The 69685-nt window shown below is 55.7% G+C and overlaps 1 protein-coding gene across 1 annotated transcript; it reads left to right on the top strand.

Moving 5' to 3' along the window:
- Positions 1–38514: 38514 nt before the first annotated feature.
- On the top strand, positions 38515–66403 carry FRMPD3 (FERM and PDZ domain containing 3; the record flags this gene model as incomplete). Its single annotated transcript, XM_082323415.1, has 10 exons — positions 38515–38622; positions 39167–39298; positions 39851–39970; positions 40101–40237; positions 41072–41195; positions 41952–42041; positions 43552–43731; positions 54966–55110; positions 61908–62723; positions 63540–66403. Exons 1-10 carry the CDS (start codon positions 38518–38520, stop codon positions 66401–66403), a joined length of 4713 nt encoding a protein of 1570 aa, XP_082179541.1. The 5' UTR covers positions 38515–38517.
- Positions 66404–69685: the final 3282 nt, after the last annotated feature.

The following is a 69685-nucleotide window of genomic DNA, read 5'->3' as shown; positions in this document are numbered from 1 at the left end:
GTAATTGGTACCACCAGCATCACTGGTTTGACCAGCAGCCGTGCACGTTGGCTCCATGATACCTCTGCCACATGATGGTGTCATCTTCCTTTGCCCCAGCCTCTGCTGCTGGGGTAGCTGTGCCTGCCAGCATGCAATTTCTTTGGAGAACAAGAGCACCCTTGAAGTTTGCTTCCTGCTTACTATGAGGTCTGTGGTGTACGTTTGTTGTCTTAGTCTCACCTCCATTCTGCTGTTCTTTCTGACCATCAAAAGCCCCAGCAGAGTCTCGTCTGAGGTTCCTCCAGAATTGCGCCCTGCGGTGAAACCCCTCATCTTGTCATCATGGACAGTGATAGTCCCTGGTGGGAGGGCAATAAAGCAGTTAATTAATGAGAGGCTAATCCAGCACCGAGCAGAAGCGTGGAAGAGCGGCAGGTGCTGCAACACGAACCCAGTGGTCTTTGTCTCATCCTGCAGCAAGGAGCTGGGGACATGCGGTGCGGAGCGCTGTGCTGGTACTGCTAGTGAGCCCACAGCACCCATGGGAAGCATGGGCTAAGAAATGGATAATGAGTGTAGTGGCCACATTGTGAGATTAGGAGATGCCAGAGGAGGGTCTCTGAATTAACTGTACCTGGCAATGAACCTTAAAATGTTCGAAGAGGATAGAGAATACCCCCCGACCAACTATTCAGGCACCCAAGGAAGAGAAACAACTTTGTGTTTCATGCCCAGGCAGTGCGAGGGACCAGGAGCACGTTGCACATGTTACGGTTTCCCACCGCTTCCCAACTCTCACCTAGCACCAACTGCAGAACAGCCTTCTGGAAAATAAGCTGTGCAAAAATAAGGAAACTTGGCCAATGAAGCAGCTGAAAGAGTAAAATTTTCACAGATGATACTGCTGCTCTGAGGCACTCAGCTCCTGCTTTTAAGCAGGTTCTATACCAGCATCCAAACTGAAAGAAAGAAAAAGTGAGGGGTGTGTATAAGTAGGGGGGTGCAAACAAACAAATCCTAATACTCTGCAATGAACAGCTTATGTTTTGTGAGGGACGTCTTCATGTACAGGCAGGCAGAGAGAGGGCATTTTTTTAATGGAATAAATTCTGATATTAAAATCTAGTAAACCATTTGAGCTTTTTTATATGTTCTTCTCAATCTTAATTCCAGAAACATTCAAAAAAAATGCCAGCAGGGTTTAAATAGCCATGTAAAGGAGACAATTAGATGTCAACAGCCAGCCTTCAGAAGGTGCACGTTGTGTTCAAACAAGGAAAATAGGAGAGGACTTAAATTCGGGTGAGGTAAATGTAAACCTCTAGGACGAGATAAGTTTTAAGGTGGGACACGCTAAAAGCGTAAAAACATGTAATGAAGACTATGCCAACGGCATTAGAAGGAAGGCAGGCAGTGCTGTGCTGGCTTGTTGTTTTCTGTGGCTGCAAAAAGCTCTGAGATAAGGGCATCGCATGGAACCGAAATTAAATTCTTTACATCTGATGGAGGATGTTGGAAAACTCACAAACTGTGCCCTTTCCTATGGCAGATAAATCTGAAGAACTCTCTCAAACTGAAATGTCAAAAGAGGTTTTTGGAAAATACTGATGAAATGGAGAGCAGGGGATTGCCAGGATCAGGCAGGATTTCCCTCAGGGCTCTGGAGGAAGAGCAGCATGGAGCTGCTGAGCTACCAATGGGACCGGGTACCCTGCTGCTGGGACCAGTACTGGTATCATAGAAACGGGAGGCAGCAAGTGTGACTGCAATTTTTGTAAAAGCTTAGAGCCAGGAAACTACAGACAAGTCCAACTTCTGTACAGAGCAAATTAGTTGCTTGAAGCTGTGATAAAGAATAGAACAGGGAGATTTGGAAAATGATATAATGGAAGTCACTCAGATTTTCAAAGGAGGAATTCATGGCTTGCAAATCTATTAACATTCTTTCTTGAGGATGTTAGCCAGCTGATAGTGTACTTGAATTCCCCAAATCCATGGTAACCTTCCTCCCAGCCCTCGTTTCCCAATATTTTAATAAGAAATGCACACAAACCTCTTTTTATGCGTTGATAACATAGTTTCCTTAAGAGCGTTTGTTGATTTTTTTCCATATTGGGAGGGAGGTTACCATGGAGTTACCTATGGATGGGCAAGCAGACAATCCCATGCATTTGGAAAAGAGGATGAATAGTAATGCATCAATGTTTGCACATCGTACATAGTGTCTAAAAGTAATAATAATAAAAAAAAACGCTAATGGAGCACTGCAGAAGGGTCTCATGACGTTGAGTGAGCAGATGAAAAAATGGCAAGTGGCCTTCAAGGAGAAGTGCCACGGGCAGAGGGGCTTGCAGGGGGAGCAGGGCAGGCACAGTGGTGTCCCTGAAAGGGGCTGGTGCTCGGGGAAGGAGCCCCCGCCGCCGCGGACGGGTGCCTGGGCAGGCTGGCTCAGCACCCAGCAGCGGTGGGAAAGGCACCCGGGCTGCTGGGAAGGGGAAAGGGAGCAGAGGTTTGAGGTGACCGCCTGCCGCTCTGCCCGCAGGCCTGCTGGGCTGTCTCCGGCGGTGCGGGGCTGGAGGCGGGGGGGGGGGGGGGGGGGAAGACCGGAGAGATGCTTCGGCTGGGGATGGAGCCGGCGGCGGGCAGGAGCGCACCCCGCGGGGAGCGTGAGGAGGTGGGCGAGGGGCTCCTCCGGTGCCCGCTGCTTCGGCACCCACCGAAGGCGACCGTCCGGGCGCGTCCGGGAGGGAGAGGGGGCGATGCCCGCCGGCTCCCCAGGCGAGGCGGGCGCCCCCCCCCGCCGGGGGTGCTGCGGGGTCCGCCCGCCTCCGCCCGCCCCGCGCCCCGCCCCGCGCCGCCGCCGCCGCCCGCCCTCGCCCCGCAGAGCCGCGCACAGCGCCCGCCGCCGCCGGCCGGCCGGGGGGAGCGGGGAGCACCGGGCCGGGCCGGCATGGCGGGGGCGGGCGCTGCGGGGCGGAGGCAGCAGAGGCGGCGGGCCCCGGCTGAGCGCTGAGGGCGGCGGCGGGCCATGGGGGCGGCGGCGGCGGGGGGCTGCGGGTGCCCTGCCCTGCCCGCCCGCCGCGCCGCGCCGCCCGCCGCGCCGCCCGCCTGAGGCTCCGGGGGGGTTACGGAGGGAGCGGCGGCGGCGGAACCCAGGTGAGCCCTTGTCCCGGGGGGCGAGGGGTGCCTGCTGCGATGCTGCGGGGCGCGGCGGCGGGGAGACCCGTCGGTCTTGCGCTCCGTCTGGGGCGCTGCCAGTTGGCGGGAGTTAGCTGGCTTCCCCCGGGGACGCGCTGGCTGGAGCGAGGGGATTGCGAGGAGGCAGGAGGCCTGCCGTCTCCTCCCGGGCACTTGCGAACACCCTAATGCCAGGCGGCTCCGTGTTTCCCACGGCGCGTCGGGAGGGATGCTCTGGGTGCCCAAGAGCCGCCGGTAGCGTGGAGGTGCTGGAGCGGGGCTCTGCCTCGTCCTCCTGCGGGAGCCCGGGCTGCAGGGGCAGCTGGAGACGTGTGCGTGGCCTTCTGTGGGCACCGGGGCGGTGGGGGGGTATCCCCTTCTCAGTTGTCCCGCTGCCCCATATCCCTGTCGCAGCCTCGGTGGCCCCAGACGGTGTATCTGCGGGAGGTATGCGCCATGATGCACGGAAGGAGGAATCTGGTTTGAGGGGCTCGCGTGGTCTGGATTGGATCAGCGCTGCTGAGCAGTGCTCTCACCTGAGGTGGCTCTCCCCATCCCGGGGTGCCTGGGCAGGGCAAGGCTGTGCAGAGAAAGTGGGGCGCAGGGCAGGGAGCTCCACCGCTGCCCCCCAGGTCACCTTGGCACTCTCGCGGGTGACAACGTTCTCCGTGTTAGTCCGGTGTCGTGGCGGTCACCATCACGGATCATGGCTGATTGAGATGAAAGAACAGAGAAGAACGCACTTGGCTCCTGGCTTGGGGCTTGTTTGGGCTTTTTTCCTCATTTCCCTGTTCTACAGCAATTTGGATGGGATGAGTTCTCCTCCTTGTCAGCAGCAGGACTGGTAGAGAGACATGGCTTGCTTTTGGGGAACAGCAATTTGAAAACATTCACGTCTTTCTCTTCTCTCATGACAACCAGTGAGTTGTGTGCCACCTTCCACCTTCCTGTGCCTCAGTTTCCCCATGTCTACAAGGGAAGGGTGGAGGAGAGAAAAGCTGGTTTGCACCAGGGCGGGTTGGGATGTGTGTTCTTGTGTGTGAGAGCCTCACCGAGCACCAGACTGCCTCGAGGGCAAGAGCGGATCTGGGTCAGGCCCAGGGGAGGCCGAGCCTGTGGCCCGTCTCTGGGTGGAGGCAGGTGCTAAGGGCAGGGGAGGGCTGGCACTGCCTCCGTTCTGGGCAGAGACCCGGGCAGGGTGCTTCCCTCTGCTTAGCAGCCCTCCATGATCACCCATGCCCCTGCGTGAGCTGCTGGCATCCATGTAGTCCTGCAGCAAGGAGTTCACGCCACACCTGAGCAGCAAACAAAAAACATCTTTTTTTCCTTCCCCCCCCTTTTTTTTTTTAAGAAGGGACTGCTCCAACATCCCCTCTGGTCATCGCCTGCCCAGATAGTGCCCTCTCCCTGTGCCTTTGAGCACCGGCGTGCGGCTGAGCCTGCAGCCTCCCGCTCTCTGGCTGCTCGCTGAGGACCTGCTGCCGTGCTCATCCCCCTCCCCCCCCACTGAACTTTCCCTTTCATTTGCTCACACGCTTTCTGCCTCCTTCCAGCGCAGCTATCGCCATGCAGCCCCCAGCACAGCACGGGTGAGCCGGCGCTCGTGTCTGTAAACAGCTGCCGGCTGGAGCTGGGACGCGATGGTGCAGGGCTGTGGTGGGGTGGGGAGTGGGCTCCAGGGACTGCGATGGGATGAGGAGTGGGCTCCAGGGGCTGCGTGCACCAAGGAGTGCCTGGTGCTGGGTGAGGGCATCGGCTGAGAGCAGCTGAGCTCCTCAGGCTGTGCGATGCTGCTGCAGGAGCCCACAGGGGAAAGCAGCCCCCCGGGGCACTCTGGCGTGGGTCCATATCCACTAGCGTGGCTGCTCTCCTGGTTTGGCAGTTCAATGTGCCGCCTGCTTGCTTGATTGGCATGCCAACAGCCACCGTCGTGCTGCAGCACCACTTCAAAGCCCCAACTACAGCATCATTGCGGGCAATTGCTGCGGGACCCACCCGTGAAGGGGGCACGGTGGGTAGCACCAAGCATGGTAGCAAGGTGGGTAGCTCCAGCATGGGTAGCACCAAGCTGCTGGTGCCCCATGGTCAGAGCATGTCTGCCTCTTCCCAGGGCTTTGGCACCGCTGGCACCAAGTACTGTCCCTGCAGCAGTCCCGGCTGTTGCAGCTTGTCCCAGTGTGAAGTCCCCGATCCCATCCCAGGGGCCAATGCCGCTGGCTGCCAGCAGCTGACTTGGCTTCCTGGGAGGCTTTCCCAGCACAGGGGAACTGGGATCGCTTGTTAAGGGAGGGTCTGTGGAGCAGATGCAAAGCCATATCCTCTTTGTACAGTGGTGGGTGGGGGGAGCACACTGGGGATGCAACTGAAATGAGCTCAGGCTTGGTCCCTCTCTCTGTAAGCCAAGGCGCAGGGTGCTGGAGGCAAGGCCAGGGAAGGGAAGAGGTGACACCTGATGAGTTCGGGTGGACAGAGACCCCTTGGCCTCAAGCTTCCTGAGGCAGGAGGGCAGCCGGATGCTTGCAGTGAACAATGGTGTGCTTGTAGCGAGCTCTGAAGCTCATTTCTGTCTTGAAGTAAGCTAGTTTGAGCTTTGAACTGAAGCCTAAAAGCATAAAGCCCAGTCTAGCACAGAAGTCCCCAAGCGGGAAGCAGTCAGGAGATAAGGCGCTGTTTGCACCAGCCGCCTTCATGTTTTGCTTCACCACCTGAGCTGGTGGGAGCTGACCTGTGCACTGGAGGCAAGCAGGAAACAGGGCTCTGGGACTTGCCTGCGGGTCTGCAGAGCTGGGATTTTGCCTCCAATCGCAGCTCTGTGATACCAGGAAGATGCTTTTATGGTTTGCTTGGCAGCTGCTCCCTGGCACTGAAGGACAAAGCCTCAAGTCCTCAGCTCTGCCTTAGCACCAGTCCTTCTCCTCTCCTGCTGAAACCGGCAGCAAGCCTCTCTCCTGATTCACACCCATGAGTTCAGTGTCATTTGCCAGGGCAGCTCCAGCCCACAGGCACCACGTTTCTGTAGTGAAAAAAGTGTTTATATAATAATCAAGTCAGCCTCCAGCCTGGCTGGAACAAGGCTCAGATTGTCTGGGGGTCTTCCACCGAAGGAGCCCCCCACCATCGCTGGGGCCCAGGGCAGCAGGACTGCTCCCATCTCTCCTGCCATGGGGCAGAAAGCAGCTCGAATGTCCCGGGGCTGAGATACTTTTCAATGCTGCCTTCCCCTCCCAGGGCTCAGCTGTGACATCTCTGGGTGATGTCTCAGAGCCTGCGATGGGAGGAGGGAGATGAGCTGATGTAATGGGGCCTTTTGCTCCCTGGCAGAGCAGGGCTTGTTTGGACCTGCTCTTTCCCATCCAGCACCCATCCACAGCACTGGTGCTGTTGGGTTGCTCCGGCTCTGAAATTAGGGGACAGAGACACAGGTCCACATCAGCCAGGAAGAAACGCTTGGAAACGTGGCACCATCCATCCTCAAGTCCTGCAGCTCAGGGAGGTGGTGGCCTCGGGCACTGCGGGCTGGAAGATGCCTCTGGGTTGTTGAAGGGCACATCTTTTTTCCAGTTGATCCAGCCTACCTAAGACAGAGTCTTTCTTCTTCTGTGGCTCCTGCTGGGAGTCTGTTCAGATCCTTGCTGCTTGGAGGGCTGGAAATCTCTGATCTCACTGAATATTATCTCTGGGCAGTGCAGTGGCAATCTGTTGGCGTGGCAGTACTGTCCTTTGGGTTCAGCAGTGCTTTCCCTTCTGTCGTTCTCCCTTGAATGCTTGTAATGGATGACTTTCCTCCACAGGGAGGAGATGGATGGCTCCTTCACAGCCTTCCCCTGCAAGGCTGGGTGAGCTGGGCTCATCCCCTGCTCTGACCTGTTCTGTTGGGAGTTGTCCTTTCCTGAAAGTGGAGGGCCAGTGGTGGGTTGCAGCTTGAGACTTCTGCAGCCAGGACAGAGACATAGTGGCCACGAGCCGCCTTTGAGGGCTTGGCAGCCAACAGCCCCGTTGATCCACTCTAAGCAATGATCAAAACACCAAGGCTGGGTGTGGGATGGTAGAGAAGCCTCAAATCCAGCACAGCCACAGCTGGACTCAGGGAATGCAATGTCCGGTTTTAATCTGTGCATGGCACAGTGAGTGCTCACATGTGTTCACAGATAGGCCTTTTCTTCCCCAAGGGCGCACAGATCCTCAGCTGTGTAAAATAATCAGCATATCTCTGCCTAGCCGTACCTTGTGGTCCCTGCTGGGTTAAAGAGACCCGAGGCTCTGGTCTCGGGTCGTGGAGGGGTTTGGCGGTGGAGTTGCATCCCCCTTAGAAGACGGGTCCCTGCACAGCCCCATCCTGTTTTAACCTGGAGACAGACGGCCCAATCCATCCCCAGCTCAATCCATCCCCGCCTGCACAGCCTGAGCATGCGGGACTGATGCCCAGTGACGCTGGGAACACTTCTGAGCTCCCTCGCCATTCTCTCTCTCTCTCTTTTAAATTAATCAGGAGCTGGCCTCAGCAGCCAGTCAATAGTGAGATTTATCTCTTAAATAGCATTATTGATTGCCTAGGAAGCCTGGTTTTGTATTGATAGATACGTACACATGCAGACAAGCCCCGTGCCAGGTCCCAGTGCTGAAAGGCACAGTAACGTGCGGAGACGGCTTGTCACAGGTGGGACATGCATGTGTGTCCACGTGAGGGAGATGCAGCTCCCCATCAGAGAGCAAGGTGAGGCACCCCAGAGTCTTTGGGTACGAACCCTTTCGCATCTGTCCAGCATCATGCTGCCTCGACCACTCTTGGGCTTCTGCCCCTTTCTTCCTAATACGTGATGTTGCGATGCAAACACCTCTGCCAGCTTGCATTGCCTCTTGGTTTGCAGGTAGGATGTTGTATCCTACCTTAGGAGAAGACGTGCAGATGTCTGCCCACAAATTGCATTGTCTCCTCAAAGGTCACTGACCCTGCAGGGATTCTTCACGTGGGAGACTTGGGACAGATGTGCAAAACGAAGTCTGCTGTAGCATTGCCCGGAGGGGCCAGCTGGAGAGGAGGATGGACGAGACGGGCTGGTGCTGTCCTGCCAGGGAGGGTTTTTCTTTCTGTCGTTTGTGCGGGCTGTGAGCCGGCGCGTGCAGGAAGCGCGGTGGGACCAGGCTCAGCTCCGAGCAGGTGGAGCCGTGGGAGTGTGACAGGGGAGACGGCTCGCTGCCGTGTCTGCTCAGGGAAAGGCAAAGTGTGCTGCCGCGCTCCAGCCGTCTCCCTCCAGGTAACAAGGAGCGGGTGGAGGAGGGCTCCTGTGGGCTGTGGGGGCTTTGCCGGCTTTGTCTCCTCAGGGCTCAGAGCGGCACTTGTCCCTTGGATGTGGCAGAGTGCTTGCAGCAGCCAGAGTTGTGGCACTCTGCTCAAGGTCCCCGTTGCCTAGCTGCCTGCGCTGCGCGCACCTTTGTAGTGCAGGCAGCACAGTGTGGAGGCAGCCCCTAATGCGGGGGGGAGCAGGTGTTGGTAGCACTGTAGGAGAGAGGCCGGGGACTGGAGCTGAGCGTGAACCGAGCTGTTGTCCTTTTAGTTTTGGGCAGCACTGCTAGTCTCTCCCTGAAGCAGCACTGTGTGCTAGGAGCCTGGCTGCTCTGTCCTCCAGGGTCGTGGAGCACAGCCAAGGTGCAGTGATGCTCGTGAGAGGAATTGCAAAACCTCTCGCCAGGTTTGCTGTAGCAAAGTTCAGGCTGTGGCTGTTTTGCGTTGGTGCTGCAGAGCCCTGCTCCCCAGCCCTGCGCGGGGCTGGGAGCCCTGCGGCTGCCACAGCAGCAAGCCTTGCTCGTCTCGCCACATGTGCTAACTCACGCTCGCTCCGTGTGGCATGACAGAACATGGCCCCGTGTCCCATACCTCGCGTCCAGCCTTGCTTCGGACCGCGCTGCCTGATGCTCCACTCTCTCCTGGGATTAGCTAAGGCTGAGGAAAGTATCACCTGTGTTGGCACAGGCAGCCGAAACGGCACAGATGATCTGTAGGGTCAGATTGTCAAAGCCTGGCAAATAGGGGCTTGGAAGACCTGTGTGTGTCACTGTTTAGCTAATCAACAGGCATGGGAAGTTCTTGGGTGCTGCCATGCCTATGTGTACGTGCATATATATATGTGTGTGTGTATATCTATCTATATATGTAGCACTATAGCATCTTGCTACTGTTTGGACCCTGTAAGCATTTTTTTCTAGACAATGCCTGCCCGCAGCGAGCGCCCGGTCGCCTGATCTTAGCAAGCCAATCTATGCAGGGATCTCGGGAAAGAACAGTTGGGGTTTTATGAAGCTGGCATAATTTACAGCTAAAATAGCACACCAGAAATATGTCCAATCCAATCTCCTTTGTAATCTTGTTTTCATTTAAGCCTCCAGGGTGGTGATGGGGGGAGTAAGGAAAGCAAACTGTGAAGGGAGTTTATTACCCGTGCCAGGGAGATTTGTGTGATGTTCTGTACCAAACGACCTCAATTTGCAGAGGTTAAAGCTGGCTGTGGTGCTCCCCAGCTTGAAGGGGTGTCTCCTGCCTGTGCTGGGGGCCTTGGCTGCAAATCCTTTTGCAGATGGCTGTGTGGCGTGCTTGGGACCATCCACACCGTGGAGCCGTCCCAGTGCCTGCTCCCGCGACCAGGCAGAAAGAGCGATGGCGATGCATCAGTGACCATCGTGTTTGTGTCAGCCTGGCCTGCTCACTGGGAGAAGGAATGAAATTATCTCGCTGACACTGCCTTTGCGGGTTGCATTTCGCTTTAGTTTTCAAACCACATATTGTCCCAGATCTCCTGCCAATAGCAGGGAGTGAACTGATAATGCAGCTGCTATTAATAAAGCAGCATTGTTACATATTCATATCAATCAGACTTCTAATTCCATAATATTAAAAAAAAAAAAAAAAGGCAGTGCTTCACCGAGGCGATGGAGGAAGGTGTCAGGTGGGATGGTGCTGGAGATGCATTTTGCCAGCATTGGCAGAACCTGCTCCCCTCACGTTTCTTCTCTTGGGGACTCCTGCACAGAGCTGGCCCTGGGGTCCTCGCCCACCTCCCCCTTGGCCTTCCTTCTCCCTGGCAGCGCCGAGCTAAAAGGTGGGATCCCAAAGGCGGTTGCGGGATCCCCAGAGCACTGTCACCACGGGGAAACAGGAGCGGTGCGAGACAGGGGAGCGCTGAATTCGGGCGGTTGGGTTGGCAGAAACGGCTTGGTGCTCTTCTCCATTTTATGTAGACAATTTCACATATTATGTAAATTAAAAGCAAAGTATGGAAAATCTGAGTATAAATCTGGGATGTATATATGTTTGTACAGCCATTAGAGAGGAAAGTATACCACAGAATCCTGGCCAATGGATAAATATACTTACGCTGCCATTCGTGCAATGAAATATGCTTTTTGTCATTGCTACAGTATAAAAAAAAAGTACTGTCTCCAAAACTGTAGCAGCATTTTACGGTAAGCCATAAATTGGAAGAAATACCTAATTATTCATAGAGTATTACGGAGGTGTCGGTAAATGACTTCACCATTAAGGCCGCACCGAGACTTGCCTGTAAAGCAAAACCCTCTCTCTCACTTCTTAATGATTAAATTCAATGTCCAGATTTGGCCAAATAAATCTTGTGAGGCTGAGCACATGTTCCATGAATGCTGGTCTGGAAACTCGCCCTTACCCTCTGGACGGGAATGTTTTGAAACATAGCTGTGGGCTCTCCGAGTCCTCCGACAAGCCCCGCAGTCCCCAAGCCTTTCCTGGCTCTCTCGTCCCCAGTGCGCGTCGGAGCTGCTCCCATCTCATCTCTGCTTCCTCTGGCTCCCAGTGCATGCCAGCAAAGGGAGCATGGTTGTTCCGCTGGCTTCTCAGTGCTGGCAGCACTGGGAAGCGGGCTGGCATCGAGCCCTCCCGACAGCGGCTTTCGGTCGCTGCAGCAAACAGTTTCCAAGCAACTCCGAGGCTGCTGGTCTAAAAGGACTCTTGGTAGAGGCATGTAATATTAACTGGAGTTATTAAAAGGAGCAACGCTAAAAAGGATGCAGGAAGGGCAGCCGATGTGGTGTAGCCAATATCCTTCTGCCATCACTCATATCACAAGTGCTTTAACAAATCCAGGGGCATGTCTCAGCTGAAATGCCTATAAGAGCCTGGCAAGACTGCAGGCAGCTCTGGTTCCCAGCCTGCTGCTACGAGTGCTGCAGGCAGGCTGGGTACAGGGCACTGCTGTCCTGCCAGCTCTTCAGCTGGGCGCTGGGACAGATGCAGAGGATGCAAAAGATGTGGTCCCTGCCCCAAAGAACTTGTGTCTCAGGCCTCCGCCCAGCTTTGGGACGTTTTTTGAGCAGATCTGTTCCCCAGCATTGCCTGGCTGTCGCGTAGCCTACAGCGAGTGCTCTGCTCATCTGGGAGCAGGTGGGAGAAGGCCCCTGGGTGGATCAGGTGGGTCCGTTTCCCCGTGTGGGTATCCACCCTCGGTCCATGCCCTGCCATGCATTTCCTCTCTGGAGGCTTAACTGCTTCTTTCAGTTCATATTTCCTTGCTCTGCCTCTCTTTATTTCCACTGTTTCAATGCTCCCTTGCATCCTGTGCCCGCTTCCGTCACTGTCTGCAGCCAGCTTTGAGCATCCATCCCCCTCTCTTTATCTTTGCTGTTGCTTGCTTCCATTGACTTCAGGCTGCAATGGGGGGGCTTGGCCATGCAACTGGTCATGGACTGGTCAGTACTGAGAATTACCATGGAGCGCTGCCTTTGGGTGGAGAGAGCAGCGGGAAAGCACTGCCTGCAGGCAGTTGAAGCAATCTGTCCCTCCACGAGGAGCGGTTTGGAGGTTGCTCCCTCCATTCCTTTACAAGCACGAGCTGGAAATGCTCCTCCTGCTGCTGCCCACAGTCCCGGGAGGCTGACGCAGTGCTGGTGGGAGGTGGGCCAGGAGGTCGACAAGAGTGTGCTGCCATCAGCGTGTACAACCAGCCCGCCTTGGCTGTCACATCCCTCCTCCCAGCTGCTGGGGTTGGACCCAGGTCTCTCTGAGGAAGACTTGAGATGGTGTCTGGGTGGTATCTACCAGGGCTGGCTGCTCTCCAGCCCCGTGCAAGCCTCTCCCATCCCAGGGGCAGATAGAGATCCCTGTGCTCTAGCCAGGGACCGGGAGTGATCTAGTGGCTCTTTGTCCTATGACTGATGGGTGTCTCTAAGTGGGCTGGCAGCAAAAATCCCCAAACATCTCCAAAGGACCATGATGGTACCGGGAAGAGTTCAGATACAACCCATGGGGATCTAACTGCCTGAATGCCTGAGCTGTTTTTCCTGAGGGCAGTGAAAATACAGGCTGCAGCTTGTTGGCCTGGGGAGATGGGTGGTGTGTGGGCAGCTGAGAGGTTTGGCTGTCTGCAGAAAGCCCCTCTACCATTGCTGTATCTTCATAGGAGGAGGCACAGCAGGATCTCTGCCTTCATCCCCGTCAGCAAAAGCATGGGGAGGAATGCTGGGATGCTTCCCTGTGGCCAGCTGGCATCAGTGGGAAAGGCCAGCAGCATCAAGCAGGACTCCTTCCAGGTCTTCTGAGCTCCCAGGAGCCTGAGCCCGAGGGAGGAGAGACCCCACGGCGGGGGTCACCAGGATGTGAGCTCTGGTCCCCAAAGCTAAGCCCTTTTTTTGGCAGAGTGAGTGTGGCTGGGAGGTGACAGGCAGCTGGGAACAAATCCACCTTGTCTGTACTGGAGGCTGGAGCTCTGATCCTACCAGACAGACCTGCGCCCTCCTCCATAAGCCATCCCTGGTGTAAAGCCACACAGTGCCAGCATCCCAGAGCAGTGTCCTACTCTCACAGCACCAGCAATGCTGTGAGCGGATCTGCCACCCTCCCTGCCTTCAGCTGCCCACAGTTTGTGTTAAGGCTCTGTGTTAAGGTGAAGGCTCTGCAACTCCTCAAACCTGTCCCTTGGTTTGGATGCAGGGATGCCACAGCAGCGGGGCTGGGGTGCTGGGGGTGGCCTAGTGGGGTTGCTGGGGGGAAGGAAGGTGGTGGAGCAGCCTGCGGGATGCTGAAGTAGACAGGAGTGGGGTGCTGGATGGGAGGGAGGACCAGGCGCTGCCACCCGGTCACTTGGTCCCCAGCATCATGCAGCAGTCTTGTTCCACCTGAAGTGGGTAGAAACTGAGGTTAGTCCTGCTGGGTGGACTGGCACCTCCAGCAAGCCCCTTGCTCCCCCAGCAGAGCACAGGATGCTTGATTTTGGGAAAGAGTAAGAGAGTTAGAGCTAATTGAGAGAAGTCAGGAGCTGTATCTGTGGCAGGCAGGATTACTGCTGTCACAGAGGTTCTGCCAAGTGCCTGCGCTGTTTGTTGTGGTTATATGTAGCAGGAGGCATCTGGCTTTTCTCACCTTGTACAGGAATTTAACTTTTTGTCTCTCCTGAGGTAGTGTGAGCTTGGGATGGAGAGAAGATAAGGAGGAGGTGTTTTTTTGCTGATCAAAAGCAAGTCCAACATATATGTTGTGAGCAAACACTGGCATTGCAGGAGTGCCAAGAGGCCAAACATGGCTTTCTGCAGTGGAGGAGACCTGCCCGAGGGCAAGGCAGGGTTGGGAAGGGTCTGGGCAGCCGCGCAGGGGCTTGCGGAGCAGCTGGGGATGAGATCCATCTATCCCTGGGCGTGAGAAGAAACTCCTGGATTCTAGAAATATTGTTGGGGCACTCAAATACAGAGATGGATTTGAGGAGGCAGCTGCTGTCATGGTCCAGGAAGGCAAAGTCCTGGTCCTCAGGCAGGCATTTCACCCTGGAAATGGAAAAGGCTCAGCTGACTTTGCAGCTCTTCCCAGTGCTGGTTTGGGTTGGGCTCTGTCCTGCTGCCTGAGCCCCCGGGGCGGCCGCCTGCACCAAGGCAGCAGCTGGAGGAGCCATGTACCTCCTGGGCAAGCGATGCCACCGGTCTACATGTGGCACCGCCTATGTGTGCAATAGCTGCACCAGGCTGTTTGCAGACAGGCTGTGCTGGAAAGGTGCCCAAAGAGGGGCTGTGACAAGAGGAGGGAGGGCAGGGTCTTCCCGCAGGACCAGGAGCACGAAGGGCTTGCATTGCAGCGCGGGGTCCCACGTCCTCGGACAGCTGGACCATTGGGAGCAGCCGAGCGGGGGGCTTTGCTGAGCTTTGTGGACTTTGCAAAATCTGGGTCCCCACCCGCCCTGGAGCACTGGAGGAGATGCTTCGCTATCTGTGGCCAGACAGTACTGGCAGAGGGAGGGGGTCACCGGTGCTGTCCACAGAGATGATCACACTTGCTCCTGCTGCTGGCTGTGGCAGAGGATGCTGGGCTGCTGGACTGGTGCGGCAGTGCCTGCGCTGCTACCATAAATCTGCCTGGCATCAGTGCATGGAGACGATGCAAAGAGCATTCCCGCTGACTTATGGCTTCTCTGCTCCATGGGGATAGGAAATAGCATCGTGTGGCTGGCTCTGCTTGCATTTACTGCGTCATGAGTTGTCCTTCCTCCCCGTGCAACGTCAGTGGGACTTGGCGGGTGACTACTGCCAGGCAGGCAAGCGTGCGCAGGGCAGGGACTGGTGTGCCGGGAGCTCAGACCTGTGTGAGGGTCTGGTGGCTCCAGCGACGTTGTGAGAAGCGGTTGTTCCCACTCAGGGATGCTGCATGATTAGGCACGGCAGTATCATATCAGCCGTCCCTGTTAGATCCACCTTGCACTGGGGGAAATGTGGCCAGGCGTGAATCGGTGCTACCGCTGCTGTGCTGCCTGATTGCCCTTGTCTCACATGTGTCACCCTCCGTCCTTCCAAATCAGCACTTGATTGTTCCAAAGCTGCCTTGCTTGCAAGGCTGAAACGGCTGTCAGGGTCCTCTGCTACCACCAAGGATGGCACCACGCTTGTGGCCCGCTCTGCTCTCAGCAGCAGAGTAGCCGTGCTCACCCTTGTGGCTCTGGCACCAGCTATGCTCAAGGGCTTGGGCTTGCAAAACTGACCCACTGTGGTGGCAGATGAGGCTGGAAGAAACCCAGAGCAGAGGAGCACGACCAGGGCTGTGCAGCAGTGGGTGGCATGCTGAGCCCCGCTCCTCTCGAGCTGGTAACATCAGGCCTTGGGAACACCATTGCCTCCATGCCAGGGACCATGTGCCGAGGAAGGGCAGTCCCTGCCTGTTGAATCAAGACTCACAGATCCCCCTTTAGCCCTCCCCTAACCAACCTCCTGCCTGCCATGGTGGCTGCTGCCATCCCAGCCCATCCCAAGCAGCCAATGTAGTTTTTTTCCTCAACCCCATGTTCTTGTTGCCTCTCTCAATGCCTCCACTCCAGGCAAAGCTGACTCCGGCAAGCCCGACCCATCACACCACAGCAGCGAACGCCAGCTCACAGAGGAATGGGAAGCAGCGGGATGCCCGGCTTGGGGCATCCCAGCAGCACCACCTTAACCTCTTCTCTGTCTCCACACACTGGGTCTCAGTGGCCAAGTGCCTTCTCCTTCTGTGCCTTGGTTTCCTCATTCTTCCAAGGGGAGTGATAGTAACGGCTCTGAAGTGCTTTGGGAGGAAAGGGAAACGCCGAGCACCGTCTCTGTCCCTGGTGTGATGGTCCGTGGGCTGTGGTGGCCTCCTAAAGCCCCTCTGCCCAGGGAGGCTCCTCTCCACCTCTTGGCACTTTGAAGAGACGTGATACAGCTCTTGGCTAAACAAATTTTCGTTCTCCGTGGCTCTTTTCTTTCCTACTCAGCATTCAGGAAGCATCATTTTGGTAACCAAGGTATTTGCATAATCTGTATTTTGCTCACTTTCAGAAGAGGTGCTTATAATCCCATTGGTTTTTGGGGAGCTTGTGCTATTGCTGAGGCCAGGTGAGGAGGTGGTCCCCAAAGGGGGGTGGCTGGGCTGCTGCCTTGTGGCTCAGGGGATGCCTCCCCCAGGGCGAGGAGGCTCAGGGGAGCTTTTTGTCTACGGGCTTCTGCACCATCAGTGATCTCCTGCTGCAAATCCCTTCCTCGCCCCATGCCTCAGTTTCCTCTTGGCCCAAGTTTCTGAGCTGGGGGGGAGGATTTTCTCACGCCATGTGCCTCTGTGCAGTGAGACACGGGGTCTCCGTCTCTGCAGGAGCTGCCTTCTCAGGGCTGCTCCCTCTCTCCCTGATGCCGTGGCATGGAAAGGCAGCTGCTGGGAAACGCTTTGTGGCACTTTAGCAGCAACGAGAGCAGCGGAGCAGGGCAGGGGGCAGGAGGTGTGGGGCTGTCACCCAGCTGCGGGAGGTGCAGCTCCATGGGGACACCCTGGCTTTCTGCTCCATGCCACTGCGGCATGGCACCCAGGGGAGTGGGGAGTCTCAGGAGGCGAGCGGTGGCCGGTGCTTGGTGTGCCCGCGTGCCACCCTCGCTTGCCCGGCAGCGTGACTCACTCCCCGAGCGGCAGCTCCCACGCAGCAGCGTTTCCAAGAGACTGAGGAGATGTCTCCAAACGGCAACGGCTGAACGGCACCCGGATCCTTGTCCCCGGGGCCTGGGTAGGGTGTGCGCACTCCCCTGTCGCTGAGGAGAGCTGGGAAGCGGCCAGCTGGAGGGCAGGACCCCTGCACCTGGGGTGGCAAACTGGGCAGCCTGCACTGGAGTGGAAAGCAGCAAAGCCTGGTCTTGCCCAGCATTGACAAAGGTTGGAAAGGCCATGAGGAGGCGGCTGCTTGCCGGCTGGGATGTGGCAGTGAACAAGGGAAATGCCCAGCTCTGAGGGCTCAGCCATCCACAGCCCTGAAGAAGGAGAGGCAGGCAGCCAGCTCTCTGCAGGCTTGCAAGCTGGCTCTTGGGTTTGCTGCCCATTAAGCATGGGGAAGCAAAGCCTGTTCCGGTCTTGAATTATTTCTGTGTCTCGGCCTCGCGAAGCCCACGTGTGCTGTCCGCAGGTCCTGGGATGCCTCTGGGTCTGGGACAGGCAGCAATGCAGAAAGCAGCCTGGCCCATCGTGCAGAGGTTAAACTATCCCTGTGCTCTCTGACTGCAAGAGAAAAAACAGCACGTCCTCTTCCAGGCGCCCGGGCAGCATTGGTGCTGCCTGACCTGACTGCTAAGCAGGGACTGAGGTTTCTCGCAGCACCGATCTCAGTGCGTGCTGGGCTCCGCTGCCCCCCATCCTTCTCTGGGCAGGAGCGGGGCGCCGTGTCTGTCCCTGCTCCCCTGCAACGGCATCACTCCCCGCGTGGCTCTGCCATGCAAACCCAGTTCCTCATTAGTGCCTGCACTACCCTCCAGGCCTTGCTTCTGTGCTGCCATCAGACAGATAGTGGAGGCTGCTCCTGTGCCGGCACCGATCATCTCCCCGGCTGTATTAAGTCTCAGTTTATCTGTATAAAATCTCATGCCATTTATCTTCCTAAAGGCTGGCAGGTAATTCTGTAATTGCCGTCCCTCCTATGGTGCTGGCCTCTTCTCTCCCCCTGTTAGTTTGATATCCTCTTCAGGTTTAGTCCTCTGGGAGTTTACATTGTCTTTGCAGTCCCCAAGGAATGATGCTACTAAATCCGGATCCTGGTGCTGGTCTCTTTGGGAAGCCCTTAATTCCCTTTCCCATTAGCGGGATGCCCGGTTAACAGCCCCTTGTGGCTCCTCTCCTGGTCCTTCTCCCTGTGGAAGTGCTCCAGCTGCAGGGGCTGGCTGTGTGGGGCGCGGGGGCTTGGCTGTGGCGGGGTCCATGCCCTCTGCTCCTGGCAGCTCTCACCTGGCCCCAGCACCCCGCTCTGGCGGAGGGTCCCCCCCATCCCCAGACAGCCAAACCCCGGGCTAGGTCAGCCTGGGGTGCTGGGATGCTGCGGTAGTGTTTGCCCCACACCCTGCAGACCCCCTGCTTTGATTCCTTCCGGGGCAGGTGGGTGATACCTCCTGCAAGAAGTAGGGCTTCAAAGCACTTTGCACCCAACATCTTGGTTCAGAGACCCCGTGGACCCCATGGAGACTTCTCTCTGCAGCCCACCTGGGAGGCAGCTCGTTACCATCTCACGAGCAGGGTAGGTGGTGGGACACGGGGTGGGGGGAGGCTGTGCTGGGAGCACCTCCCAGGCTGTGGGCTCCTGCTGGCAGAGGATCCTTTCTTCAGGTTAGGCAGAGGGTGCTTTGAAGTGATTCGGTGCTCGGTTGGTTTTTGTGCTTTGCTTTTTTTTTTTCCTCCCTTTAATGGGAATTGTATTCTGTGCGTGGAGCAGCTGGTAATTCTCCTCCTGGCTGCTGCTGTGTCACCTCCAAGCAGCTCTCATGAGACTCCTCGTTTCACTGGCTGTACAGAGAATCGAGCAGAAGAGCCTTGGGTCTGCTTCTGCTATAACCCTACTGATTAGAGAGACACTTCTGAGAAGGCGTTAGATACCTGGTCCTGCCTGGGGTGGGAACACAGAGAGACCTTGAGAGCAGCATCCCCACCCCGTTAGCTGCAGTCATCAGCCTGGGGATCTGTACGATCGCAGCCAGCACAGCACAGTGTGTGCCTCACTGATGCTTAAAAGCAGTAAAATGCAGATTTTTATTTTTTTTTTAAAGGTGCTTTCCTCAGTCAAAATCCTCTTAGTCCCAGAGGGGACCCAGGCCTGAGCTGGGCAAGGGAAGGGAGTGATCCCCAGAGAGTTGGGGCTGTCCCAGAGCTGTGGGTTCCTCCAGGGAGGGAGAAGGACCTTGTAGCTGTGGGAGGGAAGCTGAATGCTCCGGTCTCAGCTCCCATCCCTTGGCTCTGTAAGAGGATGATGCCAGGGTTTGCTTTGTCTCAGCTCTTCAGAGGATGATTGCTTTATGGCAACGCCTTCCCTTGCTACCTGTTCACGCAGGATGAGATCCAAGTTAGACAGTCTCCACTAACGCTGATACTAATAACTTGCCTGTGTTTACCTGCCAGCGGCAATATTCTTGCAAATGAGGTGTCAGCAGGCATGCTGGCGTGTGCGAACCTTTGCGTGTGGGTTTTGTAGGACCAATAAAACAAGGCTGGGGCGTGTGGTCAGGAGGAATCATGCTGGCATCCAGCCAGAGAGCCAGTGGCACCTGGGGAAGGACCGTTTCCCAGGCCGCTTTGAGATGACAGCGTCTCATCACTTGCTCCTTCACCGGGCACTTGTTCAACAGAGGGTCCTTGTGGAAATGGCTTGAACTTCACATGTGCTAACCACAGCTCCTGCAGGCTCCTCTGCTGAGAAGGTGGCAGGTTGTTACCCAAGCTTCAGCTCAGGCTGCTTCCCCAGGAATCACTCTGCTTGGCATGAAGAGCACAGGCCAGGTGTGACACCAGTGGGTCTCCCAGTCCCTGTGTGATTTGGCTGCAGAGCCTGGCTCCTGCCTGTCCATGAAGGAGCTGGGCCAGATAAGTTTCCGATCTCCCAGTGCCGCACTGGTTGTAAGCAATGTCCCCAGCCACAGCTCCAAGGAGACCAGGAAGCATCTCTCAGTCAATAACGCTGCGTCTCTGCCTCAGTGGCCCTAGGCGTTATTTGGAAACTGCCCCGTAGGCGTTATTTGGAAAAACTCTTATTGCCTGTAGCCTCCAATATACCTCAACCACTATGTCTGTGGCAGCGGGACTGGTGGGGCTGTAAGGAGGTGACGAAGGACTTGGGAGCATTGCATCTCCGTCCTGCAAATTTGTGGTACCACCTGTCATTACCAAAAGCGCTGCTGTGTAATCCATCCCCAATGTGCGAACGGGCTGGTGGGGAGCCATGCCTCTGGGAAGTCTGCTCCTCCTTCCTCTGCCATGGGCACTGGCTCCAGGATTTGCAGATGCTCTGGGTCAGAGGGTTTTGTCTCTTCTCCTTTTTAATTGCAATGAGGATAATTGGTTTTGTGGTTGAGCACAAGCATGGGAAGCCTGTGAGCTCTCCTTCCTCCCCAGCACCCATGCAGCTCCCTGCCAGCAGTCAGGCATGACCGGAGGCTTCTCTCCCCCTGTGGCTCAGAGCTGGCTAGCTGAGTGCCAAGAGGATGCCAGAGCATCCCAGCATGTTCAGCGAGGAGAGGTCTGTGCTAGCCACCTTCCCCTGGAGCCAGGCAGGCTGCCTGCTCCCCTCCAACCTCATTGCGACCCCTTCCCATGCTTGCAGAGAGCCTGTTATCATGTGTAGTTAACAGGCAGGGGGAGAGGCTGGTTTGTATGAATTTAGCACCGAGATGGTGGGCCTGGAGCCCAGCTCCTCTTTCCTGAGGTCTTGCACGCATCTCCCTCCCAGCCTCTGCCCAGCGGGCGGCTTTCTGAGTCGGAAGAGTTTGGGGGGTTGTGACTGACCTTCTCCCAGGGTGCCCTTTGGGTTGGTGGCCTTCCACCCATCTGGTGGCCTTCCATCCTTCATGCTTCACTGCATAGGGCTATTATGAAAAACATTCCCCTCCCGTGAGGGCTTGGCCACTGCTGCAGTCATCACTGAATCCTGGGACCAAACCCCCAACCCGTCTCTTCCCACTCCTTGTCCCAGGAGCCCCCCAGCTTTCCCAGATGGATGTCCATCCTAGACCTAGGACAGAGCTTGTAGCTCCTGTCTCCCAGTGACAATGAGCTCCTGGCAGCCAGGAGGTATTAAGGACCAACTGGCTCATCGGCCAAGAGCGTTTGATTGTTGTTGTTATAATTCTGATTACCTTTTTTATAGGCTAGCAGAAGGATTTTAATCTGGACAGTGAAGTAGGAAATGGCAGAAGCTGTGCCCGGAGCTCACCAAGGTGGTGGCAGGGGCTGGTGGCTCCTTGTCCATGTCTCTGGGAGGTGATTTCAATGCTCTCGGCCAAACTAGGAGGGTCAGGGAGAGGCGTTCCTGGCCCGGCCTCTCAGGACTGCAGCTGCCCCTTGTGTTATCCACGGCCCAGCTGGTGCCCAAACAGCCAGTGATGCCTAACCCCGGCCTCACAGCTGCCCGGAGCCAGTCGCTGCCTCAATGCATCGATCTGAGCAGGCAGAGGAAGGGGTGATGAGCTCCCAAGGCCAAGCTCCAGCCCTCCCTCCCACTTCTTGTGACTCAGGACAAAGTCATCTGACGTGTTCCCGCCAGTGGCTACGAATTGTCATTCACCAAAAGTGCCAAGGTGACAGCTGTGGAGACCACAGGCAGTGGTTTTGCTTGCAGATGAGGAGCAGCATAGATCCTGGCTCTGCGATGCTCTCTGGACGCTAATGTGGCTGGTGTGAGCGGGCATGGCGGTTTAGGGAGCGGCCGCTGCCATGCTGGGCTGTGCCGCCTCTCCTCCGAGGCTCGGCCGCTGCCCAGCAGTGGGTTTGACCTGCCACAGAATGGCTTTGTTTCAGTCCCCCTTGGTGAAAGCAAGGTAGTGGTGCTGTAGGCAGATCTGTTTACTTCACGCTGCAGCGGCTCGGGAGCACAGACAGGGGCAGATAGCATATGGCAAGGGAGGGGATGGGGAGCAGGGCTGTGTCCCCGGGAACTCGGCCAGCCCCACTGGGGCGGGCGTAGGGAGGTGTCTTGCCCCATCCCGAGCTCTCTGTGCCACCACCAGCTTCCTCACTGGGGATGTGTTTCTGGAGGGCTGTTGCAGTGTGGGTGTGAGGTGGCCCGGGGCTGTCACACAGGACCTCCATCACTCCCCTGTCATACCCACAACCCCAGCCCCCTGCCCCCTGTGCCAGCCGCAGCTGCAGGTGCTTGAGTGGCAGTGGTTGTTTCAGCCCGATCCCATCAGTCCACCAAGGTCTGCAAAGCCTGTGGGCAGCAGACCGTGGGCATCCTGCTGCAGGAGAAGAGATGCAAGGGGCCAAGTGACAAAAGCAGCGGCCGGTGCCCCTTGACTAGGGGGCTGCCCAGAGGGGTAATGGAGGGGAGGCAGCGCTCCCACGCACTGGGTGCTCTGGGTGCTGCGGCATAGCAGGGGTGCCGCAGCCCCGTGGTGGTGCAGGTAGCAGGGCGCCGTGCGGTAATGTGTTGTAGTTAATGCTGTGTGACAGTTTGACAGGTCCTCCCGGGACAGCCAGAGCTGTCATGCCATCTTCAGAGCTGTCACTCTTTGGCTTCTGCACTACAGCATTTATCGTAAACAGGCGGCGTGGGTAACTTTCCCCCAGTATTTAAGGAGTGAGAAGGACTGTGGTTTTATTTGCATGTCCTCAGGAAGATGCTCAGCCCCACGTTAATCGGCACTGGGCTGTGTCCTCCAGAGAGATGGAGCTGGCTGGGGGGAGGGCAGAGACGAGAGGAGTCTTAACATCCCCCTGGTCCGAGGAGGTGATGCCGAGCACCTCCCTTAGAAAATTCAGGGCTCTGGCAGGAGCCAAGCATTGCTGTGCCCTGCTCTGGGGCTCGCCCCCGCCCAGCCCCAGCATGGGGTTTTGCACCCATTTGGGCGAGCCACGGCTGCTGCAGCATATGGTGCTCACAGTGCCCTGGCTGGGGAGCAGGTGGGGATGGCTTTGGCTCCTTGGGGCTGGGGTAGCCACTGACCCCTGCCAGGCTCAGGGAGCCCCTTTAGGAAGGAAAGGGCTAGAGATGCTCATGTGGGGCTCACCCAGAGAAGGTACTTGAGGCAGTTCCTGCCCAGCCCCACAGTTAACACTGGAGCTGGATGTGGAGTTTCACATGTAAAACACAGGAACAGAAGGACATATTGCTGCCTTCCCCAGCCCCCTGAACCTGACCCAGGATGTGAGCAGTGTCCTGTACAGACCACTGTCCCCCTGGCAGGAGCTCTGGGGCACGAGGTGCCATCATGGACCAGCCCAGGGGGATGCTTGTGGTCCCGTGCCTTCCATTTCTCTGCTCCGCCAGGTGCTCTTGATGCTCTCCAAGAGCAGTGAGGCTCCCGATGCTCAAATCCTTTCACTCTCAGAGAGAAACAAACCGGGAACACGCACGGCGAAGCAGAATTACCGGCATGTCTGGAGAGGCAGGGAGCTGGAACAAGACAGGCTCTGACAGCTGCTTTCAGGAGGTCTGCGAGAGAGCGAGCAATGTGTCAGCCACGCACAGCTCGTCCTGCAGAGCATCAACCCCCCATTTTGCCTGGCTGCCTTCTGGCATGCACAGCCTGTCTGCGTCTCAGGATCCACCTGGCTCTACCTGTCCTGGCCATGAAATGCATTTGGGGTGGGCACTGGGGCGGCAGCTGTGGGCTGCTCCCTCGTGGGACGGTGGCTGAGCGATGGGGCCGTGCCAGTCCCGGTGGTGGGGCTGGGAAGCAGCATGTGTTTCCAGGCTGAGTCACGCTGAGGATTGTGTCTTGTTCCCTGTTAAGAGTCCAGATACAATATTCGCTTGGCAGAAATCAGCTCATCATCCACCTCTCCCCACCTGTCTGTCTGTCTGTCCGTCCATCCCTCTCAGCTCCTTCACGTAGCAACAGAGTAGCATCTGTAGGGAAAAAAAAAATCTCTGCCAAGAATATTTGGGTTGCTTTGCAGGGCTGTAAGGTCAGGAAAGCAAAAGCTCGTGCTTGCTATGCAGAGCACGGAGCCGGCGTGCCGGGCAAGCAGGTACTTAGCTGCAGCTGCGAGGGCCAGCTTTGCACTGGGGTGGGGGTTTGCATCCATGGGAGGGGGGCAATGATGCTACCAGGGCCAGAAAGAGATGGTAGGCAAGCAGGGGAGATCGAGACACACTGAGCTCCTGGGTGGGCCTCGCTGTCCCTCATACCGCCCAGCCAGGCAGTTGGAGCTGTGGAGGGGGACAGGGCACCTATGCTGCTCTGTACCCCCTTGCCGAGTTGTCTTTGCTCAGCTGCTCTGTGCCTAGGTTATTTTAGCTTTGATTCAGCTCCGAAATTGCTTTGGCTGAAACTCTGTCTCTATTGTTTTCAGTCTGCAGGAGCATCGTTGAACGTGTCAAAAAGATAAATTGGAGAAAAGCAGAGGGGAAAAAAAAAAGAGGAGAGCAGTGTGGTTGGTGGGGAGAGCCGTGCCTGTTGTGGTCTCCCAGGGCAGCTGGCTGCTTCAAGCACATGCTCCCTTTCCAGAGGCAGCTCTTTGCCCTGCTGCCCAGCTCCCTCCCCACAGCCCTGTCCCCTTCCATGCAGGGCTGAAACACCCTTCCGGACATTCCCCTTCCCTTCTGCCAGAGGGGTGGCAGAGCTCATTTAGGCTTAGCATCTGCCCTGCACGAGCCTGGTCTGGGAGTGCCGGGAGCACAGCCTCCAAGACCTGCTCTTTGTACCTGCCCTGGATGGGGCTGAGACGCCAAGTCCAGCCTGGAGGACGGTGATCAGCTGGGAGCACCGTAGCAGGGCTCTGGAGACGAACAGAAAAGACGCAGGAGGGAGCGAGACAAACCCAAGCAGGACAGACAGCAAGAGGGGTCCTGGGCCCTGGGCAGGGGCTCTGAGCAGACCTGTGTGTCCCCCCCAGGGGTTTCACTCACTGGTGGGCTTGTGCGCATCTCGGGGTACAGCACAGCAAAACGGCTGTCCAGGGTCCATGGAGCTGGGGAAGGTCTGTGCAGCGCAGACCCAGTCTGCATGGGATCCAGCCCAGGCTCTCTAAGGACTTCAGGGGGCCCCTGTCCCGGTGGTTTGAAGAAGGTTCAGGCTTCTGCATCCCTTGAAGGATCAGGCCTGAGGGATGAGGTCTGGGGGTTATCTGTCTGTTTGGGGTTATCATTCGGTGCTGGAAGACATTGCGCCATCCAAGGGCTCCTGGAGCCAGCACCGGAGATGCGGCATTGAACAGCTCAGGGCAGGTTGCTGTCACAGCGCCTTTGCCACTGCTAATGCGATCGGCCTCCTCCAGGACACAGCTATCAGGGGAACTCCTGCCCCAAGGGCTCATTAACTGCCAGGCAGAGAATGAGCGTGCTCCCAGGGGGATCAGGAGGGTTAAATCCCGCCAAGGCACCAGGACCCCTGGTTTGGCTCCCGGGAAGGGTGCTCGCAGTGAGTTATGGGAGGTTGAAGAGGCGGTTGTTACTGCTGCTGGGGACGCCGGGGCAAATGAATAGCCTATTAAATAAAATGTCAGCCAGAAACGGATGAGAACTGGCATTGCTTTTTCAGCTTGCACTTTACAAAATGAATCTCCTTGTGCGCAGTTGATTTGCATATTCAAAATAGGCCCTGGCAGAGGGGCTCTCCTTCTGAACCTGCTGACACCAAGGGCTAAATTGTGTAAATTCAGTTATCCAAATGCTCCTCTAAATGACTGGAACAATCTAATAATATAATCCATCGCCAGAGGAGATGGGTTTTCAGAGCCTAAGCCCCTTTGTTTCTGGAAACGACGTCAACTCGTGCGTGAGAAATAAAGCCGAGGAATTGCCGGCAAGCGCCGAGCTGGGTCCCGTGCCAGAGCAGGTGAAACCATTCCTTGCCCCAGTTGCCTTTCACACCTGAAATGTGGAAGATGATTGATCTGTGTGAAAACTTCAGGAGGCAAATACTGAGCGAATCCCATTAAATAAGGCTGGTTTCAAATAGAAACTGATTTGCATGGGCTGATCAAGCTAATTACTACAGCAGGAACTCAGAAAATCATCAGATTCTTATGCAGCAGGAGTGCTGAGGTCTGCTACTAAGAAGCTTGGCGTGTAGATGCCTGCCAGCATTACCGTGCCTTCAGCAGCAGCCACACCGGCATCTCCATCAGGAGCCGTGCATGGGACATGGCTGGCGTGCCGGCTCCGTTTCGGGCGGTCACTGCTTGCTTGCCAGCAGCAGCCTGAGCTGTTGCTCCCCCTCATCTGACAGGGGAGGCAAACTCATGACATTGATAATTTATAAATAATTTGGTCTGGTTTAGAAACCTGTCAGGGTGTTTCTCTGCATTATCAGTGCTTTCCAAACGCCGTGGTGCATACGGAGTGTGATGGCCCCACGGGGCAGCGCCTGCCGGCGCGGGCAGAGCCAAGCCACTGGCGGTGGGGGGCACCCACACAGCACATGGGTAATGAGCATCTCACTCTTGATGGTAATTTGGTCCCATCTGGTACGCCAGGGACTGAAAGGCTGTGCTGGCATCTGCACTCCTTCTTCTGCCACAGCCAAGCGAATGCGACCTTGGGTATTGTCTGGGAGCCCCAGCAGAGCGTGGGGGCCATGTGCCAGTGTACAGGCAGCCTGGTGGGTCACCGGCAGGGATTTGTGCTGTGGGCAGGCGGTAGCTCCTGGGTGGCATTTGGCCTGGTGGAAGGGAGGTCCCTTGGGCATTTCCAGCACCCCTGCCTGTGTCCCAGAGAGGCCCATGTGTGCATGCATCCCCCAGGGACCCCAGGTGCCTGCATCCCATGGGGAAGTGTGTTTGCGTGCATCCCACCGGGACCCTGGGGTACGTGTGTCAGGTCATGCTGCCACAGGAGCAGCTCCGCGTCCCCGTGCTCGCACCATTTCCCCAGGCGAGTGCCTGCAGGTGACTTGTGGGCGAGGAGGCATGCGGCTGGCGAGGCATGCATGTCTCCTGTTGACAAACAGAGAGACACCGTCTCCCGAGGCTGCTGGTTTGGTGCAACGTTTGTACACACACGTGTAGAAAACAGAGTATGCATGGGCGGGTGTGCCTCTAAATATAGGCCTGGCTACCTGGGAAGCGTGCTGCACTCGCAAGCCCACTCACTGCAGCTTGCAGAGTCCCCTCCTCGCCCTGCACCCCCAGGAGCACGCTGACACAGGCAGCATAGCTCAGAGCAGGTTATAAAGAGATTATAAAGAAGTATAAATTAAGCCTCTCTGCTAGAAATGCCGGCAGCCCCAGGCTGAAAGCATCACGCTCAAAGGCTCTCCCTGCTCCTTTGCTTTTTTCTTTTTTTAATGGTTTTGCCTTTATCTGGCATCGGCTCGAGAGCTTTACTGAGCCTTGGAGCATGGAGGAGCCTCCCAGAAAAGGCAGGGGTGGAGGGGGACCCAGCGATGCTGTGTTTGTCACCGCCCGTAAGCGGGTTCCTGTGTAGCTCTGGTCGAGACTGGTGACAGTATCGGGGGCTTGGGGGGACAGTCCCCACTGCCACGCAGGCATGCTCGTGGGCCAGCTCTGTCGTGGCTTGGGGGACCTTCTCGCCAATGTTGTGCTGCCAGAAATGCTCCAGGGTTTGCCACCTCTATGTCAAGGCAAGTTCTCACCCTGGATGGGCTGGCAGGGCTGAGCCGTGGGTTGCTGGACCACACTGGGAGGTGCAGGGTGAGTTCACTGGGTCTGACTCATGCTCCCTCTGCACCCAGGGGCTGTCATGCAGCACTGGGCTGGGGATGTTGCTATCACTTCTGTGGTCCTGCCTCCTCTGTTGGCATCCCTTTCCCCAGGCCCCTTCCCGGCTCTGCTCTGCGCTGCGCTGGGTGGAGATAGCAGTCTCAAAAAACCTCTAGCAAGTCATCAGCTGAGCAAATTGCTCTCTGTAAATCCGGAGTGAAAGTCCTGGAATTCATGAGGGCCCAAAGGATAGTGCTCGACTGGATTTTCAAGCCTCTTTATGTGGCGCTGGGAGAGAGGGGCTGACAGCCTCCCTGAATCTTCCTCAGTGCTGCCTGGGAGGGGATGCAGACTCTGCCCTCTCATTAATGGGATGTAAAGGATCCGTAACTCTCCCCCCTTTATTTAACTCCTCCCTGGACTTTGTATGCAGCAATAAATTTCTCCTCCTGCAAATCCTTTGGAGCAAGGCGGGCAGCTACAGGGTCCCTCGCCTGGTGCCCAGGCAAGCGTGGAGGGAGCCGTGCTCCTGCTGCCTCACCACCTGAGAGGAGCTGCCACACCATGCAGCAGCCAGAGTCTGTCCCTGAGGAGTGTGAGGCTCTGGGGATACACTGGGTGCATTTGGGGTCTCTTGCAGGAAAGGCTCAGTTTGGGTTCAAGCTGCCAGTGCCAGCATGAGAGGGGCAGGAGCGCCTGGGGCTGGCACCCATCGCCTGGTGTAAAAGTCCCCTCCTTTGCATGGGCCTGAGAGTGTTTGTCTCCAGTACTGCCAGAAAGCAAAGTTAATACAACGTGAAGGTCTCCCGGGTTAAAATCAGGGAACGCAGGAGCCGAGTGGTTCAATCAGCAGCAGTAAGTGGGTGGCAGAGAGTGGCCAGGCCGTGGTGGGGAACTGGTGTCACTCCAAGCCCCCATCACACAGCTGAAGTGTCATGCAAATAAGGGAGAAAAGTGCTGCGAATTTTATTCCATTGCTCCTTATCTCTGATTAATCCTCTTGTGTGTTCATCTCATTTTAATGTTGACTGTCTGTTTACTGTATTCCTATAGTCCTCGCAGAGATAAAAATCCCTCCGAGTCTGTAACATCTTCCCCAGCCCTGCCCTGGCTGGGCGAGGGGGGCTCCTGCCCGCTGACACCGGTGGAGCACCGCAGAGGAGAGGACCAAGGTAACGTGCCCGTGCTCACTGCAGTGGATGGTAGTAGAGGAGGGGCTGGAAACCCGTTTCTCCCAGGCCCTAGACTAGTGCCCAGCTGCTTGGGCATCCCCAAAGGGAAAGAAAAATACCCTAAAAAAATTGTGCCATGGTGTGGCTTTGCAGCCCGTGCTCAGGGCACGTGCCCAGTGCACTAGAGAGGAGACAGGCTTTCCTCTTGCCATCCCTCTCTCATTGCAGGCAGATTTTTTAGAGGCCTGCAAGGGAAGCCCTGCCTGTCCCAAGTCCCTCTCCTCTGGCCCAGGCTCTCCAGCTCAGCTCGGTTTTGCCAGCAGCCCCCGGGGTAGCAGCTTCCCTGCCTGCTTCTGTGTGAGGCAGGAGTACGAGCCTTCCGGGCCTGACCCTGTTGCTAAAGAATTTTGCTTTGATCCTCTTCTCAGCAAGGTGCTTCTCCAGCTGAGGAGAACAAAAATCCCTTAAACAGCCAAAAATCATAGGGAAAACTGGAGGAGAAAATGGTGTGAGCCCCCAGGTAAAAACAACTCACATTTATAGGAGAATGGTGTCTGTAACAGCGTGGAAACCTGCACAAATGAGGCAACTCACTGTCACTGGGGGGCATTCAGACAGGTTGCACAGCACCCCAGCCTGTCCCCAGTTTGTGCAGGCACGCCCAGGCTGTGTGTGTGGACACCCTGGAGGTCGTCACCATCTCACGCTCAGCATCCTTTGCTCCCGCAGGTACCTGATGCCCTGGAGCCCTGCTGCCTCCTGAAGGCACGCGACAGCACACTCGGGCACTTGCAAGTGGGGTCCCATCTCTGCCACGCTCACACGCACCTCGAGGAGCCCATGCCGGTGGCCTGACACGTGCAGGTGGGTATGCGCCCCATCGGTGTCCCGGAGGGTGGGCTTGGGTCCTCTCTTGTGCTTCATATTGAGGGAGAGGGCTCATCCCAATCAGACTGTTCTTGGTGTAAATTCTCCCAAGTTTTGGCAAGCTATAGCATGGAAATTTTGGAGGCCTCTGGCTTTAGTAGCTGGATATTGCTTTTCAAACCCAGTTGAATTTACAGCCTCCACAGCATCCTGTGGCAGCGAGCTCCAGGGATTAATTGGCTCTTGGGTGGCAAAGTCCTGCCTTTTCCATGTGTTAAACCTCCTTCCACAGATGCCCTCCAGTTCTCATGCGGTGCCGGCTGCCTGCCCCACGTCAGGCTGGTTTTAGGGGCCCCATCATGGTCCCTCTTCCTCTTCTCCCTTCCAGGCTGGAGAGCCCAAGTCTTAGATGGGGAAGACAATGTTTGTGGCTGTTTGCCTGTGGAAGGTGCGATCCAGGCTGGGCTTCAGCTTCTCGGTGGTGCTTCTGGCCGCATCTCACAGGGCTTGTTTCAGGACAGTCTCTCCCTGCGCAGAAGCTGTTTCTTCTGTTGACCTGAGTGTGTCTGGAGGTTGGGATGCAGGGTCTTTGTTAGCCATGCTCACACTGTATTTTCTGTTAATAAGCAGCATTACTTTGGGAATGGCCTCTCTCGCCCTCCAAGATGCAGCTCTGAGCGCCAGGTCAGGCCGGTCCTACTCCCTGCCGGGGTGTCTGAGCTCCTCTCCATCCCTCTCTGCCACCCCTGGGGTATCACAGGTCCTGGGATTTCTACCTGGCCCCCATCGCTCCCTGCCCCTCTGCCCGTGTTTATCTCTAGCTGAGATGCCAGGACCGTTTAAAAAGCTGCAAGCTGAGCAGCAGAGAGCTGCGGCTGCTGCCCAGAGCCAGGCTGCGGCTGCTGCTTCATTATTTACAGCTGCCTTTGGCCGCTCGCTGGCTTCTCCAGCAGCTCAGCTCTGGCTGTGCTGGGGGACGCTGCTTGCGTCTGCTTGTTCCTGCGCTGAAAGCCTGGAGTATTTTTGCCCTCGAACAGTTGCCATCTGGCACCCGACCTCTGTACCAGCAGCGTACCTGGCGTACCTGCCAGCTCAGGACAGGCCCAGCGCCAGCGGTAAAGCTAACCTTTGCTAACCCTTTTGAAGAGCTCTACTGATTTTGAATTGCTTCCTAATATTGACAGTGAATCCAAGCTGGAGCACAGGGGGTAAAGTCCTGGGCCATATGGCAGAGCCGTACGCAGGCTGCAGTTCTCCAGGCTGGGTCCATGAAGGACTTCAGCCACGAAGGCCTGGGTCGTTCTGCTGCCTTTAATGTCAGTCTCAGCCAGGCTGGCAGCCCTCGGTCCAGCCCTCCTTGCTTCAGCCAGCCGCTAACTGCTGCCAAAGCAAGGGCAGCCGTTACCGGGCCATCAAACGCCGCCTCCATGTGCATTGCCTGTCTGAGCAGCTTCACGGTGGTCTGGAAGTACATTATCTGTTTGCCTTTGCTGGGGACATCTGACATGTTAATGTGGTCCAAATAGCATCTTCCAAAGTGACCAGATGCTTGCTGAGCACAGATGTGCAGGGCTGATGGAGCAGAGATGCATGTCGCGGTGGATCCCGTGCCGGCCAGCTCTGCCCGCTCTGCTCCTGTCCCTGCCTTTGGTCCCCACGCACCCTGGCAGCCCTGCGGGCTCCGTCTGAGACGGAGACCAGCGTGCGAGGCTGGAGCTGCCATATGCTCCCCATAAAAACACTTATTGGCCCGTTCCCCGGCGTTTCCTGCCGCTGCCACACGTGCTCAGGATCCCACATGCCTCGCAAGCCGTTCACCAACTGCAGCCCAGCAGATGGAGGAGCCAGGCACGGTTTTGCAGCAGGAGAGAGAGGAATCCACAGGCTCTGTTTGTTCTCGGGGTGTTCATGGCAGCGGAGGAAGCGGGAGGAGACCTGGCACCTACCCGTGCAGTGCTGTCTGTGCAAAGTGCCCCTCTGCAAAAGGCTCGAGACCTTTCCGTGCTCACTCCCTGTCCTGGGGCTCAGCCCTAAGCCCTGTTCAGCTGCAGAAAGTGTTTCTACCTGGTGTCGTGTTTAAAGGCGGTTGGAAATGGTGGGAGTGTCCTGGGTAGAGGGAGACCATTGCTCCTCCAGGCAGGTGGTACTGGTTTGTTCTGGTGGCTTTTCCCACTAGCAGAGATGGTCAGTCAGCACTAAAAGCAAAGGGAGAAAACCAGTCCTCAGAGGGAGCAGAGATTTATTGCAGTAGGAAATTAAAAATGTACATGTCAGCTTTTGGAGTAACTCTTGCTCTGCCTTTATCTGTTGAGGGGGAATGAGGGCTCTGGATTCAGCCCTGCTCTGTAGCGTGGAGGTCTGAAGGTGCTCAGGAAGCTGAAGGCACATCCCTTGGCGGCATATCGTGGTGGGGAGTGACCGGACGGAGCTGATGTCTCTCTTACCTTGGGTGGCAGAGCATGACCAGATCGGTGTCTGAGCTCTGAGCACAGAAGATAAGTGTCCAAGCCCCAGGAGAGGGGATATATTCATGCCGTTGAGACACTGTGAAGAACTGGGTGAGGAGCAGATGTCCTCTCACAGGGGCACGTCACTGGTGGGCTTCTGCTGCTGGTGGGCACAGGGTGGGGTTTCTCCTGGCAAGTCCTTTTACCTTGTGCTGGGCCATTTTCTAACGGCCTTGTGTCTTGGAGGCATTGTGCCACGGTGGTCCCCAGGGATGCAAGGGGATGTGGTGCAGCCTCTCGGGCTGGGGGCAGGCAGCAAGCAGGCAGGGACATAGGCAGGGAGGGGACACGGACATGAACAGCCATTGCTCCCTGCAGTGGGATGGGGTCAGCACTGGTCTGTGCCCACCGAGGGGGGTGGTGGGTATTTTCCAAGCAGCATGGCCTGGATCACAGGCTGCTGAGCCCAGCATGGGGCTGGGGCTGGGTGCTGCTGATGGGGCAGAGCTGCTGAGCTCCAGGGGTTGGTTTATAGCCCCCGTTCCCTCCACAAGAGCGAGGCCAAGAGATTTGTAGCACAGCACGCTTCTGTACCCAGGAATTAGAGGGAGAAACACAAAAAACAGGCTTCAGGGAAGCGATGGCTCCTGCGGTCCTGGGGTGCAGCCAAGCTGTAATTATCAGTGTTAGGGAGAGCGTCACCCACTGCTGCTGCTGGTTTTCTCCGACCTCTTGTTCTGGGGCAGGGCGAGCACGTGTTGTGCCCCAAGCCCAGCATGGGAGAGCTGCCGCGGGAAGGATGTTCAGAGCTGCAGCCCAGAGAAGGCATGTGGTACCTGCTGCTGAGCACATCACTGCTTGTCCAGGAGTGGATAAATCCTGCTTACGAGGACACTGGTCCTCTTTTATTTAATTTCCTGGTAATGCTTCTGCAGTGTCAAAGTCTTATCAGGAGACGAGCAGCTTAAGAGCCTGGTAAAGGAGTTTTATTGTCAGTATCCAGCTCTTTATTCTCCTCTTCCCTTTAACACTGGACGGCAGACTGGTTGTGGCTGAAATGAGGTGTGCTTTCTTTTCCTTCTGTCTGTTTAAGCTGCAAAGATTTCCCTGCTAACCTTTTCTGATGGTAATTCAGCTGTGTGAGAGGCTGCTGTTCCTGGGCAGTCATTGGAGGGTCGTGGCTCAGCCGCGGGCTCCGTGGGGAGGAGTGGGGGTGAGACCCATTCCCAAATTGTACACAAAAGTACAGATCTGGGGGCACAACAGCTTTAACTGGGCAGCTGTAGTCTGGGACTTGTCATCCACTTGGCTGTGAATTGGTGAGCAAACCCCTGCCTTGGTTTCCCCGGAGCAATCGCACTGAGCTCAGCCACATCTCTGAAGCATCCGAGTGCTTTGAGCCCCGCACTTCATCCTCACGCTCATGTGCTGCAGGGGGCTTGTTGGATGCAGAGGCTGGAGTTGCTGTGGGCAGTTTGGGGGGCACGAAAGGGAGGGGTCTCACCTGGGAAGCCAGCAGCTCGGCAGCTCTGCTGTCTCTTGGCAGCCAGCTCCGTCTCTGCAAACAGCAGGCGTTCTCCCTGGACATGCCAGGCGTGTGGAGACGCAGCGCTATGTTCAGTCCCCTTTTCAGCCGCAGACAATGGCTTTGGATAACATTGGCTTGAGAAAATTAGTTGAATCGTGTGATTTTTTTTGTTGTTGTTGTTGCTGTTGTTCTTTTAAATGCTCATGGGAGTAGCAGAGCAGCTAATGAGGCGGTGCGTAGCCAGTCGCAGGGGAGATGGTCTCGCCTGCGCTCCTCCTCAGCTGCGCTCTCCTGGCGATGGAGCAGCCCTGCACCCCGCGCCTGCAGGTGCTGCACCCCCGCTGGGACCACTGCCAGGTGCGGGACTCCCCCCACCCTGGGAGATGCCCGCACCCTTCTGCTCCTCAGCAGTTCCCTTCCCTGCGTCTCACTGTTTTGCTTCTCCAGCCATGTGCCGCTACGTGAGGGAGGAGAAAGCCACGGGTGCCCGGTTGGACACGAGGGATGGGTCATGGTGGACCCGGCAGTGGTGGCAGCCCATCACCACAGAGCACAGCTCATCCACAGCCAGCACTGTATCCCTGACAGTGGGTGGAGGTGCCCGGTGCTCAGAGCCCTCCTGGCTCCCACGGGAGACAAGGCAGCAGGGACAGGGCCAGACCCGGCTCCCTTAAAGGATGTCGGGACAGGTCACCTGGGGATCAGGGCCAGCACAGGGCTGTCTTTCCTGGCAGCGATGTGCTCAAGCCCGAAGCTGCGTGTGTGCTGACACAGAGCTGCAAGAAGCTCCCGTCTTCTTTCGGCCCCACACGCTGTCCCTCTTCACTCCGCAGTGGGTGCCAACATGCGGTGCTGGGAGCAGGCAGGGGGTGTTAGAAATGCAGACAGATTGCCTTAGATGGATGATGCATCAAATCCTAAACTGATAAGAGACAGAACAATTGATGTGTTGCCAAAAGGCCAGGAAGGATCTTTTTTAAGCAGGCTAAATAGTCTGGACAGGAACAAGCAATGAGCAGCACAGAAAAAACAGCGCGTTCATCACTTTGTTTTTCTGGTCACAGCCGTGCACATTGCCATCTGTCTGTGCTGCGTTCCACCACCATCCTGACGGTGCTGGGATTGCTCCCCAATAGCAGGCTCGCAGCCCTGCTGGGCGGCCCGGAGCCACAGCTGGCATTGCTCTGGGATGCCAAGGGCAGGTTTGGCATGACCTTGCCCTGGGCTGGGTCTTCCTGGCTTCTGGCTGTCAGCGCTTCAAGGAGTCCCGGGGCTGGCGGCGGAGACTCGGTGGCAGTGCCAGCAGCCATGGCTGAACCTGCCTTAATCCCAGTTTTTAGACTGGCTACACTTGATTCCACTTATCTCTGATATTGTGCAGCCATGTTACACAGTGTGAAAAAGCCAACCCTTAAATTTGCTCTTAAGCCTCTGCAGAACAGGCAGAGAGACGGCACTCTGGCCGTGCCAGGGCTGCCATCTCCTCTGAACCTCGCGGTGATGGCATCCCTCAGGTAACGGCCGGAGTCACGCCACGAGGAGTTTATCCTGCACAGGTCTCCTATCTAATGAAGCGAGATGCTGGGACAGGGATGGGACTGTGAGATGCTGGGAGAGGATGGCGTGATTTACCCTTGGGGGGTGTCTCCATGAATGTCCCCCAGCCCGAGCTGCTGGCACTGTAGCAAGGATGGGCACTGAGCAGCGTTGCTCTGCAAGGGGGGACGGGGAGTCTGTGGCTGTCCCAGCAAGCTGCTGGGACCCGCAGTGCCAGCAGCGATGCAGGAGGCAGGTGGAGTGGGGATGCCCTCCAGGTCACAGAGGGATGTGCAGGGAGGGCTGCCGTGATGGGGTGCCTTACAGCCTGCACCTCCACTCTGCAGTGCAGCCATGTGATGCCGGAGGAGCGCGGTGGCGATGATATGGAATGTGGGCAGCTGCCTTCGGACACCCTCCGACAGGTGACGGTCCAGCGCCACCCCCGCTACGGATTCGGCTTCGTGGCCGGCAGCGAGAGGCCAGTGGTGGTGCGCTCAGTGGCAGCAGGTAGGGTGTGTGGTGGGAGGGTCCCTGGACAACCGCTGCAGGGTGCCAGGAAGCACAACGGCACCTTCCCCTGGTGGGACCCCTCCCGGGGCTCCTGTCCTCTCCTGTCCACTCTGGTGGGTCTGCGGGGTGCCCTCCACAGCCACATACACAGGCAAAGGCTTTGGAGGTGCTTGGGACCCTCCTGGTTCCCCCCCACCGCACAGCCCCGGGATGCCTGGGCTGGCCCTGACCCCTTCTCTCGGCAGGCGGCCCCTCTGAGGATAAACTCCTGCCAGGAGACCAGATCTTGGCCATCAACAATGAGGACGTGAGTGAAGCCCCCAGAGAGAGATTCATTGAGCTCATCAGGTGAGGACAATGCTCATCCCTCATCACTCCCGGGGAGGGGGCTTGTGCTGGGCTGCTGTGCCCTGAGCAGAGCCTTGGGGTGTCGATGCACACCCCCAGACTCCACTGTCACCGATGGTCACTGCTGGCGTGGGGAAGCCTCAGCCTGAGCAAGGGGACTGCCTTGGAGCAAGTGCCATACCTGTTCCTGGCTGGCCAAGGGGTGGGCAGCACTGGCAGAGCACCCACAGCTGTATTACCAAGCACCCCAAGGAGCCCACAAACGTCCCGGCCACCATTGGGCTGGGGAGGGTGGGATGTGCTCTCTCGATATAGCCAAATGCACGTGTTGAGGTCCACCACCGTGAGGTCCCGTCCCCCTTTATTTCTCCTTTCTGTCACAGGAAGGCCAAGGACTTCATCATCCTCACGGTCCTGCACACCCACCAGGTGAGACCGGCAGGGCCATGGCCAGCCCTAGGGGAGCCAGGCCGGGGGTTAAGAGCCCCTTGGGAGACTGAGGCAGGGTCCCTGGAGGCCCGGGGGACCACTCAGGTGGCTGAACAGAGGTGTTGGCCTGGTGTCCCACCACCCCAAGGCTCTTCCAAGCTGTCAGGTCTGAGAGCTGCCGCAGCCCTGCAGGGTCAGTGTGGGCACACAGCCATCTCCCTGTCCTCATCACTACCACCTTGCAGGAGGGAGGGAGGAAAAACGTCCCCAAACCCATACGGTTTGCTGAGGGCACCAGCTGTGTCTGATGAAGTGACCCAGAATGCCAAAGGCGGCAGGGAGGGATGTGCCGTTGCCCTTCCCGGCAGGCGCAGCCAGGGAGTCCCTGGGGGGATGGGAGTGCCAGGCTGCAGGCCCCGAGCAGTGCGGCTGGAGGTGGTGCTGGCACCAGGTGGTGATGGTGCACTGGGGTTTGGCGCCTGTGGCACTGGAGCAGATTGAACCATCATGCTGGCGGTGGTGGTGGCAGAGCAGCATTTCTGTTTTACTGAGCCCTTTGATGTCGGTGGAAGAAGATAAGTGTGAGAGCTCCCCTGTGCTCCCCTCCTCTCTGGGAAGGAGATGCCAGCACCCAGCGCTGCTCCGTCAGGAGCGGGATGTGTGCTGGGCTCCAAAAAAGCTTTTTTTCTCCTGGCCCTGGATGGCCACCAGCCAGGACAGACTGCTCGGCTAACGCCTGCGCCCTCAGATGCATACAGCTCTGTGGCACGACCGCCTCCATGCCAGAGCGTGTGCAGGCAGAGGCTCCCCAGTGCCTGGCACTGCCACCAGAACGTCCCGCAGGGCTGCCCGGGGTCCTGCCATCTCCATCTCCCAGCCATCCGGCTCCTCCCCGTAGCTGCAGACCCACATCCGAGGGGCTCGTCTCTCCCATCCAAACCAGTGCCAGTGCCTCCGAGCAAGTCCTGGCTCCTGTCTTCTGGAGCTCAGCCTGCACAAGGGGTGCTGGGCACATGTACCCACTGGGGGTGCAGCGTCCCCCATCATGCTGAGGGTGACCTCAAGGGCTGCTGCTCATCGTTCTGGCCCTGCCTGCAGCACTGTGTAACCACAGCGAAGGGGACTTGCCTTCCACCCCCTCCATTTCGTGGTTCGCTGCCTGCTCCCCCTTGTCACGCTGGCTTCGGAGAGGCTTTCTCTGGGCCCCATGTCTGGCTTTCCCCACGCCACAGCTTCGAGGGCAGGCAGGTGATTTACCCAACGCTCTCTTTCCAGTCTCCCAAATCTGCTTTCATCAGCGCAGCCAAGAAGGCGAAGCTAAGGTCCAACCCGGCGAAGGTCCGATTTTCAGAGCAGGTGACAGTCGGCGAGACGGACCCAGTAAGTCCTGCCCTGCCTTCCTCCATGATTCACCCCCTTGAGGCGTCCTGGGGCCCGTGAGGCACGAGGTGGCTGGGGGCTGCAGGGCTCCTCTCCCCTGATTTGGGCTCCACGGGTGAGAGCAGCCCTCTGGCCCTGGCAACCCCGCAGGGCAGATGCCCTTGGGCACACTCAAGGCATTGGATCGGTGCTGGAGGGGACATACCGTGGTCCTCCCCCGTCCCTCTGTCTGGATGGAGCCCCAGAAACTGTCCTTGGAAACCTTGTCCCACCTGAGTGCCCCTGGGCACCCAGGGGTGGCATCTGGGCAGTGCGAGTGCCTGCCCCGAGGAAGGTCTGTGGCTTCCAACCTGGTGCCAAAGGCTTTGCAGAAGGTCCCGTGCGTGGGGCAGGGTGACCAGGGCACTGCTGCGTGGCAGTGGAAGCTGTTACGCTGCAGTAGCGTTCCAGCCCAGTGCCATTATCTCTTAATTGCAGAAAGGGTTTATTAAGCAGCATATAAAAAAACTCCAAAAACAAAACCAAAAAAAATCCTATAAAGCACTTCTAGCAAATTCTATTTTTAAGCAAAATCAATTAAGTAATTATCTGATCGAAACGCTTCTCACTAAATAAAATCAGCTTTCACCCAGCTTTCTGCACCCGGCGTGTGCAAGGTTGAGGTCAACGAGGGTTGGGTTACGGGTCAGGAAAGGGGGATCAGCTCTGAGCCACCCTGGTCATCGCCTCCCCCCTGGGACACCAGCTGGGGAGCGGGACAGGCTGCCGGGCTCTGGGATGTGCCGGACGGAGTGGGATGCTCCATTCCCGCTGCAGCTGCTGGGAGCTGGGGAGGTGAATCTGTCAGGCAGCTCTGAATTGCTCCATCTCTGTGCTTCTCGATGGCTCAGCAGAGATGCTGGATTTTTCAAGGGAAATGTGCCTCTTAGCACATAAGCCCAGAGAAGCGGAGGATGTCGTAACCACTCCATCACTGACACTCATTCTCTCTCCCCACCCTCGCTCCGTCTCTCCGTGCCCTCCATCCTCCTCGCCTCCCCTGTTGTCGGCCCTGTGTGCCAGGACATGTTGAAGAAAGAAGCTCTCCTCCTCATTCCCAACGTGCTGAAGGTTTTCCTGGAGAACGGGCAGATCAAATCCTTCACGTTCGATGGCCGAACCACCGTGAAGGTGGGCCCCGCTGCTCCCCCCACAGCACCATGATGCTTCTCTCCTCCCACCTGCCCGATCCATTTTTCCTTGTCTCCTGCTTCCTTGCACAAACACTGCAGCGGCGCTTGGCTGGCTGCGAACTGCCACTGCATGATAGATAGCCCCTCCGCCTCCCCAGGCAACATGCTTTGCAGCTGGCAGGGATGGGCTTTTGCTGTCTTTCTCCCACTCCTAACTTTTCTCCGTGCTGTGAGCCTGCCCTGCAGCCAGGATGGATGCTCCTGCGAGTGCCCATGCCAGGGGCCAGTTTCCTGCACCCCTCTGGGCACCGCAGTGTTACCCAAGATGCTAGGGTCTGGCTGCTGGTCACCTCCTGCTGCGAGGTCACTTTGCCTGGCAGTGGCTGGGTACCATCCCGCAGCCCCCCTTAGCACTGCAGGGCCTCATCCTGCACTGGCGCGGCCCCAGGTGCCAGCAAGGAGGGGGCTGTCAGTGTGGTGCCAGCTCCCACCCTGGGAGGGAGCCAGTGCCTCGCACCCAAGCCTGTCTGTGGCATTTGCAGGATGTGATGGTGACGCTGCAGGACCGCCTGTCCCTGAGGCACATCGAGCACTTTGCCCTGGTCCTGGAGTATTCCAGCCCGGAGCAGAGCCACCGGTTCCTGCTGCTCCAGGACAAGCAGCCGCTGGCCCACGTAAGCCGTTGGGTGCGGGAGGGCATTGGGAAGGTCATGGCCGGTGGCTGGGGCACAGGGAAGCTCTTCTTCCAACAGCGTGGGGCCTGGCCAGGGTTGTGCCGTGGGGTGGTGTAGCCTCTCCTTGCCTCTGGCATGGTCCTGCAGGCCCAGGGGTGCAAAGGGTGGCCAAAAAGGGAGACGATCAGGGTTTTACCCATCCCACCCTGACAGCACCGTGGAGATGCTCTGTGCTCCAGCCTGGGAAGCTGCAGACAGCATTCATGAGCATCCTTGGCCTGCCTAGGAGAGCCAGGAAGCTGGCGCTGCACAGGGCCACAGATAAAATAGGGATTGTGGAGGAAGCGTTAGCCTTGGTGGCATAAAACCTTGGAGCACCAGGCAAAGCTGTCACACCAAGGAAGGCTGGGCTGTTCCTGGAATGAAAGGATCAGGTGGTGCATGGAGGAGAGAAATCAAATCCTCCCCAGGGGAGAGAAGAGGGGGTCTTCTGCCCTGCAGGCAAATATACATGGCTCCTGGGCTCATCGCCCCCCTCTGCTCCTGACACAGGTTGTGCAGAGGACACACTACCATGGCATGAGGTGCCTCTTCCGTGTGAGCTTCTTCCCCAAGGACCCGGTGGAGCTGCTGCGCCGGGATCCTGCAGCGTTTGAGTACCTGTACATCCAGGTAGGAACTGGGAGCTGATGGTGCTCATGGTCCACACATCTGCCCAGGCTGGCCCCTGTGGAGGGATCCCTCAGGTGGTGGGTGCCCTGTCCCCGTGGCTGTCTGCGGACACCTCTCCTCCCTCCTGCAGAGCCGCAACGATGTGATCAGAGAACGCTTCGGCACAGACCCCAAGCCAGAGATGCTGCTGGGGCTGGCTGCCCTCCACATCTACATCACCGTCTCAGCCACCCGCCCCAGCCAGAAGGTCTCCCTCAAGAATGTGGAGTGAGTCCTCCTCCCTCTCCCCACGCCACCGAGCAGCCCTCCTCTGTCCCCTGCCTGTGCTCCTGCTCACAGCCCCTGCGTAACTGGGGTGCTCCCAGCAGTGTTTCGGGGTGCTGTGTGTGAGATGCCCTGGGAGCCCCTCTGGAGCTGGCTGGTGGCTCATGGGCTTGGCAGTGACACACAGCCCCTGGTCCCACCACGGGGCCATGCAAGACCCCCTCACGCTGACATCCAGCCATGCATGGCAGCCTTGCCAGGGCTGGCAGGGATATTTGCTGCAAGCCTAGGATCATTTCATGGGAACTCGGGCTGATTTTTCTGCCTGGCATCCAAGGCAAGGAGAAGGCACTGTGGCTGGGTAGTCTCAGCCCGTCACCAAGTCGTGCAGCCCTGGCTCAGCCCTCCTGCAGCTCCCGGTGGTCTTAAATCCATATGGAGTCTGTCTGTGCATGCTGGCCTTGCCCAGTGTGCACGGGGAGGAAGGGGGGAGATGGCACCCCCAGAGGACCCCAAAAGAGGTTTGGGGATTTGCCCTGCATCCCTTAACCTTACATGAAGGTGAGTGGGACCTGGGCTCGGCTGCAGAGCCTGGCACCACTGCGTTCCCCAGCCCGGTGCTGGTGGCTGTGACACCAGCTGGGGGTCCCGTCCCCTTGGGGACCCAGGCTGGGGGCTGCAGCTGCTCCAGCTGTGACACCAAAGAAGTGCTGGTGCGGCTCCAGCTCCCTCTGATGGCAAGAGGATGCTCTCGAGCAGTGTCCCTGATTTCTGGCCCTCTCTGCCCATCAGCGGGGTATCTGGCCTGGCGGCTCAGGCAGGCTTCCCTCCCCGCAGGAAGGAGTGGGGCCTGGAGCCCTTCCTGCCCCCCTCGCTCCTGCAACTCATCAAAGAGAAGAGCCTTCGGAAATCCCTCTCGCAGCAGCTCAAAGCCCACCAGAACCAGCCTGGCGGCACCAAGGTGAGCCCAACCTGCGTGGCCATGGCTCAGGGCTGGTGGGGTGGCACCGTGTCCTCTGCCCCAGCCATCATCCTGTTGTCCCCGGCTGCGCGGGGGCTCCTGTTATTGCTGCTTAAGTCCCCCTGGATGGGAGATAAATCCCGAGGTGACAGCCAGGCAGCCACTCTCTCTCCTGAATCCACTTCCAAGAGCTGATCTGGATTTTGGGGACTACAGCGAGGATCAGTGGGGTGAGACCAGCTGAGAGCCGCCTCTCAGCTTGACTGAAGTGGCACACATCAGTTAAGCCCGTGTTTATCGTTATGTCTGCTTCTGGGCTTGGAATGCTCTGGAGGAGGCTGCTGAGCCACTGCCTCGGTCCCTGCAGGCATCAGAGCTCCCGGGGGGGTTATACGTTCCCCAGAGGGGTTATACATCCTCCGGGGGGGCGGGGGGTTATACATCCCCCAGGAGGGTTATACATCTCCGGGGGGATTATACATCCCCCAGGGGGGTTATACATGAGGTGTCTGGGTTCCTCCCTGGCTGTGCCTCTGCTCTGAGTTACCTCCCAGTATCTGCCCAGGACGGCAGGGGAGTGGAGACCTGCTCCACCCCATGTCAAGCCCCCAGGCTCGCTGCCAGCAGAGCCCATGCCCTGAGCTGCCTGCCAACGCGCTGCGCACCCCTGCTTGGGAGCTCCCGAGTATGCGCCAGCCTCTTGCATTTCTTCCCCCCTGTGCTGGTGGTGATCACCTGTGTGATGTGTTTTGCCAGGTCTCCACGGCCCAGGCGAAGCTGCAGTACCTGAGGATCCTGAACGAGCTGCCCACCTTTGCTGGGGTCCTCTTCAACACAGTGGGACTGGTACGGTAATTCAGGATGGGCTGGGAAGTGCTTGGCACCGGTCCTGAGTGTGCACTGGAGGAGAGAGCCAGGGGAGATGTGGCTTCCACAGAAATTACTTCCCTCGGTCTCTTGCTCTGCCCTGCTGGGGTCCAAGCCCATCCAGAAAAGCCTTCAGAGCCTCTGCTGACAGTAGGTCAGGTCTTCAGCTCCACAGGGTCAGGGTCAGCTCTGTTCTTGCCAGCCTTTTGGGCAATGAGATGACCGGCTCGATGAAGTCAGAGTAGTTTCAGACACATGCTTATAGCTTCGTCCTGCCCTGGCTGCATCCTGCCATCCGTCTCGGAGGAAGGCAACCCTTGGCAAAGGCCACTGCATTCCCTGCTTGTCCACGCAGGGAATAGCCCAGCTGGCCTTACCATCTCCGTCAGCAGCGGTCCAGCCTGAGCACTACTTCACAGCTCTCAGGAAGCTACCACTGCCATGGCCCACTCCTCCCTCATCTCCATCAGAGGCATCTCCACCCCACACCCAAGCCACCCCACTTTCCCCATGGCAGGAGGAAAGCCACCAAACCAAACAGAAGAACGGTGGGCCCACTAAGACTCCCCACTGCCTGGCTCACCTCTCCATCCCTCTTGCTCCACCTCCCATCCAGGGGTCTCCATGTAGGTGCACCCAAGGTCTCAGCACTTCCCTGGTTTCTCTTGCTTTGCCTCCTGGGTTCCATCCCTTGCAGCCTTTGATCTGCTCTGCTTCCCCCACGCCTCGGAGCTCCTCACCTCGGAGCTCCTCACCTCGCAGCTCAAAGGGCTGCCTGTAGGAAAATGGTGACGGCAGAACCACGTGGTGTCTGGTCAGTGCCGTGACTGAGCAGTCACAGCCCACCTCCAACACTGCCTGGGTGTGCAGCGTTGGGCAACTCACCTCTGGTGTGGGTGCCCTTTCTTTTTTTTCATCTCTGACACCAAAGCAATGACTCTGAGCCAGCCTAGGAGCTGAATCACATGTAAGTGGTAAAAAGTATTCCCTTATTCTCTTCTGCACTGGTCTGCCCAGCTCCTCTTCACCTCCAGGTCTGGTTTGAAGCATCCTTCCTGGGCAGACCAGAGCAAGAAAGATCTCTATTTTCCATCAAGGCTTTAGTCTGTCTTCTTTTCTAAAATGCATTCACTCCCTCCTCTGCTTCCTTCTCTCAGAGGCAATGTCAGATCAAGCAGATTTGTAACATGCTCTTACTTTTCTGTAGTGACACCAGCAGGCCTGAATATTTCATGTGGACAGCCAGTTCAGTGCTTTATTTTTAAATAGCCTTGTCACCCTGTACACCATTCCCAGCTCTGCAGGGAGGCTCAGGGAGGGGGATTCATGGCAGCAGCTTCACCTGCTGCTCTGCAAAAGCCATCCGGGACCCAGCCAAGCTGCCAACATCGAGGCTTGGCTCCACGGAGAGAGCCAGGCACAGCCCGTGCAGCCCCAGGGTGTGTTTATGTCCGTCTGTCTCTCTTTCTCCATGTGCTCATGCTACCAGGACGAGAAGCAGCCAGCCACCATGCTTCTGGTGGGACCCCGGCACGGCATCAGCCACGTCATTGACCTGAAGACCAACCTCACCACGGTGCTGTCGGAGTTCAGCAAGATCAGCAAGATCCAGCTGTTCAGAGAGAACCAGGGGGTGGCCCGGGTGGAGACAAGCATCCTGGATGCCAAGGTAGGCACGGGTGCCGCAGAGGCAGGCACCGGAGAGAGGGGCTAGTGCAGAGGCTGTGGTTGGAGGTTCAGTGCTCACGTTTGAGGGGGTTCAGGACACAAGTGCATGCTGGAGCATCTGCTTGGAGATTTCTAGGGACTGAAAAGCCCCTTTCACATTGCGGTCACAGGGCGCGTGGTCTGCAGCATCTCCCCTGCCTGTCTGGCTCCTTGTGCCATAGAGGCAGGGACTGAGGCTGAGGGTGCGCGGTGCAGGCATGGTTCTGGCCATGACCCAAACACCTACCCAAGGGTTCGAGCAGGGTCCTTGGGGCAGATGGGGGTGACACAGGCCGGGCGGGTAGCAGGGCCCTTTGGAGGCAGGACAGCACCTCACCTCTGCTCAGGGCTGGAGAGGAGTGGTCCATGGCCATACCTGGGCTGGATGTAGGTACTGGAGGGGACTGGTGGGGTTCGTGTATTAACAGCACTTGTGGAACTTGTCAAGCCATGCAGGATCATTGAATGAACTGGAAATGATGGGACAGGGGGTGTCAGGCTCAGAGTGCGAGAAGAGATCACTGGGCGTCCCTGGGCATGGGTGTCCCCAGTTCCAGTAAGCCACCCACCAGGTATCTTGCCAGCTGCCTGTGTTATCCTCCCCTTCAGCCCACAGAACAGTCTTTCCACTCCTCGGCGTACATGCCCTCCTGGGCCCCGTGCGTTATCATCCTGCCATCCCCTGCTGGTTGTTGCGTGGTGCAGTGCTGGTTCTGGTGGTTGATCCCCATGGTCAGGCCCCGCCATGCTGCCTCACCCCTCGCAGTCTCCTGTCTCTCCTGGGTCCCAAACCCTTCAGAAGGACTGTCAGCAATACAGTAAGAGCTTTACTGTCTTCTTTGGTGTCTGGTCTAGCAGCCACAAGATCCTAAGGAAATCTTCCATTGCCCTTTGCTCAGGTTTTTAATAAGCTAGGTCACATCTCCAGCAGACTTGCAGGCAGGTAGCCATGTGCCTGCTCCAGAGCATCCTTGGTTTCACTGCCTCCCTGCGCCCAGCTCTTCCCTGCCCCGTGGGGAAGGACCGAGCTGAGAGGCAACGATCTGACAGATAAATGCCAAGCCGCATCCTCTCCTCTCCTCCCACCTTGAATTCAACAGGACAGAGTTAGGATCGAGTCTGGGCTAAATTAGACAGGAGCAGTGCTTGGCAGAGGCTGTCTCATGCCATGACATCTGGCACAGTGGAGCTGTGACGGCTGTGGGGTATGGAGATGCTGCTGCACAGGAGACAGGGTATATCTGCACAAGCCCTCCGACCCTTTGGCTGTAGGTCAGATTTGCTGCCCCCACATTCATCCCTTTTCCCCCCAATGCTGATGAAGCTGACCTGCTTTGCTGGCATCTCCTGCAAGGTCTCTAAGCCTCGGCCCCCTCTGCAGCCCTTTCCTTGTGCTCTCTATTTCAGCCGTAGCCTTGCAGATGTAATCATGGTGGATTTGTTTAGGGTTCTCCTGCTGCCTCCTCTCCTGGTGGATTTTAGCACTTCCTCCCACCAGGCTCATTAATTCCTCCAAGTCTGTTTTCCTGCTGCCTCTATGCCTGGTCCAGTAGCTCTGCTGAACTGCAGTAACATCCCGGTAGCCTCTGCCAGAGCCACGCTCATCCTCATCCCCTCTGCTTTGGCTGTCCCCTCCAACAGCCTCATTGGTGAAGCCCTTTTTTTTGCACTTGTAATTCAGTGGGTATTTGGTCAGCTGTAATATTCTGTAATATTCCCTCTTCTGCATCCCACTGAGGTCAGTCGTTGCCCAGGTAAAGTCCTGGTGTCCTGCTGTGCCTGTCCCTACCCTTCAAAACCCTCAAACCTCCCGCCCTACAGCCTGGGCAGGTGGAAGCCCTCCCTGCCTGGCCCCTCTAGCTGCCTGGGCTGTGCAGGAGCCCACCAGGTCTCCTCCCTACTGCTTACAGAGCAACCCTTCTGGTTCCTCCTGGTGCCCACACCCCTCGGATATGCGTGTATAAATCACAATATTAATACATTAATAATAGGCTGGTCACAACCCTGTGACTGACTGCTCGTGGCTCACTGTGAGCGCTCGGAGCACAGCATGTTCCCGCTGTCACGTAGCTCCATGGCCGTCTCGCCGGCTGCGAGTGCTGCGCAGGGAGATGTGCGGCGTTAGCTCTGCTCCACGCGGCGCTGCTCAGCCCCGGGAGCGCATCGAGCTCACGGTGGGGTGCACGGGCCCCTCTGGTGCCGCTGTCCCCTCCCTGGCATGGGAGAGGGCAGTCGTCATCCCCAGCGCAGTCCAGTGTGCAGCTGAGACTGGCTGCAGGAGCGGCAGATGTGCTGGAGGCTGAGGTGATGCTGATGTCCATCTGCTATAAATTAGGTGGCAATTCCCACTCGGCTTCTCCACAATCCTGCAGTGCCGCTCCCCTCAGCCATGCTCTGCAGCAGTAATTAACTGTAACACCACTAGCCCTTTCCTGCTGCAAGAGTAGACTTTCTCCCATGTTCCCTCTATCCAGCCTCCCAACTGCTGGCGAAAAGGCAGCTCACATACAACTTCCCGCAAGCACGTACGCAAGCACGGCAGCTTTATCTCCCTGAGTAATTCCAGGCAGCTGCCTACAGCCACCAAAAGCCCCTCCGCCTGCCTGGAGCGGAGCGAGCAACCCATTTGTGAATCTCAGCAGGCTCAACAGCACCCTGCCAGTGCAGAGGCTGCTGTTATCTGTCTTCATTTAACTGTTATCCAAAGGGCTGGGTTTTATAGCCAGAATGTCTGCTCCAAACTGAGGCATATGCTAATCCTACGCAGGACAGCAATGGATGAGGCAGGCTAAGAAAAGCAGGCGAAAAGATCATTACCTCGCAGTGCTAATCTGCTTTCTGCAATTATTCTGTGGCGCTGAACGTGTCGCTGGCTAAAGCCCTGGGTGGCAAATAAATCTCTTTCCACCGTGAGTCATAAACCATTAGAGGGTTGTGCTCGAAGTAGTGTCCTGACTGCTCTGGGGACCTGCGCTCGAATCTGTATCGCTCCTGCAGGCCTGTCGGAGCCCTGCAGATTGCGGAGTGGGTGGGGATGTCCCCTGGGGCTGTTGCACGGTGCCGCCTGGCGCCGCCTTGCAGGGTGCTGGTGCTGGGGCAGCTCCCGTGCGTTCCCCAGGGAACGGCAGGGATGCGGGCGAGCCAGCCTGAATGGGTGGGGTGGCGGCCGCCCCTCGCAGCTGCTCGCTGGGTTACTGTGGAAACAGCAGATGTTCAGTGACAATGAAGGGGTTTGTGCAGAAAGGCCATTTTGAATTTCTAAGCGCCAGGTTTATTGATGTTGTGTAGTTGATCCTAAGGGTTAAAAAAGGGGTCAGGTCACAGAGCAGCCATCAGCCGGGAGGTCTGCACACCCCGACCACACCAGCCAGCGCTGCCCAAACGTCTTTATCCACTGCTTGCCTGCAACCACAGCCCAGACGTACCTGCCGGGAAGGAGCTGGGGAAGATTTTCAGGTAACAAGCAGGCTTGAGGAGAACATAAACCATTTCCATTTTGTTCAGGAGAAAAAGAAACAGTGTTTGTCTTATAAATTATTCACTGGATAGTTAATTGGTTTGGTTTGGAGCTTTTCCATTCTGGGCTTCAGTTTCAGTTTAAAACAGCCCATTTGGGATACCAACCCAGGGCTGGTGCCTCTGCTTTGCTTTCTTTAGCTGTTTGCCACTGTGGGGGTGGCAAAGGAGGGGCAAATGCTGGCAGGACCCCTTGTAGAGGAGCTGCACAACCTCAGGACAGAGGAACAAAAGCCTCCATGCCTCTGCTACTGTGTCCAAGAAGGATTTTTATTCCCTGCGGTGTCCGAGGGAGCTGCTAGGAGGAGAGGAGCAGGTTTCGCGTTGACAGCCACAGAGGGAGCGGGGCAGGTCTGCTTGGAAATGCTGAGAAGGTTCACAGCACACGGCTGGGGGCAGGACGGTGCTTCCCCAGCTGCGCTGCAGTGGTGTGGGTGTTGCGCAGGATCGTGTGGTCATTCCCACATGGCAAAGTCCCCTCTCTGCTGGGGCCATCGCTTCTCCGCTCTTCCTCCTGTGCTCTGGACTTGCCGGTGTTCAAGCATTGATTCTGGAGCTCAGATTTGCTGAGGAACAGGGTGGGTGCACATGGTGTCTCCTGTGATCTTTATGCATTAAGTGCAGCTTGTCTCGGTGGTCTGGGGGCCCCGCAGGTCTGCATCTCCCAGGGGCTTCCCCCTCCAGCTGCCCAGCAGTGCTGGGACCAGCACTTGAGAGCAGCCAATGCTTCTGAGCCAGCTCAGCTTTGGGCTTCCAGGCATGCATCTCCCTTCTTCCCCAGCGCAGGACTGAGAAGTCCTCTTCTACCTCCCAGTATCCTGGGATGGGCAGCGTCAGCATCTCCTGCCCGGCATCCGGGCAAGCCCGGCAGCGCTGATGGGGTGCAGAGGGGGCAGAGGGGCTGCTGCTCGCCACGCTTACGCAAGCTCCCCAGTGCAGGAGGCATGGGGAGAGCTGCGCTGCTCCGTGGGCACATCGGTGCCAGCTCCTGACGTCCAGCCGGGTGGCTCCACCAGGTCACACCCCTGGCTGTGCGGCTCCACGGCTCCTGCAGAAGCAAAGATTTTGTTCTTACTGAAATGTCTTTTCAAATGGAGCATTTCTCCTTTCTGATTTACACAGCTACATGCTGCTGGGCTTTTTATTATTGACATATTGGCAAAAAAGCTGCCAAAGCCCTCTGAATGGGAATGAAAGAGGAACGCTTGGGGGGCAGCCGGATCGCCTGAGCCCGGAGAAGCATCTGCAGTTTAACAGAGGAGCTGTCCCAGGCTGCCCCTCATCCCCGCGCTGGGCTGCGGGGCAGGAGGCCACAGCGGCTGGCTGCTTGCCAAGCGCAATTCAATCAAAGGCATCGTGGTAATTGACTTCATGTCTCCCAGCAGGGCTTGCAGCCAGCCGGCGCTTTAGCCGAGATCAACAAGAAAAACAAAGGAAAAATTAATTCAGAAAGGTCCCCGGCTGCTGCTGTGCCTGGAATCTGGCTATTGATGTCGGTGTCCCAGGGGCCCCGGCGTGCTTCCAGCCTGCCATGGAAATAAAAAGCCGCTATGCACAGCCTCCCTGGAAGGAGTCAAGTCCTGCCCGCCGGCTGCCCCTCCCTCTCACCAGCAATGGGATGGTGACCCCTCTGCCTCCATGCCTTCCCTGCCAGAGCCGGCGGCAGCGGGTGCTGGCAGGGCCGCAGCCGGCCCCGAGCCCAGTGGTGCTTCCCCCAGGCGAGTGCGGCAGGGACACGCCGTGGGTGCTGAGGCCAGTGCCCTATGTCCATTTGCGAAACTGTAGTCTGAAAATGCTGGGGAGCCCCATCAAACTGATGAGAGCAGGCAAGGCCAGCATTACTTCCACTCATGCAAGCAATGACTGAAGCCCATGAGCTTTCTCCTACACGAGGAGTGAGGCTTTGGAGTGATGATGGACCTAAAGGCTCTGATTCCCTAAGCTGAATTCATCTTTATTTGCATTAAGCCATTCTGAAACACTGTCATCTTGTGGGAGAGAGGGAGGGATTGAGATTTCCTTTGGCTCAGTACCTGGGGTGGGAGGCGCGGATGCAGTTTCCCCCCTCACAGAGCCTTTCTAACGGGATGTAAAGCAAAGCACATACCAGTGTGTGGTGCCAGCCCCGGCGTCACCCGTGGGCACCCAGGATGGGAGCCAGCCAGAAACACAAGAGTCAGACAACACGTGGAGAGGATGAGTCTCCAAGCCTGCAAAGCCAAATTTGATTTGTTTATTTGAAAAAAAGAAAAAAAGGAAGAGAAAAGCTAAACAAACAAGCAGACCTCAGGTGTCCGGTGCTGTGGGCGTGAGCACAGCCCGATGGTGCTGCAACCTTGGGAGTCCTGAGAACTTGCTTCAACAAATGGGATATGTGGAGGATGCCAAAAGCACCGCAGGCTCTGGTTATTAGAAGTCCCACAGGGAAGAGCATGAGCCCTTTGAGTAGCCGGGGGGGGAGATGAAAGCCAGCCAGGGTGGCAGCTGCAGCATGATTGGAAGGCATGGGCTGGACCTCCGCCTTCCCTGGGATACAGCAGCACCACCGAAGTAGAGAGAAGGAGACACCTATAAGTTTTCGGTCTATAGAGGTACCTCTCCGTCCGCTGTGACCTTTTGTGGGACCGTGCAGGGCAAGGAGGGCATTCACCTGGCGGAGGTGGCGGCTGCTCAGACCTAAGGAAGGAGATGCTGCTGCAGAAACCTGAAGGTCTGCTGCTAACAAAAGCAGGAGGTTTATTGATCAACAAATGGGAAATAATGGTCCTAATCACAAGCAGCCTGGTATTGACAGAGCTGAGTTAATAATGCTTAAAGGGAGGGAAGGAAAGGTCAATGTACAAGTGAAAAATTGACTGCTGTCTCGTTAGGCCCGGATGCCTATATTATTAAATATAAACTTGGCAGTGCACCTCAAGTAAACCAGGGAACACAAATTATGTAAATTCATCGCTCCCCTTTCTGCTGCACTATATTAAAGGAAACGGGGTAAGACCCGAAATAAACGATAAAGGGCGGAGATTAAAAGGAAATGCACATAAGCTTAAGGGTTATAGCATGCAGAGATCGGGTCATAAATTAATTTAAATATGAGGACTGTTAAGATCCTCTAGCATAACCCTGGCCATAAAATTTCCTCCAGACGTTCTTCTATGAAACCTTCACCTTTGTCTGAACAAGAGAATATCCTCCAGAAGGACATTGAGGTTTGATTTAAAGGCAGGGCATAATAGAAAAAGCACTATATCCTTAATAAGCTAATGGAAAACTCATCTCTCATATCCAGCATAAATGTATTTTGTTTTACTTTCCAGAGAGACTAGTTGCCAAGCAGGAAACTTTAAGTGAAAAAATGTCCTTTTCTCGTTAGGACTAAAGAAATCTAGAAAACCAGTATGAGTGAAAGATCAAAACAGCAATAATTTCAGGCTGTTATTATGCATTTAGATGTAGAAAGAGCATTCTTTTTAAAATTTGCTTCTTTTCATGTTGGCATATTGCAGGTCAGAGATGAACCTCTACCTGTGCATCCTTCTGGGAATTGGATGTTGGCATTTTTAGAGCAGTAGGGTTATGCCAGTAAGTTTGCTTCTGTGTAAAACCAGCTTTCATCCTAAAGGTGCTGCTGCCCTGACAAAAATCAGACAGGCATTTCTGCTCTGGCATCCCAGGGAAGCTGAGTCCTCAGGGCCACCAAGGTATGAGCCCCCACCGCTGTCGCAGCCAGAACATGCTGGTGAGGAGGAGGAAGAGGATGGGCTGGTTGGCATGAGACACACCATCGGTGCATGGCGGGAGGGTAACCGGAGGGTTATCCTAGTTAATAACTTGTTCCCCATCGGTGATTAACACCATCTCCTGATTAAGAGCTGGGAAGGAGGTACTGCATTTTGTGGCCACTTCCAAAAAAAACAGTGCTGACAGGGCAGGGAGCAGGTCTTAGAGGAATGACACAGGTTTTGCTCCTGCTGCATCCTTCCCTGCCTTCCGGCTGCTCACAGAAGTCTCTCTGCTCTACTGCACCACCAGGTTTGGAAAACTTATGAAGATTCATGCTCTTTCAGGTTGCTGCCTTTTTGTTAGGCCTGGTTGAGATTGAGCAACGAGTTAAAAAAATTGCAGGGGAAGGCAGATATGTTGCATGAGCCCCAGCCCCTTGGGGACCAGGCCAATACTGACCACAGGCACGAGCCCTTGCTGCTCCTTGCAGGATGTTTCCAAAGCAAAGGAGGTCAATCCCATTCACCGCAAGACATGGGTATCACAAGGAAGCCCAAAGCACAGACTACAGTCCTGTGTTGTTGTTTCTTAGAGCAGCTCCCTGCAAAGCTGCCCTGAATTTACCATCTAAAACCCTTAGCAACAGTAGTTGGAAATTTTTCATACAACTGTTCAGAAAGTCAGTGTTTGCTCAGCTTGCCTGTGCCTGGCTGTCTCCACGAGATCTCATTTGCCTTGCCTGGGTGGAACAGGGTGACCAAGATTGCCAACGTCTAAAAATAACATCTCTGTTAGCTGCCATCCCTGACACCTCCTCTTTGTAGCCTGATTTCCCAAGGAAACCAGGCTGCTGCAATAGTGTTGCCTCTTTGCCTCTTGACCCCACAAATCACTTTCAGATCTGTTGGCCACTGTCAGGGAGATGTGGCAGCAGGGTGGAAGTCTCAAAGGCAGCTGAGCTGCTGCAATCTTGGCAAAATTACCTAGGTGGGTGGAAGAGAGAGATTCAGTCTTGTAACCCCACATGGGAAAGGGTGACAGCCAGACCTCTGTTAGCGAGCGGCAGAGAAGCCACCGAGGCCAGGGGACAGGGGTACAGCCCCACTGCAGCAGCTTTGCTCACATTCAATATCTTTTTAAACAGCCAGTAATCCATCAGCAGGACACAGAGCCCCTGCAGCGCAGGCTCCCGGGCCATGGGGGGTGCTGCCAGCAGCACGGGTGGACAGCTTCAAGCTGCCCCTGAAGTGATTTAATCCCTAATAACAATATTTGAACGCTTGACAATTAGAGAAGAACTCACACCGCTTGCTTGCCAGGATGCGAGAGTAATTGTTTCTAAGACCCCTTGCTAAGATGTAATGCTAATCAGTATTAAGATTCCTCTTTTTCAGAGGAGAGTGCTACAGTTAACCCCGGCATGCCACGCACCGATTGCTGGAAGTCGGTCTGGAGGTTGGGCTTGCTCAGAGACCTGGCAGGGAGCTCGTGGCATCTTGGTGTATTGTGTATGTTTTATTTGTAGGCCAGAAACACCAGTCGGGCTGGTTGTGTCTCAGTCCTGTCTCCCTTCAGGAGGACTGATCCAGGGGCTGCTTCTTGCCAGCAGGAACCTACAGTCCCATCTCTGGATGGGTGGGAGCATCCTGAAGCAGAGGTATCTGAGCAAAAATGGAAATAAGGCAGGGTCTCAGAGGTACTGGTAGCCAGCTGGGGTACCGGGACTGCACCGTGGGCCGAACAGGGAGGGGTGAAGGGAAGAGGAGGGCACAGCGAGTGCTGACAGAGAGGCAGTGAAGGTCCATGTCTCTGTGCCACTCAGACTTGCTGTCCCCAAGAGCTAGCTGTGAATCTCCAGCGTGTGACTCGCACGTGGTGGAAACTCCTCCCTAGTTTTCCTTTTGAAAGGGAATTCTCAACCCATCTTGGCCTCTTCATTTAATCTCCCAGTAGTGGATACTCATCAGCCATTGCCTCCCTCCCCTTGGCATTTGCTTCCTTTCTTGTTGCTAGCACTCAAACCCTCGCTGCTGCATAACAGAGGGGGGGAAATACGCAAATGTCTCTTCATTCAACAGATGGCTTGAAAAACCTAGGAAAGCTTAGCCCTATGTAGAAGACACTTGTTTTAAGGATGCTTCATACAGCAGAACTGGAACACATGGTTTCCTTTCATCACTTATGTCAAGACTGGAGCTGGGCTAAGAGGTGTCACCCCTCCTCACCGCTGCATGCCTGCCTCCTTCGAGCTATGTGGAGAAGCTCTTTTCTCCTTTCTCTGTATCTTGATACTTTCCCTTTGATCTGTGTGTCATCTCAGGTTTATTTTCCATGATGCAGAAAGAGCCTCATCAAGCAGGCAGGAGCAGAGCCTCTCAGTAGAGCGTGTTTGCTTGTCAGGTTATTTCTCTTCCACATTGGGTTATTTCTTTTCCTTTCTCTTCCTACACAGCAGCCAAGGAGGGAACTTCTTTACCCTGGCTCTAGGAGGAATCAGCCCCTGCCAGGGGCTGGCATGGCTTGGGGATCACATGCAGCTCTGCCCAGGGCTGATGGCTTCACACCCAGGTTTATTGTGTTGTATGGTCCGGAGCGTGAGGTACTGTAAGGCTGGGTCTTGCTTTGCCAGAGTTGGCTTGGTGACTTAAAAAAGCAAGTGTTGAGCAGAGCACAGAACTGGCCAGTGGGTACCAGGAACCTCCTGTGGTTATGAAACAACAAAACCAAAACAGCTTTAATGCTTTTCACACTGCATAGGCTTAAGTGGTTTTTAAAACGGGCTTGGTTTGCCGTGGATGTGGTAAACAAGTTCTTCTGAGTCCTGGAGGGCTGTCAGAGACTGAGCATGGCAGGACAGGCAGCCCAGGCCACAGCAGTAGCTAAACATCCCCCAGTTGCCTCAGATAAGCCCTGCACCTGGGTACTAAGGTCCTTTAGATAGGGGTGCTTTGTGCAAGGGGTAGATGAGGGCTAGAGCTGCCATGCAATAACTTTATTGAAGGCACTGTCAATTTTTTTCCATCTCACGGGTCTGCCTTGAGTGGTGCTGGGGGCTCAGACCAAGCATGGACCTCTCAGCCGAGCTGTGCTGGGACAGGCTGTGCTGGGACAGGCTGCTCTGCCCAGCCGGGTCCCAGCAGTGCATGGGATGTCACCAGGTGGGTAAGGGTAGATTCCACCCCGACAGCTTCCCTGGGCTAGCTAACCTTCTCCTTGGGACAAGCCAGGAGTCGGGGAGTTGCGATGTCTGCCACTAGATTGTGCAGTGAGGTTATATGTGGCACAAAGATCATGTCTGATTTTTTCTTCTCTTTAAAGCAAAGACCTTTTTTAGCATGTGAATAAATGCTCTCCTAAAAGAGAAGACACCATCTGCTCCTAAGCACAAATTTAATTTTCTGAAGGGCTAGATTTAAATACAATCCACAGCCTCAGAGTGGTGGCTGGGTGACCCTGTAATGGGTTTTTGCCACTTCTGCATCTTGCTGGAAGCAGATGTCTTGATTTATGGGAGGGCGACATGGTGCCTGCAATGAAACGGGTTCTGGCAGCTGGAGACTCCGCAAACTCCCTGAGCTCCCCAGGGCCTGATGGTTAAACTGGTGCTTGCAGGTAGGCTTAGAGCATTGACACACAGACAAACGATCAGGAGCCGGTTGCACGGGGGCCCTGCCATGCACAGCCTGTGCCCTGTGGGACTCCACCTCTTTCATCATCCTTAGAAGAGTCAGCAAGCAGGAATTACAGCTGCAGTGAGCTGCTTTCTTGGGCACAACGATTTGTTGGGTGATCTGGAGCAAGGACGTGCACCTGGCTGTTTTTTCCTCTGTGGATGCTAAAAGTACCAGCCAGCTCACCAGTTACACCAGTGCAGGGCCCCGGCACAACCCCTTTTGAGCACCGGACCCACATCAGCTGAGCCGTGTGGCCCTCATGTGCTTTGTCTCTCTTGCCTTCCAGCCGCTGGTGTTGCTGATGGAGTGGCCTGAAGCCACCAACTTCGCCTGCCTGATTGCAGGTTACTGCCGTCTCCTGGTGGACTCCAAGAAGATGATATTCTCCAGGGCTCCCAGCCAGCCGCCCCCGCCTCAGATTATCAAGGCAGGTACGTTTCAGCCTCTGCTTTCTGTGCAAGCCCCTTCCCTAGCCTCCTCCTTCTCCTCACTCCAGCCAGGACTGCAGCATTAGAAAGGAGAAGGGTTTCCCTGGCATCTCCCCTCCACTCCCATTCACCCTGCAGAACCAGCAGACCCCCCTTTTAACCAGAAAACAAGGAGCTGGGAGAGAAGTCCTCATTTTAGATAAGCTCTGACTTGTGGTGTCAGCTTGGGTCCTAAACACTCACTGCACGTGTTTGTTGTGGCAGCTCCTAGAGCAGATCCAGGAGGTGCCGTTTAAAAAGACCTGTAATGCTACCAGCTAAATGCTGGGTCCTCACAGAACAGCCTGTGCGTTGCTGCAGGGATGCAGCACGTGCTCCTTGGCCAGCATCGCGACTCCAGAGACCAGTGTGTGCACTCAGCCAGGGACTGTGCTCCTGCTGCCTTTGGACACTGCTGCCTTCATCAGTGGGGTCTGGGCTGCATGGGCAGCTCTGCAAGCACAGCTGCTCTATTGATTTCCTAAATTAGGAGGGAAACTTTGGCATCCCAGCTTTTCAGGTGCCCAGCCTGATGCAGGGAGCAGAGGGCTGCTCTGGGCACAGCAGGAGACCAGAACAGCTAAAGACAGGTTCTGTACCACCAGGCACCGATGCTCTGTTCCTTGAGGATGGATTGCAGGTGTGAGTCACCCTCAAAATGATCAATGATTCTCAAGAGTGATTTCAAACAAGATCCAAGCAGGAGCTACATGCCATTGTTCCATGCAGGTGTTCACATTGAATATGTTTTGTATAGGGAAATATAAAATACAGGATCAGTGGCTGGAGATGGGCAAAATACCAACCCAGCTGACTCTGGAAGGTTGACCCTAGACCTCCCGGGTGACACTGCAGCTCCAGAGAGCTGGCAGAGTGTCAAGACTGCCTCCTCAAGATGGGACTAGCTGGGGGAGGTGGAAGGAGTGCCAAGAGCTAGCAGGGTCCTTGGGAAAGGACTCAGTGCCTCTGAGGTCTGAGGAAGGCACCTGGACACAGACTTAGCACACGTGGGAGGACACACTCACAAGAGGCATCAGGAAAGCATCTGCAGAACCTCAGTGAATCCAGGGAAAGACCTGGCAGGTGATGTTGGTGTAAGTATACGTGCATGGTTTCCTTTTGTTTCTTCACCTGCACCTCTTATTGGCAGCTGTCACTGTGCTCTCTGGGTGCCCTACAGAATCATATTTAGTCACAGTTTGCTATGAGTGGAGGGTGTTTCCAACTTAACTGGCTATCATCAGACATCCCTGTGTCATGTCACCCTGAGATGGCCTACAGGGACACATGGGGCACATGGCAGTGGGGAGTCAGAACAATGTGGTAGGAAGCAGAGAGCATCCCAGAACATCCCCAGGGGCTCAGAGCAAGGCTGGTGGTGCCCACAGTTACTGGTCACTCAGGGGATGTCTCAGCGTGTGCGAGTGGTGCTTTTCCACACTCTAGCAACAGTGATAATAGCCAGGATTTTTCCTCAGGGAGATTTTGCTTCGTGGGCATGGTCCAAACCTATGCCAAAAGGGGTAGTAAACCTTGCCCTTTTCTTGACAGTCTCAAGAAACCAATGTCACTCTGCAGGGGGCTGGAGTGAGTGTGAGGGGAAGTCACAGTGTGGGTAGGACAGCAATGGAGCAAGGGGTCCATGGTCTTCATACCAAAGAGCTAGACCCTCTCTGGATGGCCTGGTCTATCCTCAGGGGTGCAATAAAAACCTCTCTGACCAGTGGAGTGGAACAGTTTCCCTGCAGACCCAGTACACTCATCCCAGCCACTCAGGCATCCTTCTGAAGGGAGAATTTAGTGTGTTTTGAGAAAAGAAAGTCTTCTCACAGTTCTGGTTTCGCTACGGCTGCAGGCTGAGCTGTCAGGAGCTAGGCGGATCACAGGGAGCAGGGACTGCTGATCATTAGCACAACTCTGCAGGAATGATAAGAAAGCCCTACTGGGATGAATCAAGTTAGCCCAGGCTTTGACTTTCCAGGCTGCAAGCAGGCTGTGCCAGAATCTTAAATGTAAAATCAAGGCCTGGCCCATGCTTTTCACGTAGAAGAGGAGCACATCCATCTTTGCTGAGGCCCATTAAAACCTCCTGCTGAACTGCAGACATTTTTAGAAATGCACGCTCTGCCCGGATGCTGTCAGTCTGATCCATCGCTCCTGCGGAGCCGCGTGCCGGATCCTTGCCCTCCGCAGGAAGGGTTGTGCCGTGCTGGAGCTGCGCAGGTGATTCACCTCCCTGCCCCTTCCTCTCCCCGCTCCCACCAGCAACCATCGTCAGCCAAGCAGCTCTGTGCCCTTGGTTGCTCTCTCAGCTTTTTGTCAGGACCTTCTCCCCCAGAGCATCCAGCAGCTGGATTATGGATTTTAGGGTTTTGGCCCCATTCAGCAACAGGCCCTGGCTGGGCATGGGCAGCAGTGAGGCTGTCCAAGCAGGGCAGGCTGCTACCATGACCCATCAGAGGTGTCTGGCTTTGGGAAAGCCTCTGCTTTGCTCCATGCCGCCCCACCACAGCCCAGCACTGAACACATGTCCCCGGCTGCAGCAGCCTTGTGTTCACTCACACAGCTGTCATTTCTGAGTACCAGTATGTCCATAAATGAGAGAGATATTGTTTTGATTGGGATTTTAGCATTGCAGGTGATGAACAGTATAATACAAACGTGTGTTTGGGGAGACAAATTGTCCAATTTGTTGAGCTAATGAATTTAATTAGGATTTATTTGATTTAATTTATACTTGGTAGGATGGAGCCTGCATCCCCCTGGCAGCCGTTCTCAGCACAGCTGCACAATTCAACCTGTAATGCAGAAAGATGCCCCTCCTGAGGGCTGGACCACTGGCCAGAAGTTCAAGCAACATTTCAGCTGCTTGCCTTGCATGAGGGAGCAAGGGGAGGCTGTCGCAGGGAAATGCTTAATAGCAGGAGCAGAGGGCTCTTTCGGAGCTGGCCTGATCCGATAGCTGTCAGCCAGAAACAGCGCATGGATTGTGGGCAGCGAGGGACAAGGGACTGGGGAGGGTGTCTGTCACTTAAAGTCAGCCAAGCGACGTTGGATGTCTCCCCGAAAGGCAATATTGCACCACGTTTAGCAGTTAGTTAGCTTCCTCTCCTGAGGAAAACTGCTTGGTCTGGCCAACGTTACGCAAAAGTGGTGACAACAATTCCTTCTTCCCATATAATGCGTAAATTGACAGACTGAGGCCAAAGGTCCTCGTTCGTGCATGCAGCCAGGCTGCTCCCGTTGCCCTCTGAATAAGGCTGGTCGCTCAGTGATGTGGCACCCACATCCCTGTGGCTCAGTGCCCACTGTGCTGGCCAGCCCTCCTCTGGTTCTGCCCAGCTCTGCCTCCCAGCAAGCTACTGGGATCTTGCTTCCTCTCCCTGCTGCTGTCACACAGCACAGAAACAAGACATTTTCCCAGGTAGCCAACATGGATGGAGTCCAGCCCAAAGCAGTAAGAAAGCTGAGACATTTAGGAAACTGACCTGTCGGGAAAGGTTAAAGGAATTTGCTGTGGTTAGTCTAGAAAAGAGACGGGAGGGGAGATGGAGAGGGAGGAACAGGACATTATTTCTGATGTCTAAAGGTTGTTTGTAAAAGGGCACTGATGAGTTGTGCTGCTGGTCCATGGTGTCATTGATCTAATTCCTCGCAAAAAACAGTTTTAGGGTCAATACTTTCTTATGATAAATGTCAAAATATTTAACTTTATAAAATTTATATGATTAAGCTGTAGAGCATGTAATCATTTTGGAGGTGGCCTGCTCTGTCAGTATGTCACGGGGCTTTTGCAGGCTGGAGCTCAACTGCTTCTAAATCCTGTCCAGCCACCCTCTAGGCTCTCCTGGCCTCCATCATCGATATACCCCAGCCACACCTAAGGGCCTCACTAAAACACTTTCAACAGCTCTTTGTTAATGGGAATCCAGATTTTATTGATTTAGGAAAAAAAGGCATGTGAGCTTCTTCAATACCACATAGGGTTTCTTTGAGCTGGCCATCTTCCATGTCCACCATGTAAATCTCTGTATGTCCCTCTCCCTTCTGCCTCCTCCCGGTCTTCCTTTCTCTCCGTATTGCAGGGAAGGGTTGATGCCTCAGAGCCAGAAGGTCCCTTGTCTTCAGTGTCAGCAGTCCCCTCCTGCTCTTGGTGGCAACACGCGTGGTATCCTTCAGGGCTTAACCCTTTCCTCTAGAGAGACCCATGCACTCAGGTGGGGAGGCCAAGGCAAGTGTGGCACATACAAAGCCGCCCAGGGTAATGTGCTCCCCTCCATCACACACGCGTTTATGAAGGTTGCTTTAGTTTCAGTTTTCCTGCCTCAGAAGTGGGGTACAGACAAGCTGATCATCCGAAATCCCTTCCAGCCCATGATCTGTTCAAGTTAGTCAATAGGACCCCCTGGGAAGCTGCCCTCAGGGACAAAGGAGCAGAACAGAGCTGCCAGATCTTTAAGGACATTTTCTATAGAGCGCAAGAACTCTCAATCCCCATGTGAAAGAAATCAGGAAAGGAAGGCAAGAGACCAGCATGGATGAGTCAAGACCTACCGGTCAAACTAGAGGGCAAGAATGAAATGCACAGGCAGTGGAAGCAGGGACAGGTATCCTGGGAGGAGCATAGGGACGCTGCCCGGTTGTGTAGAGATGGAGAAGGAAGGGCAAGCTGCAGATGGAGCTGAACTTGGCAAGGGACGCAAAGAATGATACGAAGGGCTTCTATAGGTATGTCAGCCAGAAAAGGAAGGTCAAAGAAAGTGTACCGCCCCGATGAACACGACTGGCAAGCTGGTAACAATGGACGAGGGGAAGGCTGAGGTACTCAACAACTTTTTTGCCTCAGTCTTCACTGACAACCTCTCTTCCCACACCTCTCGAGTGGATGGATGGGGACTGGGGGAGCAAAGTCCCTCCTACTGTAAGAGAAGATCAGGTTCATGACCACCTGAGGAACCTGACCATACATAATAAGTCTATGGGACCTGACGAGATACATCCCAGAGTCCTGATGGAATTGGCTGATGTAGTTGCCAAGCCACTCTCCATGATATTTGAAAAGTCATGGCAGGCAGGTGAAGTCCCTGGGGACTGCACAAAGGGAAACATCGCAGCCATTTTTAAAAAGGGTAGAAAGGAGGACCCTGGGAACTACCGACCTGTCAGCCTCACTTCTGTGCCTGGGAAGATCATGGAACAGATCCTCCTGGAAGCTATGTTAAGGCACATGGAGGACAGGGAGATGATTCGACACAGCCAGCATGGCTTCACCAAGGGCAAGTCTTGCCTGACTAACCTAGTGGCCTTCTATGATTGAGTGACTACACCAGTGGACAAGGGAAGAGCTACGGATGTCATCTATCTGGACTTTTGTAAGGCCTTTGGCATGGTCTCCCACAACATCCTTTTCTCTAAATTGGAGAGATATGGATTTGATGGATGGACTGTTCGGTGGATGAGGAAGTGGTGGGATGGTCACATCCAGGGAGTAGTGGTCAACGGCTCAGTGTCCAGATGGAGATCAGTGACGAGTGGTGTCCCTCAGGGGTCTGTATTGGGACGAGTGCTGTTTAATATCTTCATCAATGACATAGACAGTGGGATCGAGTGCACTCTCAGCAAGTTTGTAGATGACACCAAGCTGAGTGGTGCAGTTGACACGCCTGAGGGATGAGATGCCATTCAGAGGGACCTGGACAGGCTGGAGAAGTGGGCCCATGTGAACATCATGAGGTTCAACAAGGCCAAGTGCAAGGTCCTGCACCTGGGTCAGGGCAACCCCTGGTATCAGTACAGGCTGGGGGATGAAGGGATTGAGAGCAGCCTTGTGGAGAGGGACTTGGAAGTACTGGTGGATGAAAAGCTGGACATGAGCCGGTAATGCGCTCTCGAGCCCAGAAAGCCAGCCGTATCCTGGGCTGCATCAAAAGAAGCGTGGCCAGCAGGTCGAGGGAGGTGATTCTGCCCCTCTGCTCTGCTGAGACCCCACGTGGAGTACTGCATCCAGCTCTGGGGTCCTCAGCACGGGAAAGACATGGACCTGTTGGAATGGGTCCAGAGGAGGGCCACAAAAACGATCAGAGGGCTGGAACACCTCTCCTAGGAGGAAAGGCTGAGAGAGTTGGGAGTTTTAGCCTGGAGAAGAGAAGGCTGCAGGGAGACTTTATTGCAGCCTTTCAATACTTAAAGGGGGCTTATAAGAAAGATGGGGACAGACTTTTTAGCAGGGCCTGTAGCGATAGGACAAGGGGTAATGGTTTTAAATTAAAAGAGGGTAGATTCAGACTAGATATAAGGAAGAAATTTTTTACAATGAGAGTGATGAAACATTGGAACAGGTTGCGCAGAGAGGTGGTAGATGCCCCTCCCTGGAAACATTCAAGGTCAGGTTGGACAGGGCTCTGAGCAACCTGATCTAGTTGAAGATGTCCCTGCTTATTCAGGAGAGTTGGACTAGATGACCCTTAAAAGTGCCTTCCAACCCAAACTATTCTATGAGTCTATGAGTCTATGATCTGCATGCGCAGGACATTTCTTCCTGCACTCATTACTGGCAGATAGGCCCAGCAGGTTGCAGAAGACCAGCCAGCTGGCCTGGCTGTACCGCAGGGAATACGCACGTGCCACTGCAGTCTGGCACGCTGAGGGCTGGAGGGCAGAGAGCACGTGGATGCTTCTCCAGGGTGAGCAGGAGCTTCCCCATGCTGTTTTTGCTTCTCCTGGTTGCTGCTGCTAATATGCCTGTTGTGGTTTTGATTTAGATTATATCAACGCACACAACCTCCACCGGCCTGCCATGGCGGGGCACACAGGAAAGAAAGAGAGCGGGTTGGTGGGTGGCTCTGCCGCCGGCACCGGAGGAGCCGGGACTCCAGCCACCAGGGCTTCGGACTCGGAGGTCATCAGCTTTTGCTATCTGCACATGCGAGAGCAGAGGAAGGAAAGAGAGAGCAGGACGGATATCAATGAAAACCTGATTTTTTTTGAGGAAACTCGTCCCAGGACCAAATCTGACCCCACTTCCAAAAGCTCTGGCCAAGGCTACGATGGGGCAGCTAATGAGTACAACCCAGATGGCCTTGACCAAGACAGGCACGCGAGCAGGGCCAGAGCACACACCATAGACACCCATCTGCGGAGCAACGCCTCGCACTTCTACTGTGAGTCCTGCCAAGCCAAAATCAAGAGCCGGCTGGCCTCATGCAAGGGGGGCAAGCCCGGCAGCACCCGGGACAATATGGTGGACTTGATGTCGCTTCCCCCTCCTGGGAGCGATGAGGAAGAAGACGAGACGACATCCCTGCTTCCCGCCATTGCCGCACCCCCTCCTGGCTTCCGAGACAACAGCTCAGATGAGGACGACCCCAAGCGCCGGGCGGCTGCCCAGAGCCAGGAACAGGGCCGGCACCTCTGTGGCATCCTCTACGATGAGATCCCTGTCACACTGATAGATAACGTGAGGACGGTCCGAGACCATGCCCAAGAGCTGGATGATGCCCTGGTGTCCACCCTGCAGGCGCTGGAAGCCCTGGCTGCTTCAGAGGATTGTCCACATCCCCCACCACAGCAGACAGCAGGTATTTCAATGGCTGTGACTTTCTTTCTTCCCTATAGCCTTTCTTTCCTATGGTACATCCTCCCCTTTAGTCTCCTTCTCCCATCCTATTTGTGATTGTGGAGCAGCTTCTAGTAAAAACTAAGTTGTGGCAACAGCCTCTAGCAGGAGCAGCCAAGCTGCTGCTCAGAAGATTTCTAAGAAGCTGAGGTGGGACTTCTCTCCCTGACAGTGGCTGAAGGTGTCTCTTGGTTATCCCATATCTGCCATGGTCCACGTGCCACGATGTTGGGGTGAGGCACTAACAAACCAGTACTGTGAGCATGAGTTCCTCCCTGCTGTGACCCCACTCAGCTGGTAACTTCGGCCTTCAGTCTTCGCAGGTTCCCACCCAGGTTTTACAGTGTGTGAGCCCTTCACAGAGCAAACCTGCTGTTAGATGGGTGTCTCTGAGACCAGCCTGCTGGCAGCACAGTCCTTTGTCCCCCTCCCCGCCTTGCTTGCCCTACTCACTATGGCAGAGTAGCTGGTGCCCAATTTTCCTTCTTGCTCCAGACAAGTCCCTGGAGCTCTGCTATCGCTAACACTGGAAAGCTTCCAAGGACCTTTTCCTGGGCCAAGAGCTCTTGCTGAATTGAGCTAGCAAGTCAGCTCAGTGCTGACAAGTGATCTCTCTTAAAAGCATTAACTCTTAGTTGCGGGAAGTCACTAAAGTTTCTCTGATAGGATGCTGTGTTCTGCATTCCTCGGACCCTCCTGCCGCATGGAGTTCCCCTCTCCTCCGCATAGCAGTGTGGTGTGAGTGTTGTCGTGGGGTTTTCTTTGTGTCCCTCCTCAGGTCTTATTGTCCTGGCTGCCATCACTCCTGAGTCATCCTTGGATTCTGGCCATGAAACCAACTCTTCGGAGCTAACTGATGTCTCAGAGATGGTCTCTGCTATGAAGCAGCACCAGAACGCAGCCTACTTCCTCGCTCAACACATCAACAAAGAAAACCTCCTGGCCAGAAAGGACTTGCCTTTCCGAATCCAGAGCTGTGCTGCCCAGGCTGTTCTCACCTCACCCTACCCCCTCAGCCGCGAGGAGCCGAGCCCTTCATTGAAGCCAGCTTTCTCTCACCAAAGCCCCAACCTTACCAATTGCAAGAGCAAACAGGAGCAGCAGCATGCTGAGCAGAGCTACACCTTGGCTGTCCAGCCGGTGCTGACCCCCCAGCTTAATGAGCAGAACAGGGCAGCTCCAGTGCCAGGCTCTGAATGCAAAGGTGCAGGCCACACAAAAGCTGCCTTTGAGGTATCTCTGCATGCCACAGCAGCTCCGAGCAGGGAGCAGGCACAGGATCTACAAGAGAAGATGCCCAAAGAGGTCCAGCCAAGCTCCAAGCTCCTCCTGGATCAAAAAAGTGTTGTAACTCCAGCCATCATTTCAGCTGCTCTGCAGCAAGTGGCAAATGCAAAAAGTTCAGCTCCCCAAGTGGCAGCATCCTCAAAAGAAGACAAGAACATGAATGGTACCAGCAGCTGTGCATCAGCCAGCAGCAAGCCTTTGAAACTTAAAGGAGGTTCACAAGCGGCAGAGACATTATGCAACTGTCAACAACAGCAGCAACTCTCTCCGCAGCAGCACTGTGAAGTTTCTCCAAGTCCTAAAGAAGCTCATGGCAGTAAGGCTGAAGCTTTCCATCTCGCCTCAGCAGGTGAGGAAATGATGCCCGGTAAGACTTTTGCCTCTAAAAGCTACCAGCAAAAAGTGAGTAGAGATGCTCCAGGGAAAGCCGCAAGTGGAGAGCCAGGTCAGAAGGCAGGTGGGGAAGCCATGAGCCTCGTCTTTCAGAAACACACAGCTCCTTCAAACCAAGGACAGAAAATGCAACAGGAAAGTTCAGCCAAAAGCTTAAAAGCTGAGAGTAGCAATCTGCACTCTCCATCACCTGGTAGCACTTTTAGGAGCACCAGTGAGGAACCTAAAGGGCCAATCCAGCTGGTGCCCAGATCCGAGAGCCTGCAGATCAGCACTGTGCCTTCCAAAAAAGTAGAAAAAGTCCTGGAGGTGACCCAACAAGATGCTGATGTCCCAGCTAAACCCAAAGCTCCAAAAGCTCCCTTCAGGTTGAGGAACCTGTTCTCTGCAACATTTCCGACCCGGCTGAAGAAGGAGACAGATGAGCGGCAGGCTCAGCTGCAGAAGGTGAAGCAGTATGAGCTGGAATTCCTTGAAGAGCTGCTCAAGCCAAAGAGCAAAGGTGACCTCCCACCACAGGAGTATCTGCACCCTCCTGCCCCTGGGCGCTGCAGCTGCCAGCTAAGGAGCAGTCCTGTGCAAAAAGTCCCAGGGATGTCCAGGGAGCAAAGGCGCAGCTGTGACTGCAAGCGGATTTGCAGAGGGGTAAGGCCACCCCCTACCCAGTTGGTGATGGCAGAACTGGAGAGGCGAGGGAGGGATAAAGTTACCGACGACCAGAAGCAGGCAGAATCCATTAGGTTGACAAGCGTGAGCAGCCCTTCCAAAGGCAAGCGGATACGATCCACAAGTTTAGAGTCCAGAGATTACCGGTCAGATCCAGAGAACAGCGTGTCCTGTTTGACAACGTGCACTTCCCGGGGGGAGTGCATGGGTGCTCCACACTACAGGAAGCTCTTGCGTCGCTACAGTGTCAGTGAAATAGATAAGACTGATAGGACATCCCTGTCCTCTGACATCTACCAGAACGTCTATACAACCAAGCAGAAAGGCCCCCAGAAAGAGCCTGAGCCCAGCATCCTTTGTCCTGTTCTGAAGAGCAAAATCCAGGAAGCCTCTGGAGTGGCTGACCCCTCCTATGTCCAGATAGCACAGGAGAAAAAGAACCAGAAGGGTTCAGCAGTGTTCTCTGTCCAGGAGGAGATGTATCCAAGTCCCGCTGAGCTGCGGGATGAAGACATGGAGGATGAGAAGTGCTGCTCCATCCGGTACTGCTTCTACTACAGGAAATGCGATGTTGCAGATGATGGGAGCGAGAAGGATGAGCTGTCCTATTCCATCCCCATGCAGATACTCCCAGGAATGAAGCTGGACAATCAGATGGTCCCAGTCATGAGCAGGACTCTTCAGGTCCTAGATGCAACAGCCTGCAGCAGTCCCAATGACAGTCAGACCCAGGAAATAGATTTAAGGACCTCCAGTTTTGAGGGGAGCTTGGCGAAGATCAACACCCTTCGAGGCCATGCCTACAGCTTTCCCAATGGGTTTCTGCAAGTGCAGCTGGACACCAATGAGCTCCTGACTATCCTGAGGCAGTGTGTGGTGAGCCCTGATGTCCGGGACTGCAAACCCTACATCTCCCAGCTGGCTGAGTACAAGCAAGAGCTTGCCCTCAAGTTCAAGGAGTTTCGGGCGTCCTGCCGCCGCGTGGCAGCCGTCGACAAGAGTCCTACCCACATGCTCTCTGCCATCACGAGCAGCTTCCAGGTGCTAAGCAGCCTCATCGAGACATTTGTGAGGCTGGTGTACATCGTGCGCTCGGAGTCCCAGCGCCAAGAGCTGCTGACGAAGGTGGAGGAAGTGGTGAGAAACTACACCTTCCTCCTGAAGGCTGCGGAGGAGTCCACGGCCAGAACGCTGAGCCACCAGCAGACGGTGGAGCAGCTCGCCCGCCAGTCAGCCACGGTTGCCACTGTCATGAGCACGCTCACACGCTCCCTAAAGACGTTGATCAATAAGTAAGCCAGCTATGGAAACCAACAAGCCAGTGTGTGCCGGGCCACGTGCTAGTGGTTCTCAAATCGCATAGGTCTGGTGAGGATGCGTGTCTACAGGCCCACATCTACTGGGGTTTGCGGTAGCGAAGACGCTTTTTTGTCTCTGCAGAATGGATGGTTGTGTTGGTGGTGTTTTTGAAGGGTAAATTCATGCCCTGTCGCAAGCTGTGCAACCAGCTCGTCAGGGGTCTCAAGCAGCTGCTCTGCTTGCTCTCCCATGCTGGCTTGTCAGTGACAGTACTTGGGGGGCACAGTCACCCCATTGCCACGCTAGTTTGGTTTCATGTGGTTCTGGGCCTCACTTGTGCAAGGACATTTGTCACAGTGTGCGGTGGGCCAGTGAGTTAGCAGGAACTGGGCTGAGATCTCCTGGCTTCACTTCGGCAGTTTGGAGCCAAACCAGTGTCTTGCCACGTAAACAGCTCTTCTGCCTCCAGGGTCTTCCTGGCCCGCAAATGCAATGTAATTAGCAGCAGAAGGGATCTCTGGGGTGCAAGTCCCTGCTGCTATGCGAGGGCTTGGGAAGTAGTCCTAGCATGGAGAGGATGCCATTATCCTAGGGCAGAGCTAGGTCACCCTAGCAGGCTCTGCTCTCACATCTTAGGCACCAATGCCCTAGTCCTGAGCACAGGTACTGCCTGTGCAAAAGGTGAGGCCTTAATGTGTGCGAGTAGGGAGGATCCAGGGAACTGTCGGTCTGGCCTCAGTGCCAGAGAAGGTTATGGAGCAGATCCTTTTGAGTGCCATCACACGGCACATGCAGGACAACCAGGGGATCAGGCCCAGTCAGCATGGGTTTATGAAAGGCAGGGCCTGCTTGGCTAACCTGATCTCCTTCTACGACAAGGTAACCCGCTTAGTGGATGAGGGGAAGGCTGTGGATGTTGTCCCCTAGACTTTGTAAAGCCTTTCACACCATTTCCCACAGCATTCTCCTGGAGAAACTGGCTGCTCATGGCTTGGACAAGTGTACTCTTCGCTGGGTAAAAAACTGGCTGGATAGCTGTGCCCAAAGAGTTGTGGTGAATGGAGTTAAATCCAGTTGGCAGCCATCACAAGTGGCGTTCCCCAGGGCTCAGTACTGGGGCCAGTTCTGTTTGATGTCTTCAACAATGATCTGGATGAGGGGATCGAGTGCACCCTCAGTAAGTTTGCTGATGACACGAAGTTGGGTGGGAGTGTTGATCTGCTGGAGGGTAGGAAGGCCCTGCAGAGGGACCTGGACAGGCTGGATCGATGGGCCCAGGCCAACTGCATGAGGTTCAACAAGGCTCAGTGCCAGGTCCTGCACTTGGGTCACAGCAACCCCATGAAACGCTACAGGCTAGGGGAGGAGTGGCTGGAGAGCTGCCTGGCAGAAAAGGACCTGAAAGTGTTGGTCGACAGCTGGCTGAACATGAGCCAGCAGTGTGCCCAGGTGGCCAAGAAGGCCAATAGCATCCTGGCTTGCATCAGAAATAGTGTGGCCAGCAGGACCAGGGCAGTGATCGTCCCCCTGTACTCGGCACTGGTGAGGCCACACCTCGAATCCTGTGTTCAGTTTTGGGACCCTCACTACAAGAAGGACATTGAGGTGCTGGAGCGTGTCCAGAGAAGGGCAACGAAGCTGGTGAAGGATCTGGAGCACAAGTCTTATGAGGAGCGGCTGAGGGAACTGGGGTTGTTTAGCCTGGAGAAGAGGAGGCTGAGGGGAGACCTTATTGCTCTCTACAACTACCTGAAAGGAGGTTGTAGCGAGGTGGGGGTCGGTCTCTTCTCCCTAGTAACAAGCGATAGGACAAGAGGAAACAGCCTCAGGCCGCGCCAGGGGAAGTTTAGGTTGGATATTAGGAAAAACTTCTTCACCGAAAGGGTGGTCAAGCATTGGAACAGGCTGCCCAGGGAAGTGGTTGAGTCCCCATCCCTGGAGGTATTTAAAAGATGTGTAGACGTGATGCTTAGGGACATGGTTTAGTGGTGGACTTGGCAGCGTTAGGTTAATAGTTGGACTCAATGATTTTAAGGGTCTTTTCCAACATAAATGATTCTTTGATTCTATGTTCCCCTTCCTCTGCTGGATGGCTGTGTCTATGCTAGAGAGCCTGCAAGGAACCCAGATTAATCTTTGACCATTGCAAGCCAGAAGCTGGGCTAGCAGCTGAGAGACCTCTTCCACACCATTCTCCAGAGGTCAGGTCCATGCCTCCGAGGCTCAGCCCGAACCCTCTCCTTTTTCTTTCACCATGCCCATTTGAGAGGAAGCCCAGATCAGCTTTGTGAGCCACAGCTTGCCCCCGAGCCAGGCAATGCTACTGCCATCGGGCAAAGGAGCTGCCCTCCTTGCTAGGGCATTGCAGTTCTTTTCCTGTCTCCACTGGACTGACTGCCATAAGAAGCATCATTTAGTACTGTGTGATGGTTATTTATTTGGAGTTGGGGGTTTTGGATCGGTTTTTTTTCACTTCCAGGTGAATGGTAAAATGATTCCTAATTGCCTCCCTTCGCACTCTGAGGTTCCCCTCCTCCTCCCAGTCTAGCTTCTAGACCTAATCAATCAGACCGCCTTAACTGGTGCTTCACTGCAGTCACCCACCCTCCAAAACAGAGCGAGGAGAAAAATGCAAGGTTACACATTGCATTGCCCTTACCCTGCCACCCACTGCACTTCACGCGTGCACAGGGAGAGTGGGTCCTGCCGGGGTCCCTGCGCTTCTCCCCATCGCACCCACCTCCGGCTGGAAAGGGAGATCGTGGCATCGGCCTCACGGCGCCAGGAGTGAGACCGGTTGTCAAACCCAGCCAGCTTGCCCCAGCGCTTGGGGATGATCAGGGATCTCCGTACGATCAGTCGCTTCCCATCTCTATTATTTTTTATAAATACGCACATTTGAAATCTCTCGTTCTTCCATAGGAGTTATGGAAATGCACAATGTGCTTTTAACATGCGCATCCTCTACCGAGTGCAATAACCTCTCCTGGCCCATGGCTGTCCTGGACTTTGGCCATTGCTGTCAGCAGGGCAGAGAGGATCCTGCTGTGGGGACAGCCTCCTGCTTTCAAGAACCATGTAGCAAATATACCGTGGAAGAGCCAATTCGGATTTCAGTCCGTGGTGGGCAAAGCCTGTTATAATGCTGAAGGCTGACAGGGAGCCGTGTTTTTCTTTTCCCCGTGAATTATCTATTACAAAACTCTGAGTTTCTTCGAGCTCCCCATTATGCCTATATCATTTCTCCATAAATCTCTCAGTCTAATACAGAGGAAAAGT

Source organism: Platalea leucorodia, assembly GCF_965183815.1.
Source record: "Platalea leucorodia genome assembly, chromosome: 10".
Taxonomy (NCBI): Eukaryota; Metazoa; Chordata; class Aves; order Pelecaniformes; family Threskiornithidae; genus Platalea; species Platalea leucorodia.
The sequence above is the reverse complement of the archived record's forward strand: the minus strand, read 5'-3'. Positions and strand labels throughout refer to the sequence as shown.